The sequence below is a fragment of the Vipera berus genome (genome assembly GCF_964194415.1).
Source record: "Vipera berus genome assembly, chromosome: 1".
NCBI lineage: Eukaryota > Metazoa > Chordata > Lepidosauria > Squamata > Viperidae > Vipera > Vipera berus.
The window spans coordinates 112,061,732-112,133,820 of NC_138202.1; the positions used below are offsets into that span (position 1 = coordinate 112,061,732).

Below are 72,089 nucleotides of genomic sequence, written 5' to 3' on the forward strand. Positions count from 1 at the left end.
AATAAACAACCCAAGCTGACAAGTCTAACATTCCTTTCTCCTCCTATTTTCCCCACACAACAATCCTATAAGATGGGTTGGGCTGAGAGCAAATGGCCCAAAGTCACTGAGCCAACTTTTACACCTAAGGAAGGACTGGAACTCACAGTCTCCCAACTTTCTAGCTTGGTGCCTTAGCCACTAGAACATACTTGCTTATAGATGGAGTGTGGTGCGTTTGCATTTATCTTATTTACTTCCAAGGTTGGGGAAAGATGTGTGGCTGCATAAATGTACAGCATGTCTGCCTTTCACTGTCAACAATCTCTGTAGCAGCCAACAGTTTCTCAGCCTTATCAGATTTCAATTAAATCTCATGTGAAATCCTCATGAAGAAATATCTGGCATATTTTCAGATTGGGAAGCAGAGCCACCAGGAAGCCTTCTGAGTTATGCAGAGTGTCGAGACAGGAAACAAAAGCAATAGTATTCTGTGCCAACCGACATCACTAAAGAAAAATGCACAAAAGGAAACATGACAAGAATGTTAGAATTCTTTTTTAAAAATAATATTTTATTAATTTTCCAATTTTACATTTAAGTATTTAAAAAGGAATGTAGTGGCTAGTTCGATAACAAAATCTTTAGTAGAAATCTCAAGTTACAATATCAAATATTTCCTCTCTTTTTTCCCTTAACATTTACTGTCTCGTATTTAACTAATACAGTTCTCATTATATCAACTCAGTAAAAACATCATTATTACATTTATCAATAAATGTTAGCTTATACGTATCTTAATTATTTTTTACATTCAGTCTTCATAATCCGTATCCTGTTGTTAATTTTTTCCCAATTTTTAGTTTCCCATCAATAGTACAATTTAACCTTTAATATTTATAATTTTCAGGCTTTAGGTAACCAAGATTTCCCTTACCTCAATTCATAACAGAATCTAATATCCAAAATACACATTTTATCTATTTGAATATAATCTTGTTCTATTTCCTAAAAGTTATCTATTTCCCACTATATTAAATCATCTGCTTAATAATATAACATCCCCTTTAATAAATCAAAACCTATATATATATATATATATATAGTCTAATTTTTAAATATTAAACAGATAAAATCCTTATTTTCAACTAATTTCCAAATATTTTAAATCTAATGACCAAATTTCCCCTTATTTCAACTTCTCCCTTTAACCCTCTAATTAATAATATGAATTCCCCTCTAATAAATCAAAACCCCAATTTTCTTCAGCCTTATTCTGGCTTTCTTTCTTTGCCAACTAGGCTTCCATATCAATGCTTTTAGATCAAATAGATCTACCTCTATTATTATATATGTTATTTGAAATAACGGAGACCATTTAATTGACATTTTTTTTGGGAGGACTAGCCCATTTATATTCATTAAGTTGTCTCCCTATTATTCCAATTCCCCATGATTGCCCTGATATGTTTATCTTCCATTCAATCTGTTCTTTCTCAAATTTCTTCTGATTTATATAGAAAGTCTTTTCCATTTTCAGTGTTGTCACTCCCTTTTCTGGATTTTCCATTAACTGTATTTGTTGGTAAGTTGAGTCCTCTGTCTCAATATTTGATTGTTCTACTTCTTCTGTTTTCTTCTGCATTGTTAGTTCTTTGGTTGTAGTTAAAGTTTGGGTTTGTGCAACTAAGATAGCGTCTTGATCTTTTATGTTAGGTCTTATTTTATCACAAGCTGAAAGAATGGTTTCATGTATTGCTTTCAACACAGAAAGGATCTTTTCCTGGTCTTCATCCATCTCTTTCACATGTTTATAAATATCTTTATAGTAGAAATCATTTGTCAAGCAAGATTTTATAGTCTAAGGTATTTCATCATCTCATATAGTAACCAATATTCCTCAAATAAAGATATAGGAAGGCAATTCCCCACATATAACTCTGAAAGTCTGTAAAGGTTTACATTCATAGTTCAAGTAGGCCAATTATGCCGCCCAGCTGTTCTCTTACAGCTGAGTTTCTCACAGGTGGTGCCAAGGTCAGAAGAGTCTTATCTAAGGTCTGGGCTTTGAGCCAAGTCTCTGTTAGGAAATAACAAGTTGTAATACCAAATGTCACCACAAGATATCACCGATGCCATTTAAGGTTTTTTAAGTCCAAAATTTTTATAATCCTTTTCCCAATTTTATTTTTTTTTTGTACATAAAAGAAAAAGTTTCCAATAAAAATAGGAAAATTTTGACTTCCGGTGGCGACGCAACGCTGAAGACAGCCATCTCTGGGCTGTCCGCTCCGCGGCTTCGTAGAACCGCCGAAAACAGCGCCGATCAGCTGTTTTGGCGGTTCGGAAGCCCCCTCCTCGGGAGAAGAGGAGGGGGTGAGGCCCCAGGTAGGGGTTGAGCTCTCCGGGGCTGCCTGAGCTTTTAGTTCTGGCGGCTGAAGGATTGAGCCCCCCCGAAGCCTGGGTTTGCTCCGGGCTGCGCAGCGCTTCTGCTCCGTGCCTTTGGGAGCAGAACCAAGCGTTAGCAACCACCCCTGCCAGCAGAAAGGACTTTGGAGTGTGAAGATGCAGGCAGAGCGATACAGGAGATCAAGGTGAAAGTGGATTTTTGTTCTCTAGTTCAACGGATTTTATGGACTTTGAAAGTGAAAGTGCGTAGCAAGTGAAAGTGGGGGAAGATGGCGGCTAAATCTTCCAAAGTTCTCAGGAGTGCGGGGGCTTCTCCGGTGCAACAGTCCTCGCTGCAAGCCTTACTGCCTCCTGCACCTGCTCCGGCACTGACGGTTAAAGACCTACAGGATGCTTTGGAAAAGCATTCACAACAAATAGCAGATATTATAGATGAAAAGATGGAAAAGCTGGAGGAGAAGTTTACAGCAATGAGGGCAGACATCTTGCCTGCACTTCAAGGTATGGCTTTATGTATTGAATGCTTGGACGGAAAAATGGAAGATCTTAGCCAAAATAATTCCAGATTAGAAGCAAAAGTGTTAGAGACTGAAAAGGTGGTGGACAAAATGGATGGTGATTTGACTCTGGTCCAGTACCACCAGATGGAGTTTGCTATCAGAATCAGAGGCTTAAAAGAGAATCCTAAAGAAGATTTAAAGCAGATAGTCTCTGAGGCTTTGGAAGGGGTACTGGGAAAGTCAGCAGCTGAAATTGAGGGAAATATAGACAAAATCTTTCGTGTGAATTCATGGATTGCAAGGCAAAGGAAGCTACCTAGAGATGTGGTGGTTTACTTCACAAAGAGAGCAATCAGGAATGAAGTTATCCAAGTTTCTTATGATACTAAGCTTGTGGTCGCTGAGCAAGAAGTTTTGGTTTTAAAAGAGATTCCTCCAAGAATAGAGAAGGAAAGATTTTGCTTTTCTGGCACAGGAACTTAAGAAACGTGATATCAAGTTTAGATGGGAGATACCAGTGGGCATGGTGGTGATGCATGAAGGCACGAGACACCATTTGGTCACAGTGATGCAGGCACGTGATTTTTACAGCAATGTTTTAAAAGCAACCTCTTTACCACTTTTGGAATCTACAAAGAAGAATGGCGAGGGAAAGCCTCAAGATGTTGAAGGAATAATGCAGGCAGATGAGAAAGCTACTGGAGTGGATCAAATTACAGCTTCATCGGAAGATGCCAGAGATCAGAGGATGATGCGTGCTGCCTTGAGACGAGCGAGACAAGAGCAAGAGCAGGATCAACAGAATGTTATGGAATCTTCAAAGCGTACCTATAGCGAAGCTGTGGGAGGGGCGCGGCCTAAGGAAGTTAAGGGAGTCATGGCAGACGTGCTCCAGAAGCTTCGGATTGCTAAGGATGGCGACTAAGTTTCTAACCTGGAATGTCAATGGCTTAAACTCACCACAGAAGAGAAAGAAAGTTTTTCAATACTTAAAACAATTTAAGACTGATGTTATTTGCTTGCAAGAAACACATATTAGGGTTATGGATCAAAAGTACCTATTGAACTCTAGATTGGGTACACAATTTATTGCTTCTGCAATGAATAAGAAGAATGGAGTGGTTATTTATGTCAAAAATACTATGACAGCGGAGTTAATAGAAGCAGATAAACAAGGAAGATATGTTATAATAGATTTGTTGTTAGAAGGCAAAAAAACGCTTTTGGTTGGACTGTATGCTCCTAATCAACAACAAGCTGATTTTTATAGTTTATTACACAGTAAGATTACTCAGTTGGATTATAAATCTTTTATTTTTATGGGAGATTGGAACGGTGTCCTGGATGTACAGCTGGACAAGTGTGGTTCTTTTAGGCATACTCCAAGCCACGCTAGATTGCCTAAATCTTTTTTTGAGATGAAGGATGATTTGGGGTTACGAGACATTTGGAGAGAAAGACATTTACAAGAAAAGGATTATACTTTTTTTTCTGATAGACATCAATCTTTTTCCAGGATTGATTTTATATTAACGACTAATGATTTTTTTTCAGGACCAAGAAGATAAAGATTTGTCCAAGAACTATGTCTGATCATAGTCCAGTCTGGTTAGAGATTGACAAGGATAATAGAGATAGGCGCTCTTGGCGCTTAAATGAGAACTTGTTTAGAAATCAGGGAAACGTGGAAGAATGTAAAAACCAGATGAAGGACTTTTTTGAAACTAACATGAACAAGGGTACTTCTATGGACATGGTTTGGGATGCTAGCAAAGCTTATATGAGAGGGGTGTTAATATATATGAACAACAAATATAGACGTAACTTGGAATTTAGGAGGAAAGAATTAGAGAATGAAATTAGGGAAAAAGAAAAGGCCCTAATTTTGAATCCATCGGAGGTGAAGATCAAAGAGGTTATTAATTTGTTAAGAGGACAGTTTGACAAGTTGATGGCGGATCAGGTGGCAACTAACTTACGGTTTGCTAGGCATAATATTTTTTGCAATGCCAATAAACCAGGCAGATGGTTAGCTTACAGGTTAAGGAAGAAGCAAAGGGCTTCTAACATAGATAAAATAGAACATAAGGGTAAGGTTGTGTATCAACAGGATCTTATTAAGGAAGCTTTTGTGGACTTTTATTCTAAATTATATGCTAAAGATAAGATTAATGAAGCAGATATTGATGTATATTTGAGGAATGCCAACATCCCGGTTCTTACACAAGAACAAAAGGAAGAGATTAATCAATTGATAACAGAAGAAGAAATTCTTTTAGCAATTAAACAATTGAAGGTGGATAAAGCGCCAGGCACGGATGGACTGACTGCGGTGTATTACAAAAACCTACAATTGGAGATGATAAAGCCATTAAGGGAATTGTTTCAGACAATTCAAAGGGGAGGAAGGGTGCCTCCATCTTGGAGAACTGCTTTTATTTCTCTGATTCCGAAGGAAGATCAGGATGTTACTCAAGTAAGAAATTACAGACCAATATCACTTTTGAACACGGACTACAAGATATTTGCTAAGGTTTTAGCTAACAGATTGATGAGGGTTTTGCAACAGATAACTCATGGGGACCAAACTGGGTTCATTAGTGGTAGACAAATGAAAAATAATGTGAGGCATATTGTAGACTTGTTGGAATTTTTGGAAAGGAACAACCAGATCCCTGCGGTGCTGATTTTTCTAGACGCCGAAAAAGCCTTTGATCAATTGGATTGGCAATTTTTGATGAAAGTATTAGATAAAATGAATTTTGGGGATAAATTCTTACAACCAATTAAGGCACTATATCAGAAACAAACAGCCCGTATAATAGTAAATAATAGTTTGACTGAAGTATGTAATATTGAAAAGGGCACAAGACAAGGGTGTCCATTATCACCTTTATTATTTATTTTAACATTGGAGATATTATTGATTAAAATACGGAATTCGGAAAAAATTAAGGGAATTCAAATTAGAGATCAGGATTATAGACTGAGGGCGTTTGCAGACGATCTGGTTGTCACGGTGACCCAGCCAAAAAATTCTGTTGTGAACCTGATGGAGATAATAATGCAATATGGGAAGGTTTCTGGATTTAAGGTTAATGTACAAAAAACTAAAATATTGGCCAAAAATATGACAGTATCGCAAAAGGCCCTTCTAGAAGGGTTAACTGGATTTGAGATTGTTAAAAGGGTTAAATATTTGGGGGTGTACTTGTCACCCTCAAATGCAAAGTTATATAAAAATAATTATGAAAAATTATGGGGGAAAATTCAAAAAGAATTGGAAAGTTGGAAAAAATTACAATTGTCTTTATTGGGAAGAATTGCAGCAGTGAAAATGAATGTTTTGCCTAAATTTCTATTCTTATTTCAAATGATACCTATTCTTAAAAAAGATTCAAATTTGGAGGAATGGCAAAAGGGTATCAATAAATTTGTATGGGCAGGGAAAAGGCCACGAGTTAAATTTAAGATTATGCAGGACACGCGTGAAAGAGGTGGTCTTAAAATGCCCAACTTTAAATTATATTATGAAGCTGCTGCGTTGTCAGCGGTAAGTGACTGGATTAATTTAACACAAGGGAGATTATTAAATCTTGAAGGCCACGACTTGTTATTTGGCTGGCATGCATATTTATTGTATGATAAGAAGGTAGATAATGTGTTTAAGGTACACATTTTAAGACAGGCATTGCTGAGAGTTTGGAAAAAGTACAGACATAAGCTAAACTACAAGATACCTTTATGGGCAATACCGAAACACGCAATAGGAAACATAAATGTTGGGTTCAAACATGATGTGACTACATACAAGGAAATCTTAAGTTTGGAGAGGAACGTATGGTGTTTGAAGCCGTACAATTTTTTATGAGAAGAGAAGATTGTCCAAACTTGGTTCCAATATGGTCAATTACGGGCCAGGTGGAAAGAAGACCAGAAAATTGGCTTTTCAATAACTGATGAAAATTTGGTAAAGCAAATTAGAAATCAGGGTCCAGCACATATCAAACGGATATATCTTGCATTGATAGAAATTGACTCAGAAACAGAACTTGTTAAAGATTGTATGATAAAGTGGGCTCAGAATATTCAAGAAGTTATTACAATGGACACTTGGGAAAAGATCTGGGTGAGGAACGTAAAATTTACGCAAGCTCAAAATTTAAGAGAGAACTTTTATAAAATGTTTTATAGGTGGCATTTAGATCCTAAAAAGCTTGCAAGTATGTATCCGAACTATCAACCTAAATGTTGGAGATGTGGTGGCGAAGACGCAACGTATTTTCATATATGGTGGACTTGTAAAAAGGTTAAAGCTTTTTGGATTAAAATCTGGTGGAATATGCAGAAGATATTCAAGCAAAGGATAAAGTTTTGTCCGCAATTGTTTTTATTGGGCATAATTACGGATACTACTGTTGTGGACACTAAGTTGATGTTAAACTTAATTACGGCAGCAAGACTTTTAGTAGGGCAATATTGGAAGAAGGAGGAACTGCCGACTATAGAAGAATGGACTCTAAAAGTTTCTGACCTGGCAGAAATGGCAAAGATTTCGGCTTATTTGAAAGACCATTCGCAACAACGTTATATTATGGAGTGGAAAAAGTGGATTGATTACATCCAGAACAAATATGGGACTAAAAAGTTTCATTTAGCATTTGTATAAGTTGTTCTTTTAGTACTTTAATTCCCCTGGTTAGTCAGTCACCGGTATTCTTAGAGGGTGGGATAGAAATTCCCTTCCCTCTCTCCTCACAGGAGGAAAGATACTTCAGGCAAGTACTTAGGGTAAAGAGAAGATTGGATCTCACCCAGTTTCATCTGCGTTGCTTTCTAAGTGCTTGGTGGTGAGTTTGACTTCAGTTGTCTGCAGCCTAGTGACGGGCCATATTACTATGACCGGTCTTTCCTCCACTGGTTTGGAGAGCTGCCCTGGATCGAGCGGAAGGGCTGCTGCCCTCTCCTTGCTTGTTGCCCCTACAAGGTGACTTTTGACCCTTTCCAGGGTCCCCCAGCAGAGTGAAACTGAACATGGAATACGGAGCTCATCTTCCAGCATCCGTGGCATCCGCAATGGCAAACCAGAAGTCTAGAATGTTAGAATTTTAAAGCTTGCTGAGAACAAGGTAGAAAACCAGCAGCCCTGTGCATAGGAAAAAAAATTCAGGAACTGACAGACATGTTGTAAAACAAAACCATAGAAATTAATGTTAATATGACATTAATCCATTAATTAGTTAACAAGACCCAAGTTGAATCACCAGCATCAAGGGAATTACAACCAATTATATGTAATCCTTGACTTACAACAGTTCATTTAGTGACCATTCAAAGTTACAACAGCACTGATGACCATTTTTCCCCAGGGTCATGTGATCAGTTGGGCTCAGTTGTGGTCGTACGTCGAGGATAACCTGTACAACCAATCATTAAATACTTTCCCACTTGTCCAATGTATTTAAAGCAATGCATTTGTTATATCAACCCATCCTATGATAATAGGAAAGTGATTTTTTTTTAAAAAAATCCTTGTACTGATTTACTAGGACATTTCAGTTCATTATTCCAGAGATCACGTAAGTAAATAATAATGATTTAACTGACTTTGTAGACATAGTAGAAGGAGAATCATGTTCATCTATGATAGCTAAAGAAGTCTAGTAGCACTTTTCAGACTAACAAGTTCTATTAAAAATCATACATTCTTGTGAGCTACAGGTTACTTCATCAGATGCAGTGCAGCAGCTAGACAGATACAGGATTTAATCTGGGGTGATTTGAGGGAAAGTGGGAAGGAAAGGGAAGATATAGGCCAGGGGTCCTCAACCTTGGCAACTTTAAGACTTGTGGACTTCAACTCCTAGAATTCCTCAGCCACAAGTCTTAAAGTTGCCAAGGTTGAGGACCCCTGGTCTAGGCAGATACAGATTATGTATGAGACAGCTTACAAGTACCTTATCAGCCAAAAATGGATGCCCTGCACTAGGTATGCAAAGAAGTCAAACTAATACAGTCCAATGTGCAACATATAAGGACATACAAGTAGCTATAGTTCCATTACAATATCCCATTTACTATTAGCAGAATTGTTTTTTTCCCACCTCTTTTGGTAAATCATTATCTCCCATTAGTTCCTGTGTTTTTTTTACGGAAGAATGTTTCCGGATACTTTTTGAAAGGAATTTTTATAGCCTCTTCTATAATTCTTCAGATTTTGCTCACCAGCATCCTGGTGTCTGTAAGTTAAGTCATTGTGAGAAGACATCTGGATCTATCAAAGCAGTTAATACCATTTCTACATGGGGAGCATGGGGGGGGGAGGACAGGAGGTGGTATCTCCAATGGGGTGATGTGCAGAGAAACTATGGCCTCTTTGTTAAAGAATATTGTACTCTGTGTCCTGAATTGCTCCCACCATATTGTTTGAGATTTTATTCGGTGAGGTTGTTTTTGAGGCAAGTATAAAAGCAGGTTAAGGAGTTCTGTTACAGCGTAAGTCGACACAATGGATAGTAGGATATTTAGAATATTGACAAGATAATGACATCCTTGAGTCAAGCTTGGCTCCTGATGGTTTCTTAGAAAACAAATGACAGAAGTGATTAATCCTTGCTGCCTTATGCTTTCCTGTTCTTTAGCCTGCAGCCCTAGGATCTGCTGATAGTCTTCCATTTATCCAAGTACAAGCAGATCTGATGTTGCTGAGCTTTATTTTGAAATGGCCACTAAGGTTGCTTAAAAGCTGCCGCTTACAGGGTGTGTAAGCAGCCTGCATGGGAATAAGTGATCCTCAGAGTATATCAGTATAGTGTATTAGATTATTATTATTATTAATGTTTGCCTGAGATTGTGTGTTACTAGTCAATTACATTTGCCTGTTTGGGTTGTTATTCTTGCAGACCTCCAGTTCTGCTGGAAGTCCCATTAAAGACAGCAACAGAAAAAAATCTAACCCTGATTTGTATAACTTGGACAGAGATGTTCAAAGGGTGTGACCAAGAAAGTCAAGATGGCAGCCATAACAGTGTGATTGAAGCACCACCTTTATTCAACTGTATCCTATGGACATTCCAGGTCTTGAAGCAGTGGAAAAGACACTGCAGGTAACTTGTCGAACATAAGAAGATATAGAGAAGGTATAGTTTAGTTTCACGCCCTTAAATGAGGAAGAACATCCAGTGAGAGAAACATCTCTTCTGGCCCGTGTCATATCCAGAGGGGTATACGTAATGCACATTCTCTGAGTTCTTGGTTCTGTTGAAAGCATGAAAAGAAAAAACTATGAAGCAAGTTTTCACAGCAGACATCTTTTCTAGCTGATTCACACATACCTGAGATGCAGTTGTTCCCCAGACGCTTCATCTGGTATTTCGGTCAGCTGTCAATGACTCAGTGACTCAGTGACATGAGTGAAAATATAATCATATGATTGCAAACCCATGAGGTAGGAATGAGGTACTTTTGAATGACCTCTATAGCAGAGAATGGGTTGATCATCCTTTATCAGCTGGCCTTACTGAATAGTCCACCCCTGTTCATAGGGGTGGACTTTTCTATAGCTTCAGCACATGTCATGATTTCTGTCATGGTTCCGATAAATGAGACAGTTCAAACAAAATGCAAGCATTGTTTATATGAAAAGGCTTAATAATGAAACGAAACATCGGCACTCATGGAGGGATGCCAGAATCTGAAATCTCCTCCCCCCAAACCCATCATAACACACAGACAATCCCTGCCCTTATCTACACGTCATAAATCACATTATCCAATTAGTTTTACATATGAGGTTTCACTTCCCATTCTGTATGCGGGCTTTTCCAATCTTCTCACAACATTTGGGTAGATTTCCTCCCCCCCAAATGAAGCAATTAAAGCAACAGGCTGTCTCTTATATTGTCAGTGCAAAAACATGTCAATGTTTGCAGCATTGACAATTTCTTTTCTACCAGGGATGATGAGGAAGATATTCAATGTCACATATTATGTTAGATGATTAGTGCCAGCCATTGGCAGTTTCCCAAAAAGGGTCATCAGATGGAGGCAAAGAGGCTTCTTTGCTTCCACTGATGAGCCAAGGGTCTCGGACCCGACAGCCCCATTGGTGAGAGAGTTTTATGGTCAGGGAGGGACCAAGACCCCCCATAAATACCTCTGCACGAGGGGCTGCTCTTTGTTCTAGTTCTAGTTCTCCATTTCTCCTTCTAGTTCCAGTTCTCCTCTCCTAGCTCTTAGTCCTTCTGTTTTTAGTCATGTAATGCTAGCTTGTTTTATTTTATTTCTCTCTCACATGCAGGCATGAATGCTTTCATGCCAAGTATTTCTTTCTCTTTGATCTATCATTGAATAAAGCTAATATGATTGCATCTCTGCGTGATGCCTTTACTTGGAAGCTCCTTTAACGATTCATCGTGAGATCACCTCACAAGTTGGTAGCCTGAGGATGGTTTAAAGGAATGCTTCCAAGCCAGCCAGGATCTATCCAACAAGATGTCTGAAAGACCCGGCTCAAATCCATTTATAACAGATGGCAGGACTTCTACTATCGTGACCAGAAGTCATCGATCAAAGACGGCGTCCCTGCCTACATACAAGACTTCAGTCCCTGAAGCAACCTCAGCTGCAGATGAGAGCACAAATGACCTTCATTCCGTCAGAGGATCCGTACGCAGCAGAGCGTCTAGGACCCCTTCACATGTCTCTTTACAACTGAACGCCACAGAGGAGAGCATAGAAGACTTGCAGACTGCACAAGACTGCTCAGATGCTGCAGAGACGGACCTGGCTGAAGCCAAACGCCGCGTGAGTAAGCTGACTGCACAGGAACGTGAAGAGCTGCTTAAAGAGATCTTTGCAATGCAGGGGAGGGGGGAGGCAGCCCAGGAAACAGCTCAGAAAGCCTCAGAACCCCTGGTGAGCCTTTCCCTATCGACCACGAGGCTTCCAAATATGGCGCCCGCCACCCTTAGTGACCCCGGGACCCCAGGGCTTTTGGCGCGAACCCCCCCGCCCAGCTGTGAGCTACAGCTTCCTGGGGCAAGCGGAAACAAGATGGCTCCGCCCACATGGTCTGGAACAGGAAACAAGATGGTGGCCCCCATTAACCCCACACGGTCTAACAAAGACAAGACTTTTTTAAGCCTGGAAAGCCAGCAGTCCCTGGCATCCAGCCGAAATAGCCAGCAGTCCCTGGCATCCAGCAGAAATGACATGCAATTCCTGGCATCCGGCCAAAGCAGCATGCAAATTCCTGAGTTCTCCCCACCACAAAGCCTAAAGTCCAATGATGACAATGATGTCTGTCCAGCCAAAACTGTTACAACGGCTCTTCAAACAGTCATGCAAGCCCTGGCCACTGCCTTAGAGGCCAGCAAGACAGCGGCCCCAGCATCGGGGGTGCCCAGCCCCCCCCCAGGCCTCCTATTCTCTCCCCAGGGCCTAACTGCCGGGGGGGGTCCAGCCTGGAGCCTCTCAACGATCAACCCCCGCGGCCTCCTACCTTCTCTTCAGGTCTTCAGGGCCAGCGATGGCAAAGCAAATCAGGCAATCCATGTGCTTGCAATTCTCAGGACCAAATGCCGGCTGGCAAATCTGGGCTCCGCCCCCCCAATGCCTTACAGGAAAAAGGGAAAAATCCTGAACAACGCCCTCCCCTGGATCACATGGTTTCCGGGCACGCCCATCCGGAGTTACTAAATAATCAACAAGAAAAAATTCCCTCCTTGACCACTAGAGGGATACCTACACCATTTATGTCTATGGACACTTCTGAAATGTATCAAAGAGGAACTGAACGGGACTTCCCCACATCAGCTAATCTTCCAAACAACTTTAAAAAACTACAACTTGGGGGCGAGAATTACGACAGTTGGAATAGAGACATCCAGGTGTGTCTCTTAAAGAATGGGACTCTAGAGATGGTAATGAAAACTCCTTCTTTACCCTGGGAACCTCGAGAAGAATGGATGCATCGCCAGGCTTTCACCACGCTACTGGACTCTTTGGATGGCAACTTGTACGCCAGCATCCCAGATGGGCTCAAGGCTGGTGAGGTTTGGCAATTATTATGCAAATTATTCCACAGCGATACCCTTGGTTCACTCACCAGACTCACATCTGAGCTGTACAACACAAAACTGAGGTTTGGTGCTAGTATGCCTGAACATCTCACAAAATTAACGGCACTCAGAGCAGAACTGATACCCAGAAATTTTCCACTGTCTGATGCGAACATGGTTGCTATCATTCTAGCTTCCCTAGACAGGAGTTGGAGCAATTTCATTGTTTCACTGGAAGGGGCCAGGAGGGAAGACATAAATCTGTCCTACCTCACAGGAAGACTGATCGAGGAAGATAGAAGGAGACGAGATGCCGGAGAATACGCCAGAGTCACCACTCAGCAAGCCAGAAGGGGGCGCCACAACTCAGAGCAAATTAATGCTCTACTTAAGTGTTTCATCTGTGGCTCTGAGGAGCACCTCAAGAAAGACTGCCCCCATCAACATCAAGCCCCTAAACGTGGTCCCAATCAAGTAAGAGGCAAGGGGCAAGGAAGGGGGCGTGGCAGGGGCAAGGGAAATTCTCTGCATACTTGTTCCCTCACCCCCACAACAAAGGCTGATAGCTCCACTGACTTATGGTTACTGGACTCTGGAGCTTCTTCTCACATTACTAATATGAGTCAAGGTTTTAAAAGGTTAAAGAAAATTAACTCATCTGTCAAAGTGGCAAATGGAGATACTGCTTCAATTGTTGATGAGGGGGTTGTTTCTGTACCTGGTCTTGGGAAAGTTGAAGGTGTTTTACACGCCCCATCCATAGCCAACAACCTATTAAGCATTACCAAATTGTGTGACGATGACAAAGTGGAAGTTTTATTTCGCAAGGGGGGAGGTCATGTCACCCGGGACCAGAGGGTCATTGGAAATATTTCCATCATAAATGGCTTACCATATTTTTCTCCCAAGCCACCACAGCCTGCCCCAAGGCTTTCCAAGGGCAATGTGGGCAAGGAGCCTGAATCTCAGCAGGCACCTACAGCACCACTCAAAGCAACTAGAGCCAAGAGGGTGTCAGTGGGGAAGCGGCTTCATGATAAGTGCGCCCACTTATTGCACAGAAGGCTGGGTCATGCAAGCTTCCCTGTAGTTAAAAAGATGGGAGAGTTTGCTGAGGGAGTCCAGCTCAAGGACTGTAACGTGTTTCTGGACTGTGCCACTTGCAAGAAAACAAAGAGGAAGGCTGCCCCGACCTCAAATGTATCATTACGTAAGACTCAATACCCATACCAACTAGTACATGTTGACCTAGTTGGGCCTTTCACACCATCCCTAGGAAAGAAAAAGTATTTTCTCACTGCCGTTGATGATTTTTCACGATACGGCCACGTGTATACTCTCACAGAAAAATCTGAAGCCTTTGACGCCATAAAGTCACTGTACAACTTCGTAGAGACCCAGTACAAGACCAAGATCGCACAATTGCAGAGCGATCGCGGGGCTGAGTTCATGTCTCAGAAGTTCCAGGACTGGGTAAGGCATAAGGGCATCCGCCATTTTCTAACTGCACCATTCACCCCTTCGCAAAATGGTGTAGCTGAGAAAAGAAATGGAATCCTGCAAACCATGATGCGTAGTCTGATTGCGGACGCTAACGTCGCAGAATCATACTGGGGGGAGGCAATTCATTATGCCAATTACACCTTAAACCACACCTGGAGCAGTGTTGTGAACCAGACCCCATATTTCCTGGTTCACGGTAGGAAACCAAATCTGGCACATTTGCGTGTGTTTGGTTCCTATGCATGGGTGCACATCCCCAAGCAGCTGCGGAAGAAGGGGAGAGCTGTTTCCCAGAGACTAAGGTTCTTGGGCTATGCCCCTGGCTCCAAGGCTTATCGTTTCCTGGGAGAAGGGGGCAGGCCTGTGACTTCCCAATCTGCCTCTTTCGAAGAGGATTCCAATTGGACCCAGATCCACTCAAATGATCTGAGCCCATATGCCAACCGACCCAGCAAAGGCACACCGACCACGACATCGCCTGAGACGACCACATACCCTGCCACCGACGAAAGTGAGGAACAAGACGAAGATGCGTCCAGTCCCATGGAGGAAGACACGCCGTCTTCACCCCCAGCGACACCTCAGAGACCCGCGGAAGAAAAGAGCGGTGAGTGGCAGAAGGTAAGGAGGTCAAAGCGGTCCAACAAAGGAGTCCCGCCAAAGAGAATTGACATTGGCCACATCGTGTCTGTCAACAGCGTTGTGGTCACCCCAAAATCCTTCTCTGACATCCAGGAGCTGCCCATCGAAGAGCAGGAGAAATGGCAGCTCGCGATGGAGAAGGAGATGCAGAGCTTAAAACAACTCAAGGTCTTCACCCCCCCAGCAACCTCCAAAGGAGAGGAAAGTCATTGGCACAAGGTGGGTTTACAAAGCCAAACCACTTGCCAATGGCCTCTACCTATATAAGGCCCGTTTGGTAGCCCAGGGCTTCGCTCAGCGTTACATGGAGGACTACTCGGAGACTTACTCTCCAACCGTCCGGGCAGAGAGCGTCAAGGCCGCCCTCGTGACTGCAGCCGCTCTGGGAGAAGAAGTCTTCCAATTTGACATCCAGACGGCTTACCTCCATGCCAACTTGGACCGTCAGATCTATGTGAGGGCCCCTCCTGGCTACCAGCAAGAAGGGGGAAATACATGGTTGCTTCACAAAGGGTTATATGGTCTTAAGCAGTCAGGGAAATTATGGTATGACTGTCTTAGAAAGAGTTTAGAACGAGTTGGTTTCCATACATCTCATGCAGATCAATGTGTTTTCACACGCAATTCCAAAGGTACCACAGAACGGGTGTTAGTTTATGTGGACAACCTATTATATGTAGGGCCTGACAAGGAAAGGTGTGATGAATTTGCCAAGGCCCTGGAAGAAAAGTTTACTCTGAAGTCTTTGGGGCGGGTTGACAAGTACTTGGGTGTGCATATTTTGGCCACTAAGGGGGGGTTCGCTCTATCTCAAAAAGAAAAGATAGAGGAATTACTGGCCAAATGCAAAATGACAGAATCTAATCCTACGCATAGCCCAATGCAAACCGACTTTTACAACCACACCCATAAGGACGGTCCCGAGTTCACAGATAACACGCTTTACAGATCTGTGATTGGCTCCTTGCTATACATCAGCAATTGGAGCAGACCTGACATAGCTTTAGCTGTGAATCTATTGTCCAGGCACGTGGAACACCCAAAGGAATTCCACTGGACTGCTGTTAAAAGGGTGCTTAGATACCTAAAGGGCACAGCTGATGCTCTCCTTATGCTAGAACCAGAGAAGGGGAAGACGGCCCAGCTCTCCGCTTACTCAGACGCAGACTGGGCTGGCGACACCAAAACTAGACGGAGCACTTCTGGTTTCCTCATATTGCTAAATGGCTGCCCAATACATTGGCATGTTAGGCAACAAAAATTTATTTCTTGCTCCACGGCCGAGGCTGAATATGCCAGCCTGTCAGACACGGCCAATGATTTGACTTGGTTCAATGAGCTGATAACAAGCATCTGGGCATCTCCCCCTCTGCCTATCCAAATTCTAGAGGACAACACAGCCGCCATTGCAATCTCGGAGGCTTATGCAGTAGGATCTAGATCTCGCCATATAGACATACGCTATAAAAATGTCAGGCAGCTTACCAAAAAGGGTTTTATACATGTTGAGCACTGTAATACAGCTGACCAGATAGCTGATCTGTTTACCAAACCTGTTCCCATTGACCGGCACAACCTTCTGTGTAAGCGTTTGTGTTTGGCCTTCTGAATGTTTTCATGCATGTCTATGACACCTGCTCGCCCCTTACATACATTCACTGGTCCCTGTCATTGGCTGGCAAGAAGGGGAATTGTTAGATGATTAGTGCCAGCCATTGGCAGTTTCCCAAAAAGGGTCATCAGATGGAGGCAAAGAGGCTTCTTTGCTTCCACTGATGAGCCAAGGGTCTCGGACCCGACAGCCCCATTGGTGAGAGAGTTTTATGGTCAGGGAGGGACCAAGACCCCCCATAAATACCTCTGCACGAGGGGCTGCTCTTTGTTCTAGTTCTAGTTCTCCATTTCTCCTTCTAGTTCCAGTTCTCCTCTCCTAGCTCTTAGTCCTTCTGTTTTTAGTCATGTAATGCTAGCTTGTTTTATTTTATTTCTCTCTCACATGCAGGCATGAATGCTTTCATGCCAAGTATTTCTTTCTCTTTGATCTATCATTGAATAAAGCTAATATGATTGCATCTCTGCGTGATGCCTTTACTTGGAAGCTCCTTTAACGATTCATCGTGAGATCACCTCACATTGTTCTGAACCAGCCTGCTACCGGCCTTGCAATAAGGCAAACCCCTGTTCAAACAGTAGAGACTGGAGAGCGTCTAAGGCTGAAAAGCGTCTGCCAAGATTTATTACTCAAATAACAGAACAAGAAACAAAAACACTGGAACTTGAATCCTCAAACGGAAGGGTTGCTTTCAGCAACCAGCCCTTCCCCAAACACTCCTTTTATTTAGAGTTCAGGGCGTGGCCTCCCTGTGCCTCCTCCCGAGGAGTCCCACAGCCTTTCTCTGTTTGGTCCTGCTCGACTGCCTCCTGCGTCGGGCGTCCTTGAACAGGGCCAGCTGTGGGTCATCATCCTCCGCACTATCGGGCTCACGCAGCTGAGAAGAGGGCCCCGGCTGGGGGCTCTGCGAAGCCTCCAAGCCATCATCAGCCGGTTCGTCTTCCACACACTCCTCCTCCCCCTCATCTGAGTCATCCGAGTCATCTGAGCCGGCTGCCGGACCCACAGGTTGGCCCTGAGTCACAACACACATATTATACCAAGACTGACTCCAGCAGCAAATTGTTGTTACACTTTTTAAAATCGATTCTGATTTCTAGTGACTATATAGACAGGTATAGTTTGTACAGACTGGATTTTTGGAAGGAATTTGGCAATGTCCTTTTCCTAAGGCTGAGAGAGAGTGACAGTACTAAACTCAGGTGTCTCAATGCCTGCATCACTATAGTACACCACACCGGTCCTGTCAAATTAGCTAGTTACAGAACTTACATCCACACTGACTTTTCCATTATTGCTTCTGCTCAGTCAAGTCTCCTTTCAAGGTTAATTTCAAGGTGTTTTCACTTTTAGTTATTCCTAACAGAACTGGGATTTTGATATCAGAAACAGAGTTGTTTTGTAGCCTGTTTTGAATGATGGAGTAGAAGAACCTGACAACAATCTCTCCAAGGAGCCTGGCAAACTTTATGAAATTTACTCAGTGCAGTATTTATAGCTTGTGTTTGGCCACTCTTTTCAGCTTCTGTGGGAACGTAAGCTTTCCATAGCCTGCCGCTTCTGATCTCTTGCCTTGCTTTGCCATTCTGCCCCAAGTCATTGTGACTTACACATCCTTGTGACCAAAGTGAAGGTGCGGATGGGACCTAGACTTTAAACATGAGGAGGCATAGGTGTCTCACTGTCCTGCTTATCACTCTGTTGAAAGCCAGCATGAACTCAGTGCTCTTAAGTTTATAGATTCTGACTTGAGTTGAAAGTATTTTGATTGCACTTCTTTTCTATAGCAGCCATCCCTGGAGAATTGCCCTCCGTACGGTAAAATTCCTAGCATAACCTGATACCTGAAACTCAGATCACATTTTTGCTTCCTAGCTTTTCATAGACTTTTAATCAGAGCCAAAAAAACAATCTTTCATAGCCACAGTAGCCAACTTCTTGGCTGTCTCTTTCCTCCCCAAAACAGTTTCAAGAGAACAAAAGCTTCTTCCCTAAAGAGGGAGGAGTGGTGTGACCTCCTTTGGCTACATGTAAGTAGCTCTGTTCAGGAAGATCTTGCTTAAGAGAGACAGATGCAAATTGTCTGGGGAGCAGCTGTCAATCTGCAGTTCTAAATGCCAAGTAAGAGGTGCTTCTTCACTGTCTAAATTAGGCTTCATGTCAAGATCCCATGTCTTCATTTTGAGCTCCTTACTAGCTCAGTGAGGGCAAATTTCACAAAAATAGCTGACCCCGAATCTTGGTGCAAAGTGTGCAGGACATATGTGAGTTCCTATTGTTAACATCTCCTTTATTGCAATAGGTTTGCAGGAATTGCTGAGATTTGATTGACAGCATTAGGGAGAAGGGAAACAATCCGTGTGCAGAGAGGGTGCAGTCAAAATTGTCAGCCTGCTTTTATTACAGATTCTGGTTTCCTGCTCCTTTGGCCTGCATTGCGCCACAGCTTGCTGTGTCCAAAAATGGAATGGACTGAAAAAATACCAGAATAAGATTTGTCTGATTTGCTGGGCAAGCTCCAGCTCAGATCTCTGATCGGAAGTAGCAGGGAGAGACAAGAAATAGTTACATGCTGTGTATAAGTGTGTGAATGGACGCATATGTACCTACTGTACATATGTTTAATCACACCTCCTGCATTCTGATCCATTCCTCTTTCTACTAATTCCCACGGTCCTTGTGTCATTCCATCCTGAAACTTTGCTGTGACAGCAATACAAGTGGAATTGGATGGCATTTTAAAGAATACGGCTGGTAACGTGCTACAGCCCCCGAGCCAGGCTGCGCTGTCACTGAGCCTATTGACAAAATATGGGCATTGTGGCAGTGAAGAACTTTAGCTTAACTGCCAAGAGCTGCTCCCCATAGGCAAGATTTCCAAGCTGAAGAGTGGGAAGGGGGATATCTTGCCTCCAGCTTTAGAAGAGAAATGAAATGTACAGAAAGCCAGTTACATCAGGTTCATTAGAGCTGGTGGGAAAAATAGTTTGGCTGGCTACCAGCCATATTTTCTGGTTTAAAATGGGTGTTGCAGTCTGTAGAGGCTTTAAGTGTTAGTTATTCAGAGTGGAGTTCACTGGATATTTTTTTAAAATGCATTTTATATTTATAATGAAATGTAACCCACACGCTGATTCGGATGTGCCTTTCTTCCTTCTCCTCTTCCAGCCTAAAGTGAAGCAGAAATTGAAGTTGCCATCCCCGTGTGGTTCTATTCATACATGACAAATGCTATGGTGCATTTACCCTGATAGTTATCGCTACATTTATGCTATCATTCATTTAATAGGACAGTCTTGTTTTCTTTTCTTTTTCGCTATTCAATGTCTGGCTCCAGTCCAAATGATGATTGATTTGTCTGTTCATTCATTCATTCATACATATATACATACGTTCATTCATTCATTCATTTTTCATCTTTATTACTTTATAGGTAATTTCAGCATCTTCCAGGGCTATTTTTTTGCTCTGAAGCATGGCTACTGAGTTTAGATAACAGACCTCAGACATAAAAGAGAAGTGTGCGGTTTCTTTCCTATGATAGGTGAAATGCAAATCTATGTACATTATGGGGAAAGAAGCAAGAATGAAGGTTGGTAGGGATTTTAAAAATGCAAATTCTAATAACCAACAGCTTTAACTGGTAAAAGAAAGGGGCAGAAAAGGTGAAGGCCTGAAATATCCTTCAAAAGAGGAATTTGGGTAGCAGTCAGTGATAAAGGCCATTGTGCTTGCTACTCCAAAACCTAATTCAGCAGTTTAGAAAATGGACTCTGTAAATACAAAGATTGCTTGTTTGTCTAATTCAAGTTATTTTATGTTCCCTGCAAAGCCAGATTGAATACTGTACTGAGCGACTATCTTCCTACTGCAGTTAAAAGTTAACGTCAGTCAAATAATAGACACCTAAGAACACTAAGCTCAGCAAAGAATTTATTCTTGCTGAAATTAACAGGAGACCATCAATGTTTCTTCATGCATTAATCAACACATATTTCAGCTCTAAAAGTTGAATTCAATGCCTATAAAATGGGATTCTGGGAGCATTTAGCTACAAAATGGATTACCTGGTGAAGAATGGATTTGAACAAGGAACTTGTACCACACTGAGTATACTAAATAGGTTTATAAAGACAACATGTATAGATACCTTAAATGCTCAGAAGGGAGGAACCACAGACCCAGTCGTAATTAATCTGGTGTGAGGACACATTAATCTTATCTTTAAAATAGACATGAAATTGAAATTACAAAGCATTTAAATGGAGTTTTTCCCCCTTACATTTACACTTTCTGATAATCAGATTATCTCCCCCATGGCTATTTTAGGTTCCTCTTGGATAAAATATATAAGGCTATAGCGCCCAAATAATTGAATTTTTCCCCTGTAAAAAAATGGCAGTTTCAGTGTGGGAAACAGACTGAAATTATAGAGGTTATGATCTTTAGTTCCTCTTCACTTTCTGCCATTAGAGTGGTATCATCTTCATATCTTATCTTCATCAACTTGTAGCAGAAGACAATTTCTGTAAGTGCTGAACCTGAAAATGGTTTCTTTCTGATTCAGGAAGATTTAGGGCACATTCAGTCGGTTGAATGTGATTTCCTCTAGGCAATGAGGTAGCACTAAAAGATGCCAGCAAGACATGTTCGGTCCCAATAGTTAATTATTACTTGGTAATAAGGCTGGTCATAGCGCGCTACCCATTGGAAGACACGATAAAACACAATTGGTTTACTTCTGGTTGTCAGGAAAAAGATGAACATGGTTTGCTCTTAGTAGGTGTTCGGCAGTAGCTGCAAAATGACTTGGGAGTCAGCAGGCCATCCATCCTTTAAACCTGCCTTTATTAAAGCTAAAGCAGACAAATGGTTAAAATAGAATGGTGCTGGAGCTGAGACGAGTTTTGAAAGAGCTATGTCAGGGGCTTATCCTTGAGGTGGATGGTGTTTCCCCACACTGTGGGAGAACAAAAGCTCTCCAGTTCACTTGTGATCACGTCCTTCCCTTCTATTGCTTGCTCATTTCTTCTGCTTTCTTCCTCTTATTTTCCACTTGCTTCCCTGTCTCTCTCACACCTTCTTTCCAGCACTTTCTCTATGGCTCTCTCTCTTCCCTCACCCTCTCATTTGTCTTGCACTCTTAAGCTCTCGACTTGCTGACCTGCTGATTTTTCATTCCCGACTTCTATGTTTTGTTCTCTGTCTGAAACCAGCCTTAAAAGTCATCGAATCTGATTCTATGCAAGCTTCCCAGCCAGAAATATTTTTGTTGGTATCAGATGCTTTTCATCCATCAGATTTTTTCCACTGACAAAACTAAAGAAAGGGGTGATTACTTTGCTTCTCTTCTTTCCCTTTAAGGATTTAGAAAATCTGTTTGGAAAATGTTGACCTCTCTCCAGGAAGTACAGGGGTGGGGAGAGACTGGGGAACTGCAAAGGGAAGCGGGAAGAAAGATTCACCTCTTCTCTTCCACTGGAAATTTCGTGAGCAGACCTTTGCTAGGTTAGCCTCGTAAAGAGAAAAGGAATTGCACCCAACATGTTACATTATATGCATTAAGCTGAAGAAAATTGCGTGCAGCTGAATAATTTTGGACTCTGGGCTTGGAGGTCATAACAGGGTTTTCTCTTCCTCACCATAATTTCATTGATTTGCCTTTTTCCATATCAAAAGAAGTATCAAGAGCTTTACAGACATAATTTCTCCAAATAAGCCAATTTAACTCGTTCTAAAATCTCAAAGCATGGGTTTGTTCTGTATTTAAAACTGATGCATGCTACTGTTATTAACAGCCTGTTTGGCACCATCTCCGTCATTTCTTGGACATTGGTCTCGTTAGTCAAAGCTGAATTATTGAATAGGAAAATAAACTGAACTGGCAGTAATTCAGATTCTTCCACTTCAACTATTCTTTCTCTAATATGCCAATCAGATATCCAAAGTGCTTTCACTATAAGGAGTAAAATGGCAGTATTTGTAGTTTGAAGTGATTCAGTCCAAAATGTACAAAATGGCTACCAACGAAGGAATGGCAAAATTCAAGAATAAATAGAAAATAGCAGCTTTTGTGTGATTTTTCAGAGCCTCCTGAAATTGCATTGTCAGAATTCAGCTTCTGGCCCTTTTGAAGTACAAAGCAAACAATGGAGAGTAAGCCTAAAACAGTTTAAAGACAAATATCCCAGTCCTCAAATCCTTACTCTGTGCTGAAGAGTTTATTTCTTGAAACTCTTATTGATTCCCAAGCCCTCCATTAAACCCATAGCTTTCTGCAAAGGGGAGGTTATCCGCAGGGGAACCTGATGATCATTTTTAAGAGTGGAACCCCTAGGCCCTCCCTGCCTCCCTCCACCTGTGTGGCATTGCAATTTTGATGGTGGCTCTGGAAAAATTTATGGAGGGCACTTTTGACTTTCAGTACAAGAGTGTGTACAGGTGGTAGAGGAAATGGCTCAGGTAGATTCCACTGCAGCAATGTTCATGCTGTATAGTACTGTCAAGTCCAATTCTTTGAACATTTAATTCAGAAAAAGACCCTTTTTTGAAAACTGGCCATAATTATGCAAAACTGCAGAAGCTGGGAATCATGTCGAAGGTAACAAGGTAGCAACTGACCATCTTCCGTATATGCAGAATCCCAGCTTTTCAAAATGCAGCATATTTCTGGATTTAATTTCGAGTTAAACCCTTCATCCACAATTTATTTCACTGAATGATCCCTTTTGCTTTTTTTACTATTAAGAAATACCTGTATCTATGATCAATTATAGAGCCTTATTGCACTGAAAGGCAAACCTCCCCCCAAAAAAGTTATTACTCCTAGAGAAATGGATGAAGATAGCAATTATAGAAGTTTGCTTCAAGTTCTAAACAATAATTAATCCTGGTCACTAAGCTATATATTCTATTTTATAAACCACAATGTTGGATTTATATATCACTATCAAGCAGTGGTGGGATTCAAATATGTGAACAACCAGTTCTCTGTGTGGATGCCACTTCCCGAAGTCCATTCTGGGCCTGGGCAACAAAAAATCAGCCACCGGTTCTGCTGAACTGGTGCGAACCCACTGAATCCCACCACTGCTGTCAACCCACATTATGTCAATCCATACTAAACAAACTTGCTTAGCACAAGGTGACACTCAGACAAGCTGTGGTTATCTGTAAGGAACTGCAAATATGTTCATGGCATTTGTGTGTTAACATCACATACATACTGGCATTCTTTCTATCTCATTGAAGATGCTCATATAAATTAAGCACATTGTTACAGGACAGGGAAAGTAGAACTCAAGACTTGGAAGCTGACGAAGTAATAATCAAATATTACAACAAAAAGACTTTAAAAAGTTTATTTGTCCAATACAAGTTAAGCAGAAAGCACATCAAATAATAGTTAGGAGATACATTTTCTAGATGCCCTCACAAAACGTACACTTATTGGAGATTTCACATACATAGTTCAATGTACTCTTTGCACAAGAAACATCCACTTAACCGTTGGAAAGGTGGCAGGGTTTTAAAGAAGGACCCAGCGTGCCCCCAACAAGGCACCAGCCTGCCACCACTGCTCAAGTGTTCCTCAGCTCCTCCCTGTTTTTTTGTTTGCTCCTACTTTTCTCCTTTTAGCAAGAAGCAGCTGCTTGAGGAATTCAAGGCACTCATCCCATTTCTGTCAGCCTGGGGAACTTCTTAGAGAAGAACAATGCAATACAGCATGACTGTTACTGAACATCCTGGATTGAAACTGAAATAAGCTAACAGGAAATAGCAAGATTTGCATGCTCCAGTTTGTGACGTATCTATATTGCCTTGTTCTCCAATATACAGAAAATGAAAGCTACTGCATGAAAAGAGAAGGCGGGTTGCAGAAGCTCTTTTGAGTTCTTTTAGCCCAGTATGGATTAGTGTTTTTTTTTTTCTGAACTGCTTGACATACACCTGTCACACAACAATGATCTTTGCTCAAATAGGTTTCAGCAAAAATTCAGTGTAATCATTTAACAAAAAAAAAGAGATAGAGAATTGGAACTTCCCCCTTAACTGGTAGCTTATATAATGCATTGTCAATGTTAGTTAAAAAAATAAGATACCCACAGTTAACACTTCTTGCTTTTGAAAGAAGAGATGGTTCACATTAACACTCAAGGTTTCCCTCATAATACCTTCTAGATTTAAAACATTTGATATTGCACTGTTATATTATCCATCAGCTATCAATTTGCATTCCAGAGACTTATGAAACTGTAAAAAAGTAAACAGCCATTTTGTGCAGTCTTCAGCATTGCATCCGAGTAGTTGGAATTTGCAAAACCTTCATTACAACTACAGTAGCCTAAGCACAGTGGAATTTCTGCCCAGCTGCCTTCCTTATACAGTACAGTAACTGATTGTCCAGTCTTCAGCCTTCACACTTTGAGTTTCCTCTTCTGCTCAAAGTAGGCATCAAATCTAGAGAGTGCATATTCCTAAGTAGGAAAAAAAATACTACAGTTGAAAAGACTGAAGCTCTTGCAATGTGTTCCAATTGCAGGGAACAAACATTTTCCTAGAATTTCATGCAGAGCTATTTTTATGACGGCACTTGGTTCTTTTTTACAAATAAGTGTGAGCATTCCAAGTGATGCTAAGAAATCATTTAGAATCGCTTAGGATGGGAATGAAATACTTTTTTCAGATATTAATTCCTCTTTATTGACCCTTGCTGCGACCTGGATTTATAATTGAATTTATGTGCTCAGCGTAAGTATAAACTAGATTTTGAAAATAAGTCACGAGGACAACCTAAGAGCAATTCAGATCAGTCTGAAACAGGTAGGGAGCCTGGACTCTTCAGATGTTATAAAACTAATTCCTAGCATTCCTCATCATTGGTTATGCTGAAGAGGCTTAGACGTTCTGCAAAAATTCTTACACGGGCACAAGAACAGATGCTTAAAAATGTGAGTCTTTTTAAAAGGCATACCATGTATCCAAACTCAATAGATGATATTTTTGCCTGTATAATGGACCACAGACCCCAGAAGAAATGAGATGCAAGGGCAAACCTGCCAAAGGAAAACATAATTGAATACGGTCAGAGTATGTTTTGGGATCAAACACAGAACCACCCTTGCTTCTCTTGACTAGAATGAAAGGGATAACAATATGTGTCCTCCAGCTGAACTCATCAACTCTCCCGGCATGATACATGATGTGGGATGGTGGAAGGCCCCCCACCCCCCAAAATACCTGGAGGGCTACACGTTATTCTCTCTGACCTAAAATGCATAACAGAAACAGGCTGTTCATGTTCTGAAAAGCAAAAAAAAAAAAAGTTTTGTCTCCAACAGGCCTTACGGCATGGACAGCTTTAGAGAGAAGATAACTCTCAGATATCCTGGACTCTTTAATAATTTGAAAGGCTATTTTATGTGGTCTCTAAATTTATATAATGGAATTTAGAAAATTGGGTGTTATCAGCAACCAGCACCCATATAATTCATCTGAGACTGACTGACTGACTGTCTGTCTATCTATCTATAAATTTATTTAGAAATATATTTGCTGCCCCTCTTGTGTCAAACAACTCTGGGTGGCTTAAAGCATAAAAACATTGTAAAAAATTAAAATCATCAAGTATAAGATAACAAAGCAGATAAAAATTCTGTTTTCCTACTTTTATACCCTTCCAAATACCCGTGTTAATCAAATCCCAAAAGAAACATTAAGATTATTTCCATGTTTATTATTTTACAAATAAAGTGGCAAACTTATCAAACACAACTTCTTCCTCCTATTTTCCCCACAAAAACCACCCTGGGCTGAGAGAGGGTGACTGGCCCAAAGTAAGCAAGCAGAGTTTCAAAGAAAACATTAAACTGATGTTTCATGCTATATTTTTTTATTTTCCAAGAAAGCCTATCAAGCCTAGGTAGAGAACAAAGATACTCTTGCAAATAAAAATAATACTGGAGGATGGGATCTTGCTTTGAAGCTCATTAACTTTCCATTTAGTTTTCAATCAGAGTAATCCTTTAAAAAATAGAGGAGGCACCTTGATCAGCATCAAGGAGATATCCAAGGAACCAGATCACATATCCTCAGCTAGTAAGTATTAAGTGTGTCTTTACCTGTGGATGCCTTCTCTGTCATGTTTCTATGCTTCCTGATCAAACCAGATGTTCTCAGAGCAAATGAAATTAACCCGCTTAGAAAAATAATTACAACTAAATAGTCTGCATGCTGTCTTATATGTAAGTAAAAAAATGTACTAGTTTAAATTGACATTAAACACTGAGGAATATCTAGTTTAGGAATGCATGTACAGTAGACTCTACATATTAAACGGGAGCCAAGATTTATGAACACGATTACATATGATTTTGAATTAAGAGTTTACCTGTTCACTTCAACCAACATATCTTCTTCTATTTTGGATTTATCTTCATGGCTCAGATTTTCAAATCCACTTTGAGATGCAGTTAGATAACTGGTGATGAAATGGAGCTAAAGGCACAAAAGTGATGTCAGAATAGCCATGGACTCGCTTAATATCAGCATACCAAGTTAGCATAATTTATTAGAACTTCAGTGTAATTCAAAGCACTTTTAAAAAAACAGAACAACTGTATTCATTTTCAAATTCATACTAGAACTAATATTTGTATTTCAGTTCATTCAATATTTGTCTACACAATTATTAGAGATGGGAAAACTGTGCCCACCTCCAATATATTAATGAACTTTAACAACTAGTATTTCTCACTAATTAAATGAATTTTGAAAATGTATTCCAGGTATACTCCATTATTAGATAGACAGATAACCTTTATTGTCATTTTTTCCTGTGGGCACAATGGCACACATTAAAAATGAAATTTAGTTGCTTCTTCTCAGTGTACACATATGTAACACACTTAAAACATACTAATATACGACATATGTATAGACCTACAATCTTACATATAAGTAACATATAAATATTAATCACTGTCCATCTTGAATACATAATGGAAGGAGGAACTTGAGAGTTCACAAGGTTAATACTGTATGGAACAAAGCTGTGACTGAATCTGGATGTTCTGCTTTAGATACCAAAAAGCCTCCTCCCAGAGGGTAACAAGGAAAACAGGTTGTGAAGAGGATGTGTAGTGCCCCAGACAATCTTGCTCAATCAACGCTTATGTGCTATGTCCTGGATGGAAGGGAGGGAACTGCATTTCCATTAAGAAAACTTTACTACTAGGATCATAGGATGAAATACAGAGGTCACCCATTACAGACTGTTACCACAGAATTGGGGAATCTGTAGTCTTCCTAGATGATACTTGAGCTATCATTCTACAGCCAATATAACCAATAGTGAAGGATTCTGAGAATTTTAGTTCAGTAATTTGTGGAGGACAATAGTTCTCCATTGGTATGTGATTAAGAAATTCAAGTTGCAACGTACAATTTAGAAATGAGGTTCAATCTGAAAGTAAAGGACTTTATAACTCAAGGCAGTTTTTTTTATTGCTTACCTGCTGCTTCTTTGTGGGATAGTTCATGAAGCTCGCTTTGAAGAATGGATATTTTTCATGCACGTAGTCGTACATCCATTCACAGAAGTGATTAGCAATATCAAACCCTCTAGAGTGAAAACATTATGAATATGTAAGAAATACATTCGGCTCCAAAAGTTATATTCTTAGGCGTTTGGGGACTATAAAAAGAGCTGTGCTGGACGAAACTTAACTTCTGCCCTGTCAGTATTCTATTCTGTGGGGATACGATAGCATGCTTCGTGACATCACGAAACAATGTAAACTAGTGCGACCAGGTGAACTTTCTCTCTGAAATTATTAGATGGGGTGAGGGCATCCTCTTATATTGGTTGAGAAAGTTGGGAAGATGCTTTAGAAATAGGCGGGAATGGCAACTCTTACAAACATTGTCTATTCTTTCGAACACTAGTCTGGATCTTTTAAACCCTTTTGATAGCTGTTTAACAGGGCTTATCTTTTTTCCTTTCCTTCCTTGCCTAACCAGCATTGCTCCTTTCTTCGTCTACCACATACATTTTCTTCCTCTCTCTTTGTTCCCCCTTGCCAGCTACTCCTTCCTTTCTCTCTCCATCTCCATATGCGTGTTTTAATTTACTGCTGCCCCTGTGCTGGAAGGCGAGAGGGGAATTTGTGAGAGGGCACTTGAGTCTTTGGCTTCTGGCAGTGGTTCATGTAAGAGAAAATTATTAGTAAATGAAAAGAATAATCAGTTTATTTTTTTTTAAAAAAATGAGATACTGGTTAGAATGGTCTATAAAATAAGATGCTAATCCAATTAAAGTTAGTATTTTTGGTCTCCTTTTCTGAATGTGCTTCTCACAGGTATATTAGAACATATACAGAAATTTATTGGGGTGGGGATGAGAATCCTTCGGACTGGGTTGAGCTGAGAATAGACTGTACTTGATTTCCCCACCTATTTTTACAAATGTTTTTTCTATCCGCTCTTCTTTTAGGGAGATTGCCTTAAATTCCAAGTTATTCTTCCTTGGGGGTAAATTTAGCAGCTCTGAGGAATTTAAGCTCAACTGGCCGTATAGTCCACTATTATATTGACCTCACCAGCCAGCGGGGTTGAAATCTTGTCATTAAAGGCTAACAAAGTTCATAAATGATGTTAAAACTAATTCAGTCTATTAAATAAAATCCACTTTCTATTCTAATATATCTATTCAGACTGGCAGATGCTTATCATGTTCCCTTATTCAATTTTCAAAAGTATACATGTTTTAAGACTAGTCCTTGCCAAGACTTGCATTTTTAACCAGAAAAAAACACTTATATAAATCTTTCTGCCTGAAGATTAAATTATTCCTATCTTGATTTTAAATTTTTTCCCCAACAACTAAATGACATAAGGACCCAGCAATACTTAGATGCTATAATATCAAGTAACTGAAGACTCAGCAAAATGGAGCTGCCACCCTAGGAAGTCAGATTGTTCCACGATCAGAACTATCCTAGAACTCTAATTCCCAACTCAGATACATATTCATACACATATATGTCATTTAGTCATTGGGAAAAAAACTTAATTTGAGAGCAAAAATCCACATGATCAGACTATTCAGACAACAAAACTGACATAACAATCAATTAATTTAACGTCCTATAAATCTCAGAGAATATACCTTATTCTCTAAAACAGTGCAAATATATTTGCAAACTCTTACTTTGGGTATCAATTTGACCATGAAATACCATCACTAATAAGCAAGCTAAATAATTAGTGAGAAAGAACAACAAAAAGAGATGCTATTATTATCTTATAAAGCAGCTTTATCTTAAAAATTTGTTACTACCATTTTGAACAGATGGACTTTATATGTACATTTTATTAAGCTAGTTTTAGTATAAATTCATTACTCCATTTTTTTTTGCAAAACACCTTATTTTCAGATACTGTATTATTAGTAACTTTTTTTTAGGCAAACACTGGTAATCCTGATGAATTAACTGCAAATGGACTATGTATGCAAAAAGTATTTCACGCAACTAATCTGGCATTTGTTAAGCTTGTATTTTTATTTATTCAAGGAGAGCTCCAACATTTATTTACCTATAATTGTAACTGCTGTATTCAAAGTCAATAAGCATCAGCTTTTGTTTTTCAGAATCTTCTCTGCCATCCAGAAGCAAGATATTTCCTGGGGATATGAAGAAGAGAAGCAAGAGGTATAAAATGATTTGTGCAAGCTTTCTGAGGAAACTTCAGATCATTACATTGGAAACGGGTCCATAGCTTACATAACAGCTGAATTATCCTGATTCTTTTAACATTAGAAGTACGAACGTTCCATTAGCAAAATATACGTATATAGAATGTGTACATGGCTATGGTGGAAAACACATAAAGGCAGGGGAGGCAACTGCTTTTGGCCACTAGGACCCTCCCAGCCTACACTTTCAACTTTGGGCAGGGTTCCTTTACACTGGCTATAAAAATCTACACAGCACTAAATGGCAGAAAAGAGATACCACCAAAGCCATTCTTAATTCTTCACTGCCATTTTGTGCTCACCACAATTTCCCCATTTTCTCTACCCACCCTTAACTGCTACAGCTTGGGTGAGGATATAGTTTTGTATCTTTTCATGGAAGGTTGCATCTGAGAGATCTGTTCTGAAGCAAAGACGACTTGTGCAAATATTTTGGGCAGGGGCACTCAACTCTGGAGTCCATCTCAAGAGTAGGAGTGCCATTAGTAAATAGCATGTGTGTTATTTAAATGATGGCAGAAAGAAGGCATATATTAGGGCATTGCTGGAGTAAGGCAATCCTGCAATCTTAATGACTATAATCAAAATGAAGTCCAAGCTATTTTCACACACCAAATCCTGTTGCTATACTTCCTTAACTTTTAAACTTTTCATTCTAAGAATGTAATTCTGTCTTTGGAACTAGCTACAAATAGACCAGAGTTTAATCTTCTCCTAATCCTGTGGTGCAATACTGCAAGAACATTTATTTGCATTTACTTCCATGTTCACCAAATAGAACATGAGCTAAATTCCGTTCATTCCGCTGGGACCTGAAGACCTGGCTCTTTGAGCTTTCCGGCCAGGACTGAGAATTTTAATTGTAATTTTATTTTAATTGGGTTTTAATTCGAGTTTAATAGGGGTTTTATTTTATTCAAGGACTAAATTTAATTATTTTAATTGTTCTTAACTTTTGTAATTTGTATTGTTATTTTAAATTCCTTGTGAACCGCCCTGAGTCCTACGGGAGAAGGGCGGTATATAAGTCCAATAAACATAAACATAAATTTAATCAATTGTTTAGATATCAACATTTGCTTTGTTATAAACTGTTATTAAGTTATTAAGACAACTACAACTGTAAAAAAAATGCAAAGACAATGTTGTTGTACCTTCTTGGCAGTCATTATGACAAAACACAACTGGAGATGGAGTACTTTCAAGCAAGGATCTAAGGGAAAAAATACAAACCATTGTTTAAAATTAAGGACATAATTACAGGAAGACAAACAGTACTTTTTACATCTCATCTCTTGAATATATTTTTACCAAATATGTCTTCTCCTATACAAACCTATTCAAGAAAACTGTTTTTGAATGAAAGTATTTCCTTCCTACTTTGTGTTTCCTCAAAGTAGGAAACAACAGCTTGACCTACTGCATTCTTAAACACCTGCTGGCTTTATTCTCCCTCTTCCCATGATGACACAGTACATGTGAGGCAATGAGAGCCATTTGGAAGTCTTGGAGGGTCAATTATTTCCTCCCTTTCTTCAAACCAACATTTAAACAAATATTCTGAGAAAATCTTAGGACACTTGCCATAATTTAGCTGTGAACATGATCCTAGCTCTGCTCCCTGCAAGCCACCTCCCTCCCTCGTGCTTTATGGTCTAATAGCTACATTATGCACAACTAGCACAATGGTTTCTTCTAATTAGAACAAGTAAAAGAGGTATGTTGAAATATGATTTACAGATACACCATTTAGTGAACGAGGTTGATAAGAGTTTACATTCACAGCTGAACGACATTTGCTGACATTTCATGTCATGTCAATGTGCAATGAGGAGAGGAGAGAATTTACTTTCAATTTATTTTAATAGACTGCCATAGACACTTGCTTGGCCTCTCCATATTAAGGGGAAATATCACTCAAGAAGCACACTGGATATGCAGTGGAAGTCCTTTCTCTACAGCTCAGATAGGGCATTCTACAATATAAGGTATCTCCCTCTTCCTGTTTCAGAGGCAGGCTTAGAACAGGGGTGTCAAACTTGCAACGTCATGTGGTATGTCGCAATGTATCGTGACTTTTTTTCCATTGCCGGCAATGAGGTGGGCGCGGTTTCGGCATGATGCATCCAGCCCACGGGCCGGCAGTTTGACACCCCTGGCTTAGAAGATTCTGATTGTGCTTTCCATGGGAGAAGATAGCCCTATCTCCAGTTTTAGAGTGATGAGCCAAAGAGAGCTCAAAGGAAGCACTCTTGAAAAAGTTAGGATGCTGGCGATTGCTGTTCTTTGGAGCAGGTGTCCATGCTCCATTCATCAGTATCACCTTAAGCCAGCTGCCCCTTTTAACAGATAGCCACGTGACAAAAGGAAAATATACATCTGAATTAAGGAGATACCTATGCCTGCTCCAGCACCTTTTAATCAACTCCTGAATTCAACAGTCTATTTCCTCACAATCACATTTGCTTGAGGCACAGCAACATAAGCTTGTAAGCCGCCCTGAGTCTTCGGAGAAGGGCGGGATATAAATGGAATTAAAATAAATAAAAATAAATAAAAAGAAAAAAGAAAAATAGGAGTTTAGCTGAGCCTGAAGAAGCCCCTTAAGGAACCAACAAGCACACTTATACTTCAGAGCAAGGCAGGACCAGATTCTATGTTGGAATGATCTCTTCCCACAGGGAAGACTATTGTAATCTTCTAGCCCTGCCTCTAGAACAAATGAAAAAAAACATTCCATTGTGGGATGCAGTGTCTAGACCAGGGGCCGGCAACCTGAAAAAGCAAAAGAGCCACTGGGAACCAGTTCCATCAGACATAAAAAAAAGTGGGAGCTGCACGCGTGCATCCACGCACGCGCATGCGCATGAAACAAAATATTTTGCGCATGCACAAAATGTTTTTTGCGCATGCGCGTGCGTGGATACACGCGCGCGGTTCCACTTTTTTTATGTGGACGCACCTGCATGCCAGCGGCGACGGGTCTCCGTGGTGACGGGCGCTGGGTTGCAGCGCCGCCTTCAGCCCGGGCGTCGCCGGAGCCACCCCCAGGATCTCCAAACTGCCGCCCGAACACCCGTTTGGAGACCTGCTGGTGCCGGTTAAACCGGCACCAGCAGGTCTCCAAACCGCACCTGTGGAGAGGTGCGCGCGCAGCTCTGCCCGAACACCCGTGTCGAGACCTGCTGGTGTTTGAGCAGCGTTGCGGTTTGGAGACCTGCTGGTGCCGGTTTCAGCTTTCTAAACCAGCGCCAGCAGGTCTCCAAACCGCACCTCCGCCTGAACACCAGCAGGTCTCCAAACGGGTGTTCGGGCGGAAGTGCGAGAGAGGTGCGCGCGCAGCTCTCCAAACCTTTGGAGTGGTGCGCGCGCACCTCCTCCCGTTCGGAGTGGTGCGCGCGCACCTCCACCCGTTCAGAGAGGTGCATGCGCACCGGGCGACTGGGAGCCGCAGGAGACGGCTCAAAGAGCCGCATGCGGCTCCGGAGCCGCGGGTTGCCGACCCGTGGTCTAGACAATGAGGAAAACATTGGTACTAATACCTACTACGCAACTATATTCTTAGGCAACTAGATACAGATTTACCAAACATGGAGACAACATTAAAGTCATAAAAGCTTTACCATTTACATTACAGTAATTAAAAAATCAATTACACAACAAAATTAAGAAACTAATGTAAACTCTTAAGTATTAGAATAATACCTTAAGTTTTTCATTTCTTGAGGCAAGTTGTAGCTGAGAATCTTGTTCAGTTTTCTCACACGTGACTCTCTGGTAAACTTGATTCTCATGACTTGGTTCAAGTACCTGTATGAAGATTTTATTGTATAGTTAGTATTCTAGGCAAACATGTACAACCCTTTGCCCACAATCATATTCTGAAAGAAAAATATAACTAGAGAAACATTTTTAAGACATTTCATATTAGATAAAACTTTCTCATAAAATGGAAAATGCTATTCATTTCCAACCCACAGCAAACGCACTGTGTCCCACATGTTCTATCAAACTGCTCTGATCAACCAGTAGAAATAATTTTGTTATTCAGAGTTTTGACCTCTGGCCACTTTCCATCCCCATTTTTTTGACCAGTCTCAATGATATATCCCACTGGATTGCGTCCTCTCCCCAATCCTCTCAGCGCCTACCATTTCCCAGTGTGGCATATCCTCCTGGCCTTTCTTCTCCTTCACCACTAGGCTTGCTCCCATGCCTTATCTTGCAATCCTGCCTTCTCCCTCCCTCCCTCATCCACTGCCAATGACCTTGGCTTTTTTCTACCCATACAATCCCTACAAACCTTCCTTCACAGAACAACTGTTTTTTTTTTTATCCATACCTGAAACAAAACAGTGCTGTTTTGTCTGGATCTAGACATATTTTCAATTCTGGTACTGGACCACCTGAAACCAGCTGTTCCACGCCAAACCATTCTGCATATCCTTCCTGTATCTAGCTTAATTACTCTGTATGTTGAGTAGTTCTACTTTTAAGATGCTGAACTGTCATATTAAAATAAAAAGACAACATTTCTATTGCTTACTTCTCCATGGTTCCAAAGAGCCACTTAGGTTCTTTATTAAATGGCATTTTCATTCCATGAAATTTAGCCATTTTTTCAGCTATTTCTGCTGATATATCTGGCACACTTAGTTCCTCGGTATCCAACTTTCTGCTCTGAAATATATATATATAGCAAAAAGGACATAAATGATGAGAAATAAAGAATCCACCAGGTGAATTACAAATGTACAAATAAGGGAACTCAAATGAGGACCTAACGTATTTTTATTTTTCAGTGCCGTAATTTACTCTAACAGTGACGTTGTCTGTTCTGCTATTATGAGGTAGAATACCCCATCATGTATTTCACTAACTGAAATGTGGTCAAAAATGAATACAGAAAACCCGAGATCCAGTTTACATTGTCTCCATACTGCCCAATCTAATAATAAAGCAAACCTATCACTATGTCTTGGCAAATATATAACTTTCATCTTTATTTGTGCTAGACTGACAAATTCAGTTTCAGCTACCACCACACAGCTTATATCTGGTACATACAGGAATGAATTCCTCCAGACGGCCTTGTGGGAAGATTCCATAAAGTTTTGGTCCAAGAGCTCTTTCTGCAAGAATGGCAAACATAACACTCTCCAGAACAACAGCTTCTGCACCCTACGAAAGGAAAGAAAACTAAAGCTGTACAAATATAATCAATGTAATCAATGTAAATAATCAATGTAAATTAATGTAAATCAAAACCTCAAAATTTAAGGGTTACCTTATGTGAATTCTTAGGAATACATACATTCAACCTCTTGAATAATAAAAACCTTAAAACAATCGTACTTAATATTGCTCATTATACATATACAATAATACTATCTTTTTTGCTGGTATTTCCAGTAATGCTAAAAATCAAAGCCTTAAATATATCCTTTATGTTTCGCTAATTTGAGGAGGCATGCGAAAACGTTCACTTATATTTTAGCTCTCAAATCTAATTGTAATTAGTTAAATACTTCAGTAACATACACTCCTTTTTAGTTAATTGTTTTTATCTTAACAATGATTAATCACACATTTTAAAAACTAAGGCTAACTACTAATGATTTACTCACAGGCTTATTTGAAAGAGATTAAAGCACACCTTTAGCTGGATGAACTGTGTTAATATTTAACTTTAAAGTTATTGGCCTAATTCAAACAGAGATTTCAAGGTTATTCTTTCCATTTTAGTTCACGTTTATTAGAAATTATCACTACTGCTGGATTTATTCAACCAAACAAGTTTATCTGGAGCCTTAATATAGGCTATGCCAATTAGCTCCTCTCCAGAAAGACATAGTAACTTATATGGTCCAAACACAATGCATTCAAGGTATTTCTACATGAAACCTTTTGTGAAGGTTTGTTTACAATTCTGCTCAGACATATTCTTCAGATAATGCTTTAGGCTGATGCTTAGTTGTACTTCTCAGAATGGAGGTACCAGTGAACACAAGCAGGTATTCAAGCTAATCCATTCACATGCACATCGGACAATGCAGGAAAACAAGCTGATTATTTAGAAAAGAATCTCAGAAGCCAAAACCACTACCACTAATTTTGTGAAACTGAAGAAAGAAAACAGAACAGTATTTCAAATGAAACAAGATCAGATAAAGCAGACATGAAAACAGTACTGAAAATGTTCTGATTCTTTAAAACTATGCATCCTTTCGTTGAAATAAATGGATTTGCTAATATATGCTAAAACAATTGTTTTATACAGTTAACTGTTGATGTAGTGAATAGGTACAAAGTTTGTCTTAAATTTTCAATAGAATTGTCACAGGATTCACTTTTTGACATGTAAGCTTACCCGCCAACTAAAGATAAATGCAATGTATTTTAAGGAAAACTATCTAGGAAGTCCCGCTAGTCCTGATTAACCAGACAGGATCCGCAGAACTTTTGAGTTCAGACATCTGTATTTCATATCTATGGCCCTCCTTGCTGCTCCTCCTGGAAAGTGAGATATGGCAGGCTTCAGTGGTTAATGCTGGGGTATGTATGTCATCTGCTTTAAAAGAGCCAGTTATCCACACTGTCTTCAGAAAGCCATCACTGGACTCTGAGGAGATAGGCTGGTGGGGAAAGTTCGAGAAGGTAATCCCTTAACTTAACAAGACTTGGATTGGGAGAAACCAAGCTGGGTGGTTTCTCACGAAAGGACATGTGGGGTTTGGTTAACAACAGCAATACAGACCGCCAGGATTGCTGTCACTAAGTGAAGTGGTCATATGACATTGACTTTTATATGTATTAGACTGTCACTTGGCGACATTCGAGTTCCAATTAATGTTAACTGAGGATTAGCTTGCCCACCAAGAACTAACAGGTTCCCCTCTATCAAAAAACTTGGAAGTTGTGTTTTTGCTGTTGTAGCACTTGCCCTATGGAACAATGTCCCTCTGTTGATCAAAGTTACCTCCAGCCATCTTGGCTTTACATGAGACATTCAAAACCTGTATAATCCTTCAGACATTTGGGCCAGAGAGTTAAAACAATGCTGTAGGTGTATCTGTCCCATTGTCTTTATTGATTGAAAGTGGAACGTTTTAAATCCTCAGTCATGTGTTATGTTGTGAAGACTATTTTGGATCATTATTTGAATGTTTATTTTGTAAAGTATGCTTTTGTTTTTACAGTCATGTTGTGAGATAGGCAATTGTATATATTGTACAAATAAATTAAATATTTCCTTTTAGCACACGAGTTCTATACTTCTACATAATTAAGGCTTCTCGTGAATTTGGTGAAAACACTATCTTGAGGAGGTGGTGATGATCTCTTCTATTTTCATACTTGATAGGATGCAAACAAGGGCTTAGTACTAGATTGGAACTGTCACATCTCTTGTTTTTGCTACTAAATGCTTCATGAGTCAAAGTTTTCTTAATACTGCTGGATAAGGAAGCCCTGAGAGTGCCTGAAGGCATTTTGGCTCAATATACTTGCTTACATGAGCATCTGTAGTTTTCCCTATAACTGCTACAGCTGGTTTTTATTGACTACAGCCGGCTGGTGTTACTTTTGAAATACGCTTCAAGGTTACAGTTCTCTTCCCCCGCACTTTTCTCCAAATAAAAGTCATTTAACGTGTGCAGTTAAAATCCCAGTCTAATACATATGACTTTACATATTCTGTATACACTGCATTATATGCTTCATCTGATTGGAGGCAAACTGATATGAATATATTATCAATCTTAATTCTGGGACATCCTTATATATTACTCCTGTCATATGTCAGAATCTTTCCCAACAGTTTCTTCTTTTCTCCAAAACATCTTTTCTGCCCTAGCTCCTGTTGCTAGTAGTAAAGATAAGGAATTGGGATTTGGGAATTACCACTTCCCTGATGTCTCAAACTGACAAACATCTTTTGGTTTAAGGGAAAAAAATTTGGTTAAATTTTGAGTCAATTGAAAGCAGATTTTGTGACAAATAATTGAAGAGAAGCATACCACAAAAGAGCCTGCGCCAAAGGAAGTTATTTTAGAAAAGTACTTTTTTAAGATGTCCCCACGTCCAACAGAGAAGGCATATTCAAACAGTTGTGGAGACAGGGATAAAAGACAGGCATATAGCAATTACACTGCATGTACTGTACTAATCAGATATGGAAATTCAGCAGACAGTACAGTACTTACTTGTAAATCATTCTCCTTTTGAGCCTGTCCAGATCCTCCTTTATTACAGGACCTCTATGAATGAGAAAAGCCAACATTTCCAATGAGACACTGAAGACTAATATGAATCAAGTTAATCTGTAGCCACCACAATGAGGAGAGCCAGGAAAGCCTGCTATATTTAGAATGTATATTCAACAATTATCTTACAAAATATCAGAGATTTTGATGGAACTCCTCTCCTATTTACATGAGGTACCACTTCAAATTATTCAAAAAGGATGTGCCATTGAACTCCACTAACTCCACTGTGTAAGTCTGCCTAAGGTAACAGACAGACATGACCATTATATATGTGATGTAGTCATCTCCTTGTCTACCAAATATTCGGGTACGCAAGAATATCTTGATTTTGGAATATAAATGAGGGTTTAGCACCAACCAGGTTTACTACACATATATAAATAGAGCAACACAGTACAAACCAATTATTATAGGAGCTACTACTAGATACAAAATTTAGCGGAAGCATTATCTATTTGTATAGGTAGAGAAGGCACTCACAGTAACCATTTGTTGACAGATGTCTTTTACACTGTAAAGTAACAATATTTTAATACATTTTAAAGACGATCACCAGTTATGTTTCAAAGCAATTTAAGCAAATCAAAGTAAAGATCAAGGAATTTCAGACTTGGTGGGCAGCAGGGTGTTTCTCAACATCTAGATCTAAACACATTCCAAGGTTTCAGCTTTTGTATTAACGTCTGGCTCAATGGCACATGCTTTCATTGTAGCTAGTTTTAAATTCCAGCAGAAAAGAAAGCTTTGTAATCCATTAAGGCTTTCAAAGCTATGAAACACATAGGCCTGTTCCATTTCCCAGTTCCATTGAATATATCATATATGGCATTTTAATGTAATTTCCAATGTTGTACTTCTAATAACACATATGTTTAAAAGCAAACTACATTTAAAGGCTGCTACAGAAAGCCTTTCACTAAAATTATTTAAAGGTGATAATGGAACTGAGCATAGTTTTTATCATACCAAGTAACAAATGAATAACTAATTCAAGAGTTGTGCTACAAAATTGTTCAATTGCTTCAATATGAAAACTTTTGTCTACAATGAAGTATTTCCATTAAAACACTATATTAGCAGATACTCATACATTTATCTGTAAAATTATATTTAATCAAAGCAGAGATTTTTGTGATTATTCACAAGGGCAATCTTAAGAGCTGCATATTAAATAGAAATGTTATGCAAATATTATGTCACTGCCACTAACTGACAATCACTGACTGTCTAACCTGTTGAATAACAATCAAAGTTATATATTAACCAGAAGTATTTCTGGCTTATTGCTCCTTTTTGATAGTACAATCCATCAGAAGCAAACTGGATTAGAGAGGCTTTTCCCAGAATTTTAACAGGTGTTTATTTTAACTTACAGGTAGTCTTCGACAATTGTGACCAGAATTTATTATTATTATTTATTATTATTAGGCAAGGTGATTGCTAAGTGAATTGTGTTTGATTTTACAACCTCTTTTGCCATGATTGTTAAGCAAATCAACGTAATTATTATATGAATCATGCGAATCTGGTCCCCTATTGACTTTGGTTGTCAGAAATCAGCTGGGAAGGTAGCAAATGAAGATCACATAACCCTGGTATGCTGCAACTGTTGTAAATATACTCCAGTTGCTAAGTACATGAATTTTAATCATGGGACCATGGGGAAGCTGCGACAGTCATAAATATGAGGACTGGTCATAAGACACTTTTTCGGTGTCATTGTAACATTTGTCTCTAAACAAATGGTTGTAAATCAAAGATTACCTATACCTGTATGATGCAAATATGGAAACTGGCTGGTACTTTCAAATAATTTAATTTTTTGATTTAAAGAAAAATGGGGAAGGAATATAATACCCAAAAGTTTTCACTGAAAGAGAATTGTACAGTAGTCTTGTAATCTGTGAGCTACAAATAATGCTTAATACAGGAATTCTAAAATCAATGGGATTTGTTTCTAAAAATTTAATCTAGAATTAAGGTGTTTCAAATTGCTTCTTAGTATATTTGAAAACAGTGAAAAATCATTAAGCTGAATAGTCCTATATCACTTTACGTTACAGCACTCATATGCCTATATTACACTGATAGCTTGCGTTAATATAAAATTGATTTTTTGAAAATTTGCTTCAGGAATTCCTGAAACAAAAATATTCAGACCAACATTGCAGTTTACATGTTGTGTGCATAAAACAAGCCTATTTTCTCAACTTCCAAGAATTTTTTTAAAAATTACTGTACAGTTCATGAAAAAACAAACAAACTGAAAGGGACTGTAGAGAGATGCTTCCAATGGTCTGATGTACTAGTGCAAAGGCCAGAAATTTGTAATTACTTATTTAGTGTAACCATATATTTAAGAATTCATGCTTTCTGCTTGGGAATCTGAGCTGCTTAAAGATTTTCATGAAGTCAACCAATTTGCAGGTGAACTTGCAAAAATGAATATTTCTCATACTTTTTTATCACTTTTGAAAATTGCTTGCTAACTACCATATAGCTACAGGTAGTCCTTGACTTACAACCACAATAGGAAACAAAATTTTGGTTGGTAAACAAAACAGTTAAGTGAATCGTGCCCAATTTTATGACTTTTTTGCCACCACAGTTAAGCAAGTCACTGCAGTTAAGTGAATCACATGTCATTAAGCAAATCCAGCTTCCTCCATTGACTTTGCTTGTTAGAGGCCATCTGGGAAAGGATGCAAATGGTGACCGCATTGAATATGAATGTGGCAACCTTCGTAAATATGCCAATTGCCAAGCAACTGAATGTTGGTCATGTGATTGTGGGGATGCTGGGATGATTTTAAGTGTGAGTACCAGTTATATGTCACTTCTTTCAATTCCATCGTGACTCTGAATTCCATTGTCACTAAATGAATGATTGTAAACTGATGATTGCTTGTATTAGGAACCTTTGGTTTGACAACTTTTATAGCATCAGGTGACTTTCCTTCAATCATTAGCAAAATAAACTTTAAATACAAATTTAAGGACTTAAAAAAACTTTTGGAATCAACAGCAAAAGGGTGATTAGAACTCTGATTTTGGAAAGTTACAAACCAAGGGTCAAGATTTTGAAATTAATTATAAGAATCCTTTCCATGGGAAAATGCTATTCTTTTGAATTCTTAAAAAAAGACAGGATTGGATTTTGACAGGTGGAAACTAAAGGAAACCAGAAGGTACTAAAGTTTACAATTAAAGAAGAACATTTAAATTTGATTTACTAATACAGAATGGAGCAAAATACGTTAACACTGGATATACTGAAGAATGTTTGGGAACAATGGACACAGAGGTTAATTTTAAGAGTGTTTGCCATTATAGACGAAAGATGTTATGGAATAGGAACAAGTTCACTAAGACTGATCTGAAAGTGCATTTAAAAATGATAATATTGGACATACAAATGAAAGCCACTGATATCTTAATATTTAAAGGGAGATACACAAACACCAAACCAAAAAAGTAATCTGGATTTGGGAGCTTTCCTATATTGGATTTACAAAAGAGATACATTAAACTTTAAAGAACTTTATGAAAAGAAAGAAAAAAAATGAAACAAATCAAGTTTTAGGATATTGTTTAAAGGTATTAAAGATCGAGATTGTTAAAAATAAAAGGAAAGAATATAATTTATTTGATCAAATTGGTATACTGTCACCTCTGGTAATCCTTAAATAGATTCTTGCTGACCAGAACTGAATGATGAGGCTTTAAGGAATTGTTTATAGATAAGAGAGGAGATACTGGAAGAAGAGATCATTTGTTATATTTTAAGAGAAGGATAAAGTCATTTCTTTATACATTTTTCTTTTTTAAAGTATATTCTTATTCTTTATTTTTTATTTTCTGCACTCTATTTTTTCTTTTTCTAGTTTGTATTAGTTTTTATCTTTTTAATTGTAATGTTTAATTACTATAAAAATCAAACTCTTCTTAGAAAATGAATATAAAGATCATCTGTAATCTTGTGACTTCCTCAGAAATTCAACCATTTGTCTCTGTAAAAAACTGGGATAGAAAACTTTGTAGAGAGATGTCTGGGAGCTATCACTTACTGGTAAATAAGTATTATATGGCATCATATCCTTCATGGCAGCCATTTTGTTGAGAGAACCCACACCAATCTCTCAAATCACAAGCATATGTAGAGAGAAACTGCTCACTCCTATATCAAAAATAACATTTTGTGTTCATTAAGAAATCAGATGGGAGGTATTAAAATACCCATTTATTTATTGATCAGCATATTTATTTTGTAGAGCAGGGGTCTCCAACCTTGGCAACTTTAAGACTTGTGGATTTCAACTACCCAGAATTCCCTAGCGAGCATGGCTGGCTGAGAAACTCTGGGTGTTGAAGTTCGCAAGACTTCAAGTTACCAAGGTTGGAGACTTGTTGTAGAGCACCCAGAGAAACTTCACAGGATATGGATAGACTTGCATTGAATATCTAAAGTGAATTTTTATACCTCACAGTTAACACCCTATTCTGTGGTCTTGATGTAAACCGCATATGGGGAACTTGTAATGTTGGGACTTATGAATAATATGGGTCCTTTTAAATCCAACAACATCCCTAATCCTTTTTACTTCTGATAAAGTTACCATTCTTTTAAGGGAGCAGAAAGATGGAATGGTGGAATCCATTTACAATTTCCATTTAACTGTAAAGTTATTACAAAAATATCTATAGAAAGTAATTTTTTTCATCATAGCCTCATACTCTGAGCCCAAAGGAAATGAAACCAGCAGAGAATGCTCCAACTTCAGAGATCTCATACTATACCGTAAATCGTGTCTGTCACCTGGAAACCAGAGTGCTCTAGGCACGATCGCATGGACAAGCCTGCAGCAGAGAACACATGCACATACAACTAAAATGGTACATTACCCTCAGACGACCCTTATTGCCACCCAACATGTGTCCCCATATCAGGAATTCTATATGCCAATAAATGGGCATTTGTAGTTATTCCTTGGCACCAGGTTTTCAAAGCAAAAATCTCAACAGTAAAGGAGCATTACACTTACAGAATTCCACATATTTACTGAGTTACAGACAAATAAAAAATAAGAAGTAGATAGGCAATACCAAGCAATTGCAGTCAATCTATATATGCTTAGTGAACATTAAGTAGTCTTAAATGCTTTCTATTTTATTCAAAAGTGAAACAGGGTAGTAATAACAACAGAATTCTAATATCTATCTGGCTGCTAGAAATGAGGCATAAGCCATTTTCCCTCCCAGTCTTCCCTTTATTTGGCTAAAATGGGATTTTTGCCACAAGTAAATAATACACAATACTGCAATTTGTACATTTTTGCAGTAGTAAACCGTTATTGTATTTATTTCAATTGCTTTAATAACTGCCTTTCAGATGTATACACTAACAAATAATATTGTTCTGTTACTCTCAGACAAGCTCACAATTTTTACAACTTACTGCCTAGCCTGATATTATATAGCACAGTGGCACAAAATAAAAGTTGGCTGAGGAATACCCCAAGTCTTTTCTACATTTTCTTGTAGCCAAATTAAAGCAATATAATTGAACAGTTTGTATGCACTGACATTTGTGTCTTCCAGTATTTATGATAAGCAAACTGGACTATTATGTTGGGAAGTAAACAGCAGGGCAAATTTTTAAACAAATGTTATTTCAGTTGGAATATGAAGGACTGGTAAGGTATCCTCCAATTAGCACTTTTGAAATTTGGAATAAAAGAGCTGAAGAGTTAAAAGTTTGGTCCTGAGAAAAGATATGAATCTGAAAATGGGAATTGTTTTTTTGAATGCTGCTGCAATATAAACTTTACTTCTAACTAAAAAAAATATCCATTTAAATTAAATACAACATGCCGTTCTTAACTCTGCAGTCTTTATCCATAAAAATTACAATTAAGTGTCTAAATGAAAAAGTTGTGAATATTCACTGTAAGACTACCATCAGCTTCAGTTTTATTTTTCCTTAATACTTTATTGATTTTTGAGATCAAAGTGTGATACTGGAAAGAAAATCAGTTTGCTTATGCATTAAAAATAGTTTAGAAAGAGACAAATGTTTATACTGAGACCCTCAATATAATCTGAAAGTTTTACCTTAGGACTGTCTCTGCTTACTTAAACCTTAGTGAACTGCACCAACAAAAACAGTCATTTCACTGCCACTATGGAAATAAAGGAAGTTAGATATCTTCAAAAATCTTAAATACCAAGTGAAAAAAAATAGGATGTTAATACTCAAATGAGCAGCCAAACTAGGACTGAAGAAAAGTCCAAAGGTTCTGAATTATTTTCTTCATAAAAAGGCAGAAAATATATTATAAAAATAGTTTTTTCAGGGGAAGCGTAACCACAATCCAATCCAATTTATGATTCTGTAACACTAAATATTCAGAGCACTAGAATTGCAGTATTTGTCAAAATGCATGCTAGTACATATTAAAATTCTGAAAACTCCACTATATTTTCAAATGAAAATGAGCATATCACAACCACGCACTAATTTCTATTTACTCTGCAGACAACTTTTTTAAAAATGTAATCTTATACACTGAATAATAATACCACTATAAATTAATTTGTAAGTTAATGTAAAATACTTAACAGTTATTTTGAATTGTAGTTCTAGCACCAGTATTTTAGGTCACAGCAATAAATCAGCAACAGCAAAGATCTAATTCTTTTCTTTGGTTATTGCCTTGCAAAATTTCAACGCTTGTTACATTTTAGCTTGCAGTACATAATCCAAGCTTCAAAACAAAGTTATAATAAATTATTCTCAGGATTACTCTCACATACACTCAAGTGGCATTTAGTATTGAATTTCAATATATTTGGAATTCAGGAGTATTCTAGTTATAAAAAAATTAATACTATCATGAGTACTCTTTTAAGAACCAGATCAAAATAATTTATCAAGTTTTAAACATAATTTCTATATCTTCTGTCACTACAGAACAGTGTTGTGATGGAATACATATTTAGAGTCTTGGGATGATACATTATAAGAACCTTTATTTCAATCAATATCAGATTATCTAATCTGTAAACCTATCCAAAAGGCTTAGGTATTTTAGGCATTATTATTGTCTTGCTGACCATTCTAGACTATGAATAAGCATATGTTTAGAGAGTTAAAACAGCAATCACACTCAATTATGAATAATGTTAATCATAGATTTTCCTGTTAGCTAAACAAAGGAAATTTAGGATTGCAACAATGTCTACAAATAAATAACAATTGTTTCAGGCCAATTTTAAACCTAATTTCATGATATCAGAAATATTAAAACTAGTAATAAATACTTCAATGACAGGAGATAGTTATTTGTGACATTTCTGCATCTCTTTTTCCCACTGGATCAATTCCAGGCATCTCATTTAAAAGCACAACTTGGGAACAAATTCCCTGGCTTTATTGGGATTTACGTTAAATAAATAATCAGACATCTTTCTTGTGTAAATTCTGTGATATAGCATAACCTTTACACAAAAATGTAGCAGGACTCATTGGTGCAGAGTCTACATAAGATGGAATTTCATGGGTTCAAAATGGAGCCTTAAGAATGTGTCAACTCTACATTCTGATTTTGTTGGTCTTAGCATCAGAATCATGACATTAAGCAGAGCTTAGCAATCTCAGGGTACTCCAGTTCCACTTGGCTCTATGGAGGAGCCTTAATGAACTGAATTCTTATTTGGGCTGTAAAGAACTGGAATCTAAACTCCATATAGATAAATTAAGTCACTGCTATTCATATTTCTATAATTGCTGGGATCAATTATAGGTAGCCTTTGACTTAACAACTATTTGTATAACGACCGTCAAAGTTAAAACAGCATTGAAAAACTGACTTATGACAGTTTTTCACACTTACGACCAATGCCGTATCCCCAGTTATGTGATCCAAATTTGGTCGTTTGGCAGCTGGCATATATTTATGACAGTTGCACTCTCCCAGGGTCATATGATAAACTTTTGTAACTTTCCCAGCCAGCTTTTGACAAGCAAAGTCAATGGGGCAAGCCAAATTTGCTTAATGACTGCATGATTCACTTAACAACTGCAATCATTTGCTTAATAACTATGGCAAAAAAGGTTGTAAAATGAGGCAAAACTCACTTAACTGTCTCATTTAACAACAGGAATTTTGGGCTCAATTGTGGTCATAATTCGAGGACTACCTGTACTGCATGTACTATATATAATTTGTTAAACTTATATCCTATATTTTCTCTAGAAGGTCAAAGTGATGTAAATAGATCTCCCTTCTTCAATTCTTCTCCAAAAGCAAGACTGTGAGATATATGGGAGTTACAGAGAACAACTATCCCAAAATCTCCCCGTGAACTTTCATAAGTGGGGGTGGATTTGAATCAGGTCACCCAAATCCTGACCCAAAACCAATTACACTAGAGAGGATCATCTATGAAAACTACCTGGAAACTGCAGCCAATTCAACTTCTAGCTGTTTGGTTACTAAATGTGTTGTTCATAAATAATTGCACTAGCTTCTGTCCATTCCTACCTCCAGTTAAAAGTGCCTAGTCCAAGTGCCTAGTATAACACCTGCTGCTGTATTTAATCTTCAGAATCTTTTCCTGATGCCATAATCACCTGAGGTAATGCAGAAATGACTAACAGCATTTCCAGGGAGAGTGGAGGGGGAGACTAGCAATAACCCTATTACCTTTTCAGTGCCAGGCATTTTTTTAAAATTATCCGATATTAAGTGTTTAAATCTAAATTTAATCTCTTTAATATGTTCATTAACATATTTATATATTGAACCTATTTGCATGTTTGATTGTATGTTAGACTTTTACATTTTAATTACTTTTAGCTGACACTAAATTCTTAGCATGAGAAATATAGTTGTATTTTTATTTTATTATCTTTTGGCCAATGCCTGAAAGCATACTGAGTGGCTGACAAGCAAATATCCATGAACAGAATGGGGAGGCCATCTCCTGTGCATTATACAGAGTCTGCTTCCTTTTATTATTTCTAGACTAATCCATATCACTATAATATGGACATAATATTAAAAGGAATTATTAATATTAACACCTGAAAGTAGAAACATGGGAAAAGAGAAACTTATATCAAATTTAATGTTGCTTAAGCAACAATAAAGGCTTGGTACGGGTTTCCTGGGAGAGCCGTTTTTGAAAAAGATGTGTAAGTCACTATTACTCAAGGCTAATGATTCAGTTCAGAGCCAGGGAATGAACAAAGTTATAACCAAAGCTGTTTCTCAATTCAAATATGCATAACGATGATCCAATAGTAAGAAGTCTTTAAGACAAGAGCTCTATGTGCATTGTTGACAAAACCTAATAGATATTTTGTATTTCAAACACACTTGAGATTTACATTAAAAACCATATATTTTTTATGCATTAAATAAACCAACATAGGTGGAACAGCTGAAATGTATATTATTCACATATACAATATGAGATCATTCCCCCCATTGTTCTATCAATACTTACCATTTGCAGAATTGCCCCATATAAACGAAGAAGAACAGTGCGTGGTTCATCTGCAACAGTCTCTATAGCGTCAGGCAATGAGCACTGGAACAGCATGTTGCTGAGGCCTCCTCTACAAAAAGAAATTAATTTTTTATTTATCACAGGAGAGTGTCAGTGTGCAAGAAAGATTTGGACTGTATGAATTTGAACACAAGTGTGAAGAACAGATTCATACTTAGCATTCAAATCCAAATTTGCTGTGTTTAGATCAGGGGTGTCGAACTGCTGGCCCGTGGGCCGGACGTATCATCCGGAAGCCGTGCCCACCCCATTGCTGGCAATGGCAAAAAGGCTCCGATACGTTGCGCGACGTCACATGACGTTGGGAGTTTGACATGTCTGGTCTAGATTCATGAACATGTTGCTTTACCCTTAATATCATTTATTTAGCTTTCTGCATGAAGGCCTTTTGGAGCAGAAATAATTAGTGGCCTCTATTTGGAACTCCAAGTCATATTTCTTGCTTGTATTCAATTTGTCTCTTCCTGTTTTTTTTGTTTTGTATATACATGGATCAGTGCAGACACACACACACACACACACATACACCTAGACACACACAAAACAGAGAATTCCCATTTTGTTACTAAGTTTATCTCCATGACAGATATTTATACTTAGTCATACCCCAAACAACCATTTTGTGATTATGCTTGTGGCATCTTTTCAGAATATTAAATAAAATAATTGGCCTCATTTAGTAAGTAAATTTAAACAGTTTTATATGAACATATACATTTACTTATATAGTTACTGTGGTGCTGTTATTTAAACTTACATGTTAGAAAGACATTAATAACAGCATAATAGCATTAGCATAATAATGCATTCTGTTGTATAGACTATTAAAAATAGATTTTACAATTAAAGAACTGAACAAGTTCACAATTTATCTTCCCATTTCTTAGTACAGGTAGTTCTCAAGTTACGACCATAATGGAGCCTGCCTGTTGTAGTTATAAGTTGTGATGATTCAAATTTAGCATATGACACACAGGAAAAATTCCACTATTCATTTTTTCATTTCACCTTGATAGATTTTATGATCATTTGGAGGAAACACAGCCTGGTATCTGGCTTTGTCCACTCGATTCTGGCCCTGCTTGGTTCCTGAGAACAAACTTTGCCACATTAAAAAAAGCCATCAAATAGATTTCTCCTCCCCCCAATTATCCCACACCCAACTTAATAGCACTATTATCAATAACATCTGTTTGCTCCAAAGTAGCACTTTTTGTTCTTTTAAGACTTTCATGACAGAAGACAGCTTTTGCAGGTAGCATTCCAAAGATTGTTCTCTTTTCCTGAAAAGCAGAAGTTAGCAGCCTTTCTTTGAGTTTCTTTGTACAATAGAATGCTTTTCTTTTGCAACTTCAGATACTGCAGAAGCTAGGACGTACAGCTCTGTTTTTGGTTTTCTAAGGAAGAAAGGGAAAGCAGCTAGCTGGAATATCAAAACCCGTTGGCTTTCTCCAATAAGAGTGAAATAGGAAAAGCCCTGACTGTAATGCACATATGTAAAGAAAATTTGTTGTGATTCCTTGCCAGTCAGTGGATCCAGCAGCTGAGTCTGAGGAATCAGATGAGAAGGAGGGGCCTGGAGTGACATTAGTCAGAGGAAGGCTCTGAGGAGCTCCAAGACTTACAGTCAGATCGGGAGCCTGGCCCCTCTACTCATTTGCAGGCTGAGACATAGCTGTGCTGGGAGCCTGAGTTGGACAGTGATGAAGAACAGTTGGGACAAATCATGGATGCATGAATGAGCAGGAAAGAGAAGCGAGTAGGACAGAGGAATGCAATGGGGCGGCTCCAAAGGCAAAGGAAAAGGCATTAGGAAGCCACGCCTTCGCTGAATTATAAAATGGAAGGTGTGGGAGGTGCTGGTTGCCGAAGGTAACTGTTTGTGTTGAGGACTGAGTTTCTATAGACTCTGTTTCTTTCCCTTGGACATTGACTCAGGTCTGTGAGAATAAAAGGGGTTGTTTTTTTCTTGCAGTTCTTGCCTCTTTCTTGGACTCAAGTAGGCTGGGATATAACATTAAACAATTGGTTTCACATTGAATTGGATACTCTATTGTTGCTCTTAGTTGCAGTTTTCTATGGCTTAGAACAGGGCTTTTCAACCAGTAGTACGGGTACCACCTGTGGTACATAGGCACCTGGCAGGTGGTACGCGACCATCCTAGAAAAGTGGTAGCGGGAGAGGGGAATGGCAGCACTGCACAAGCCTGAGCGAGAGATGGCTAGAGCTGCAGGGCTGTCAGGGCTCAGCGAAAGCACAGGATCAGTGCTTCTTCGGGGCTGTCAGGGCTCAGTGGAAGCGCCAGGATCAGCGCCAGGCTCCAGCTGGAGCTCGGCGCTGATCCCGGCGCTTCTGCTGAGCCCAGAAGAAGCACAGATCAGCTGGAATGTTGCAGCATCTCCAGGGTCTTGTGATTTACATTCAGATGCTTGGCAACTGATTCATATTTATGACGGTCACAGTGTCCCAGGGTCATGTGAAGTGACCAAAACCTTCTGCAACCACCCAGCAGACGGGGGGGGGGGGGGGGAAATAAAAAACAAACACCCCCCACCCCACCCCTGCTGCCAATCCTCAACAGAAATGCTCACAACAATGAAAACCTTGGACAGGAAGAAGAGCACCGCCTGGCAGGCAGGCAGGTGTCTTGCTCAGCTGTGGCTTGGAGAACACTTTTTTCACTGCCATTGTAACTTCAAACACTCACTAAGCGAACTGTTGTAAGTCAAGGATTACCTGTACTTCATCACTTTCCCCCCCTTTTTTTTGGTCATCACGTTTTTGACACCTTCCTAGGTGACTGGTGGTACTTGGATATTGCCATATCCTAAAAGTGGTACAATGGGTGAAAAGGTTGAAAAGCCCTGGCTTAGACAGTTTTGTTCTAGCCACTTCTCCACCTGCCAAATGAAACAATTACAGTATCTTTGACAGCATACAGATTGTACCACTGATGACTTTATGCAATCCTATTATTTAAATATTAAAATTAGTCACTGAGTGCTATCACTAGTCTCAAGTATGTAAAGGTATAAAATGATCACTTCACACCCACTCATTTGATATTTCTATATTTTGCTTCACTCTTTAAAAGATAGTACTTTTTCAAAGATCAAGTATTATAAAGGCTGCTAACAGCAGAACTCCATTGCATAACTCTAAACTGTGGTTTAACTTCCCTATCCTAGACAACATCCACAACTGCAAGAACAAATATACTAATTACATAAAAATATTCTATCATCGAACATTTCAAAAATGCAGTGTTATGTATTCTCCGTGCATTAAAGAAGCAGGCCTCTTAAATTCCAGTAGGAACTATATAAATTTAAGTGCAACAAAGCAGTTGTCAAGAGTACCTGGTGGGGCAACTATCTGTCATATATGCGTTAGTTTGCTTTTCTATAATGAGGGGCTGGATTTGAGAGCCTAAAAACAAACTCTTCTAGCTATGCTAGAAAAAAAACTTATCTGCTTTTATTAGAAAAAAAGATGTGTTATCAGAATAAACACTTTTTTCATCAAATTTCTACTCAACTCTTTTCTGTTGGGGAAGGCTGCTCTAACAAAGTTGCCACTCAAACAAAAAAGAAATTAGACCAAAGTTCAATACTTCTCTCTTGTACACAAACCTAACTTATTCTAAAAAGCTACACTTTTCACATAATTCTGAAAACACACATAATTTTAATAAGCAATACATCAAATTAAGCAGCTTCCTAATCTTTACTTTCCTAGCGCTACATGCAAAGCAGTTACTGCTGGGATTATGAGTCAGAGAAAGGCACCTAACATTTTATAGGAACTTGCAATGAAGAAATGACTCATAATGTTAAGCAGTTTTATTTTAAAAAGGACAGAAGCAATTTAAGTCTTCACTGTCCAGAAATTACCCCATACGACCCAAACTTTAAAAGATAAACTATGAATTTATCTCTAAAACATTTTATGCTACACATACTTGAGACAGTTGCTAATAGTGATTGTTAAAAGTAAGCACTGAACAAAACCAAACCTCTTGAAGGCTAATTAATAAAGATTGTTAAGCATCTGGTCAAAGTTTTTCTCATACCAGCCTATGCAGGGTTTCAGAATAAAAATCATTTTTTCATAGCATGCAATATACCGATGATCAAAAAGAGTCACACATTTTAAATATTTGAGGTAATCGTACATTTACTAGACAGAAAAAAGCATTGCAATGTGTCAAAGTTATTGCAAATGTATATGCTCAAAAAAAGCTTATTATCTTCCATGTATCACAAATTCTCTCCAGTATTAGTTAATCATGTGATGTGTTGTGATGTATCGCAACTTTTTTGCCATTGCCAGCAATGTGGTGGGCACGGTTTCGCTATGCTATGATGCATCCGGCCCATGGGCCAGCAGTTTTGACACCTGATCTAGAGATCAGACATAGGCTAAATCTAATAACTACTCTTAAGAAAACTTTATGAATTAATGTGATATCTTAATCTAAATTATCTTGCAACTCAGAATAAAAAATACTGCTTGAAGATGGTTTGTCCATAATTATCCATTCTACCAGTATGGTCTGGCATTTTTACAAGCAAAAAAATTAACTTGGCTTCAGCATTAAACCAAGATTGTTTTAGGTGTAACAGAATCCACAAGTGACTCATAATTGCTTTGAGACAATGTGAAAATCATGTAACAAAGCTTGTCAAAGAAGCTATAGTTTACAAACGTACGATTAAATTTTTGTGCAAATTGTGCATCCCGCAGAAGGTATCTCCAAAAGCGGTCATTCCCAGACTTCCCTGTCGTCGTCCCCCTCCCCCCAAACTGGCTCTTTTCCATTAAACCATTTCCAGGATGATGTTTTGTGGCTCAATAACCGCCAAAAACTCACCCCAAATTCTTCCTATTTGGGGAAGAGTATGAAAGTACGGGGGCTTGATGGCCTTCGGAGATTCTTGGAATGCCTTTCGTGGAAGAAGCAAGAACACTTTGACGCCCTCTGCTTATTTCCGCCATTTGCACAAAAGATACAAGGTAGACCAAACTAAACAGCTCCACCCCGCATTTCCCTCAGTTTTGCTGAATGAAAAAAAATCCATCACCACCACCGTTGTTTTTAACGTTTAAACCAGGGGTCTTCAAACTTGGCCCTTTTATGACTTGTGGACTTCAACTCCCAGAATTCCTCAGCCAGCTTTGCTGGCTGAGGAATTCTGGGAGTTGAAGTCCACAAGTCATAAAAGGGCCAAGTTTGAAGACCCCTGGTTTAAAAGATCTCTCTCTCTCTCTTTCTTTCTCTGGGCTAGCCGACCCCACAAGCCGTGTCTAAGGTAACGCACTCCAGACGTGCGAGGAATGTCATAGATAGATGCCATGCCCAGCGACTACCGCCCCGGTGAAAGAGCCGAGCTTCTCACCAACGGCGGTTAGCGGCCCGGATACTAGCGAGATGCTAACCTGATGGGCGTGATGCGCAGCTGGTCCTCCCGCAGCCCCCGCCACGCCCCCCGCAAGAACTCCCGGCACCACAGATACGCCTTGCGCCGGGTGCGGGCATCGGGCTGCTCCTCCGCCGGCGGGGATGGAAGAAGGGTGGGCGGCAGAACGAGAGGCGGCGGCTGCTGCTGCTGCTGCTGCTGCTGGTGGCCCTGGCCCCGGAGCCCCAGTTCCTTGACTTCGGCATCGGTGTTAGAAGGCGGCGGCGAGGGGGACGACTGAGTGAGGGCGGGTAAGCCCGGGCCCGGGGCGCATCCCAGCAGGAAACCCAGAGGGGAAGGATCGGCCTCGCCGCCGTTACAGAACTTGGTCTTCATGACGACCGCACGGACGAAGAGCAAAAAAAAAAACCGGAACTCGCGCACGCTCCGACCGTCCAGCCGGAATTCCCCCGCAGAAAGACTAAAGCGCGCGAGAGAGACGGCCTCCACCTACTTATAGGCGCTCCCCGCACGAGGACTCCGGCGCACGAGATCGCCTCATCTAAAAGCTAGCCCCCCCCCACCCCACCCCACCCCACCCTCCCTGCCTCTTTGTCTGTGCTTGATTGGCTGCAGGCCCGATCCGACCGCAAGGTTGCGGTCGCCGCGCTCCCTGATTGGTCCAGAGGGAAGAAGCGGCGCGGAAAGGCCATTGGCTGCCTGCCTGGTTGCTCTGGTTATCCGAGGGGGCTAAAGCTTACGCGTATCCCAAAGACACAAACGTAGAGAATGTAGAGAGGGGAGGGCGGGGGAGGTGATGGAGGTACTTTTTCTATTCCGCCTGCGCCACAGCGAGCGAGCGGGCGGGCGGGGGGGCTTCGTACTTCGCCCGTCTGCTTTCCCTCCCCCCCCTCATTTCTCCCCGTAGTAACTCTGGCTTCGCCCGCTCCTCCGTGTTTCATCGGTGTCTCCCAAGCCCCATCGCTCCTCGCACCCGCTCCACCGCTTGTGAATCCCTTCCCCCAGCCCCCACCACGTTTGGAAGGTTGCCTCCATTTTCTTCTCGGCTCCATTCTTTTAACCTCTTTTCTTCCTGGCGGGCACGCGGAGTGCTTCTTCAGATAGCGGGGAAGGGGGACGCAAAATGGGGGGCCGAAAGCTACCCGGAGATGGTGCGAGGGGAGGGGGAGGGGGAAGAAGTCGCCCTGCTGGAAACTGGCGCTGTGCGGTGGAAACCCAACGAGGCTGGCAAGGTCGCCCTTGTTCCCTTCCTCCCCTGGCGACGGGAAAGAAAGGGGAATTTGCCGCACTGGACTCTGCGCCATGCGGCAGGGCTTGTCGGGGGCCCGGGGCGGCCCTCGTCGCCTTCCTTTCGAGGCGATGGGCGGGAAGTCCCTCTGCTCGGGAGCCAAGCGCAGTCCGCATCACCCGGCCAAGGACCCCGGGTTGAAGTACTACGGTACGCGGCGTGCTCTGCTCCAGAGAAGGAAGGGGGTGGAGAGGCGAGGCGGTTGCCACCCTCTTGCGATTTAAAAAGCGGAAAGTTACAACTCATCGAGTGGAAAGGAACTGAGCCCATTGTAGTGCGGGAAAAGCGCAGGAAAAAAACAAACAAAACAAAAAAAACACCGGAGCGTAAGGCTGAAGTACATCTCTGCAGTTGTGTATATGTTCTTTACTGTAGGTTTACTTTGCGCTCCGTTTTTTGGGGCTTGTTTCTGTAGAGCAAAGGTGAGGCATTCACAACGGTCGGATTTAAGTGCTGCTAGCCCATCTTGAAATTGATCGTCTCCTATCCAACTTGCATTGCCGGTGTACCTAATCATTAGCAATAGCTTGACTTTCCTCCAGGTTGATGGATGACGAAAGCTGACAGGTTTTATGCTTCTTGAGGTTGCCCTTGTCAGATTAAGGAGGAAAAGATTGATACAACAAAGTCGACTTAAGCCTGTTTAGCTCATGGATAGGGGTGAGATGAACAACATCAAATGGGAATATGGGAGAAGACGTTTTTAGGGCATGTTTAGGCATCAGTTAAGTTGGGAAAGACTCAGTATTGGAAACCTATCCCACAAATGCCACTTTATTTTTTTTCCCCTTCAATATTGGGCAATTTGTAGATGTGGATGATTGACCTCATAATCACATGATAACTGTGTCTCATTTCTCCAAGACAGTAAGAAAGGAGCATTGCCCAATACTAGTTCCCTTTACATAAGGAACAATCTTCAAAGACATAATTTCCAAAATAATCTTTGTATCTTGAATGGTGTTACTTCTGCACTCCAGTTCAAGCTAAATTGTGATGTCATCTGAAGTCCCTCCCTTGATTTCATCTAGGAATGGCCTAAAATTAATTGGAATAGTTAGAAAAGCAACACAAGGCCGCTTCTATTTCTTGTTTCTTATGCCTTGTTTGTTCTTTTACATCTTGTTATTCCATGCTTTTAAGTGGCATTTTTTCACAGCAGGTTATACAACATGGGTGTCAAACTCGATCACATCACGTGACATATCACAATTTTTTTTGGAGCCGGGGTGGGCATGGCTTGCGTGTGACACATCCAGCCCATGGGCCGCCAGTTTGACATCCCTGTTATACAATATTCTATAATGGGATGAATGACAATGCACCAATGCATAGTCTAGCAGTTGTGAGAAAAAAATCATGTGTAAATTATTTATTATGGGGAAAGAAACCACAAAATATAGTATTGTAATTATGGAAAAGTTTGAAGTGCTTTTAATTCTCTTTAAAAAGTCTAGTAAATGTATGCATATGTCCACAATTACTTAGTTACATACGCAAGCATTACAAATTAGTTATAAAAAAACATTAACCAGCAGCACACATTTCCTATTTACAGTTCCTTTCCTACACTTATCCAAATAAAAAAAGTCACAAAACTGGTTCCCCAGTTTTAAAGATACCCATTGCAAAACAGTTGAATAATACTAAAATGGAAAAGACATGGATTGATTATGTGATTAAAAAAATACTTAAAGATAACAGAAATTGCAATAAAAGTCCAGTAGATTAGATTGAAGACAGCGGGTGAATAAATGTGTGAGTCTGAACCTGTGAAACTGAGAAATACAGTGACTCAAAGACAGATTGGTCATGCATCCTGGCATATTCAAGTAGATTTTTTGTGACAGTATGGAAGTAATTTGTCACTGCCTCCTTCCAGTATGTTTTCTGGACTTCATAGTCCAGCCTTTAGCTTCATAATCTCTGGCGGTCTTCCATCTAATCAGGCGGTCCTTTGCCTACTGAGGCATCTTTGGAGGGTTCTGAAGAGGGTTATTAATAAATATGCTTCCAGTTCTCACTTTTTTTCCTGAGCAAAAGGAAGATGTGTTGGAAATCAGGAAGAGTTTGCAAATAATAGTTTCAAAGCAATACCTTGCCCATCTGTGCCTTTATGCACAGAAGTAAGGACTATTGTTAGCACTGGAAGTGAGATTACCACTGTGCTCAGGAAATCTCTGTGAGAAAATGTGCACATTTTCCTTTCACTGGAAACAGCTAACTTTCAACTCTTAGCATATTAATTTTCCTTTATTTGGAAAAACTTGTTTCCAATGCACTTTGTACAAAGAAGCTGAAGTTTGTAGTTTGGGGTGTACATTTCCAGTTCCTGTATATGTTTAGAAATACAGTTGTTACATTGACTGCATATTTAAGAGTGATTTATACTCAAACATCCTGAAGAAACATGTTAATTATTTATCAATTTTGTTTTTTAATTTTATAGACTACTCCAAATGTGAACATGTAATATGGAATACACAACAAATCGTGTTCAGATAGAACAAATATAATACTGGGAATAGCCATTCTATTATTTGGCAAATCCTTATCATCATCCACTGTGTGATGGAACTAAAACACAATAAGACCTGCTACAATAATCCCATATTAATTATCTGACCAGAAAATACTGGTATATCTTGAAAGAGACAGTGTCTCAATCATAAAGATTGTTTTGAGGGGTGCATAAATCCCACTGTTGTTTGTGTCATACTGTCCCAGTTAAAAATGCTCCGAATAAATCCATATTCAGAATAGACCCCTTGCAGATCTATGAAACAAATTAGAAGATAGCTATTCTTTTTTATTACTGGTGAGCAAAATATTTCCAAGATATGCGTTACCATACCATATGCTTGTTAAAAGTAATGAAGAATATGGAGATTTCAGCTGAAGTAATATTAAATATGCTTTCAGCAGAATAAGAGTTCCCACTCCATCTCTCTTCCCTTCAACTCACTTTTCTTTTAATTTGCTTTGCCTAATGTACTTATGGACCCCACTCAGGAATGGAAGAGTCTGAGCTGGCTGGCACTGATGAGATGAAAAAAGCTAAGTCTCCATCTCACTTACTTGTAAGGTTACAGGAGAGGATGCAGGCAGCCTTTTTAGAGAAGAAAGTGGAAGGTGGAAGCTGAGAAAAAAAATAGTCATTTCTCTGACTGGGTAAGCCCAAGTAACTAAACATTTAACTTCCTGTAACCTGTCAAATGACCACTTGTGTCTTTCTGCTTAACTTTTACTTTCTTTTATCCTTTCTAACATCCAAGAAAGAGAAGAAAAAAAACATTCGGCAATTGAAATGTCCCAAAAATCTCAAAAGAAAGAGTCATCTGCAGATGCTGTTTCTTGAATGTGTCTTGGCTCTCATTGCTCCTGATTGCTCCTATGCAGTGCTTTTTTTGTAAAAGAAAAAGGTGCCGGAACTCACACATGTCAGACAACCCATGAGGAGACTGAGTTCCGCCGGTCAAGGATTGCCGACAGGCGATCCACAGGGGGAGGGCGTTCTCTGTGGGTGCGCCTGCCCTATGGAATCAACTGCCAACGGAACTCCGGACTGCCCCCGACCTTCGTTCATTTCGCCAGGACCTAAAAACCTGGCTCTTTGAGCTATCTGGTCTGGACTGAGGGGTTTAATGTTTTTAAATTGTGATTTAATTTTTGCGGCTAGACTTAATTTAATTTAATTTTAATTTTATATTGGATTGTTTTTAAATTTTGCCTTGTAAACCGCCCTGAGTCCTTTGTGAATAGGGCGGTATATAAACCGAATAAATAAATAAATAATAAATAAACCCACCTTGCCTACCCTACAAGGTTCCATCCAAAAAAGGTGCCGGAACTCCGTTCTGAGCGTTCTATGAGAAAAAAAGCCCTGCTCCTATGACATATAAACACATTAAGGCTGTACACACTTTGGAAAATGATTTTAACAAACTGCTTTGGTCTTTGCAGACAACACATCTCTGCAGACTGACTTTTTTTTTTCCAGGCTTCCACATGGGCCTGGAAAACAGTTGCTGCTACTTTAGGAATACTGGATTTCTTAAATCAGCAGCATCTTCCCCCCCCCCCCCCCCAAGTTCTTAAAAAAAAATCTGGTTGCTTTAATTAAAAAGCAGAGCAGTGCTACATTCCAGTAACATCTAAGGTAATTCTCTGAAATAATTTCAAAACTAAGCCATAGCCTTTGTAGATATACCCTGTTGCCTATCTAGAATTATATTTTGTAGACTGTAGGAGGTAACATAGCATACCTTTTTGTACTGTTTTTAATTAATTTTTAAAATCTTGGCTTTTAACCCATCTAGTTGGGATCATATGTATCGGAAATAACAGATCTGTAGGATGTTGCTATTTTTTAAAAAGAACAGATGGTCCACTTGTTTACAGATAATGGTACAAGGAGCAAAGGGCTACACCTGTCCCAGGTACAGAGAGACATGAGATAAAAGGCATTGATGTCATCAGTCCCAGAAAACTTATGTTCCCTGGATATGCTGTCTCTGCCTCTAGTTACGTAAGAAGTAACTCAACCTGCATGGAATGAGATCTCTGTCACTCTGTGGGTTTTCTGGCTGATGGAGATGCTACCTTGGCAGGCCAAGATGTTCTTTTTAATTTTGGAAGAATATGAGAAACTTGACGTCCAATTATTTCTGCCCTTGCTTGGGAATAAAAGTTTTGCATCTCTTTTTGGTATATACCACCAAATATTATTACCACTGAAAAGTTCTGCATTTTGTCAAATTATTCTATGCTTCAGGATAACAAACAGCATAAAATTATTTGGCTAAAATACAGGACTTTTCAGTGATAATAGGGCAAGGAAAGAATTGTTCTTCCATTAGCAAATTGCACATGGAGGATTCCTACAGATGCATACACATTTTCTGTATGGGTGCCTTGACATGGGGAAAAAATAAAATCCCAGTGCAAATTGGGCTCTTCACTAGCAGTTATTGTCAACATGCATAAAAATCATAGGAAATCCTGCTCACAAATCAACTCTGTCTTCAGTATTAGCAATCACCTGTCATTGCACATATTTAAAACTATAAAAATATGACCACTTTAAGGCTTAGAATGCAAACTTTGCCTGCTAATCTAATATTCTAGAGACCCTCTTTCAATAAGGATAAACAATACTGCCCTAAATGATCAAATGAGGTAACAGACAAATTGTTGTCCAGTCTTTTCTTAAAAACTGCCAGTGTTGGGATCACACTTTATGCAAAGTCATGATTTGTTTATGGTTAACTATCTTCCTGGTTGTTGACAGTGACAATAGTTTGGAGTCAGACAAGACCTAAATCTGATTAAATAAATAATTATACAGGCAGGGTCGTGGTCTGGTATGCAGACATATACACTCACCATTTCATGGCAGTTCAGAGTCTAAACCCAAGATAGGAAATGTAGCTGTTACGCTTTATCTCTCTCCTAATGCATAGGAGGTCTTAGCAAAAGACCTTAGCATATTCTTGCAAATTGAAAGTCTGTTTTTTCCCCCAGTCAACTGAGTGTTGACCCATTGCTTGCAAAAGAAATTGACTGACTACCTTGTCGCCTGGGTTGACTTCATAGCTGAGAGAGAATGACTGATATGTAGTCGGCTTTCATGCCCAAGGTAGGACTAGAATTCAGCCTCCTAGCTTCTAACAGCCTGTTGCCATAACCACTAGACCAAACTGGTTCTCAAGAGATGAAACCACAACTATGTACAATAAATATTAAAACCAAAAATATTGAATATATTGAGTTGACGTCCACACTTCATAAAGTTGCCAAATTTGAGAAACACTGGTATAGATGCAAGTGATTGCATCTTCTTTTGTTCCGGATTTTGTTTGAAGTTGGGCAGGACCTTAAATAAATAAATACATTTATTTAGTTTAGTTTAGTTTAGTTTAGTTTTATTATATTTGTATACCGCCCTTCTCCCGAAGGACTCAGGGCGGTGAACAGGGCATATATAAAAATACAGAATACAAAAATAGTATTAGAGGAGCTAATTTCTTGCTGTAGTCAGATAACCTGATTTAAGTGAATTTGTAAAGCCAAAACATCCCCTTGGAATTCTTCTTAATTAGGCTTGGCAAATGGAATGGCTGTGTGTGGGTGAGAATGAAGAAATGTGTGTGGTTTGTCTGCTTTACAACTGAAGGGCCACAGCAGGGCTGTTTAACCTTGCAGTGCTCTACCTCCTAGCTGAAATTAGCATTTTGCAAATAAGATGTTGGGCTGAATTCAGTGTTGTTGTTGTTTTAAAAAAATGCCCATGTGAACCAAATACAAGACAGCATCCAGCTTTTCATCCCAACAACTGCAAGCTGCAGACCATTGTTTCTTCTTATCAACAAGGAAGCACAGTGGAAAAAAGTTTGAATGTGTCTAATGATGTTGGCACTTGTGGCTTTGGACCAGTGTTCTCATTCATGTACAAGGAATGTTCCCAATGTTAGTAGTAGAGATTGGACATACTGCTATGCAGTTAACACACCACTCCCTTGTTTGATCCTGACACATAAAAAACAGTAAAGATAAAGTCTCCTTCAAGTCAACTATAAATTACTTCAACATATGCAATGTTATTTTGTTGGCATTTGGAAATAGAAGTGTCTTTTTTCCAATGTGTTTTTCTTATTGGAAAACATGCCTGTGGCTTCCCAGTCCCTTGCATTCAATTCCTAAGCAGCTGTGACTCAGATAAGCTTTTAAGATCTGCCATGTTGCTTAGTGCTGTCATTGGCTGGACAATCTTGCTACAACTTATCTCAGTTATACCTATCTAACTTTACTGTTCAGAATTCTTGCATCATTGAAACATTGCTTATATATGGATATGCCAGCATAATATACTAACCCCGCAGCAACTCTATTGGATACCCCCTAATTTCTGTCTTGCTTAATGGCCTGTAATATTTGGCTATAGGGATTAAGATATTTTACACTGGGAAACGACTAGCACGCATGTGTGGGGGAACCTTTACCTTTACCTTTTACTATCTTTCAAAAGCCCCCATATCAAAGAGCAAGACAGCTTGCAATAAATATCAGAAGGGTGTTGTAAAACCAGTACCTAAAAGAACAGCATAAAAGAAATCCAAATCCAGGGGACACAAACATAAATAAAAATAAATTTTAAAAACCCATCGATTAAGAGCTGGTTAAAACAACTGCTGGACATGAGAACAAAAGTAAGTTTATTAGATGTCACTGTAATGTGAATAATTAAGACAGACATTCACTTGCTCTACTTCTCACTGACATTTTTTTATCTTAGTCCTTGGCTTGCCAAGAGGATCAAAGCTGGTGCCGGGGACAATATATGGAAATGTACTCAACCAAAACCTAGAGATGACCTTTATCTTTTCCTCAGTTAGAACAGAATCAAAGCTTTCAAAATAGAATAGATTTTTTTCAAAATGATTTAGTAGCTCTTCTAAAACATATATCTGAATGAATAATATAAATGACATAAATGAATAGTACTTTTTTATAGTTTATAGTACTTTTTCCCAATCCTTATTATATAGCAGATTTGAAGCCCTTTGTCATTAAAATAAACTACCGGTACATTTCTGATGTAACTAAATTTCAGCTTATTTATTCTTCTATGCCTCCCTGCTTCTGAATGTAGAATACATGCTGCCACTCTCCCTATCCAGTAAAATGACCGAAAGGTGCTTTTAAAATCAATGGCTACCATTTAATTCACTGAAGACAGATCTTATAGCTTTCTGCAATGTGCTGTCCTTTGTGCCCTCTGTGCTTGCCCTCTGTTGTTTGCTTGCAGATGTTTCCTTACCTAACTAGGTAATATCACCTGTGCTAGTGAATAAGGGTTTTGCTCCCTATTTATATACAGGAATTTGCCCTGCCAGTATTGGTGAGTGTGTACCGTAGTTTTCTTCTTGGTAATTTCTTGATTACTGTTTTCTGTTTGTTTGTCTGGTGTTACTCCCTGTTTATCTGGTGTAGGCTACTGGAGAGGCCCCTGGAGTATTTTAGTCTTTTTGTTTCCTTTACTGTTTTTTATTGTATGGCTTGTAAATATGGTTTATCTGTATGTATCTATTGATGGCTGATTTGTCTGAATGCCAGGCTTTCAGAAATTCACTAGCATATTTGGATTTTGTTTGGTCTAGGATGCTTACAGTTTCCCAGTTGGAACTATGGTTGAGTCTATCCCGATGTTGTGAAATTACAGAGTTTCATCATGTCTTCTGACTGCCACTTGGTTTTCATGGATCTTCTAGTTTTCTGCCTGTCTGTCCTACATAGTGGCTATAAGATTTCTTATACCTGTATGCCATAGATGACTCCTGCTTTTTCTTCTTGGGCTACTGGTCTTTTGGTTTATGTATGATATTTTGCAGGGCTTTAGTGAGTTGATGTGCTATGGTGATGCCATGTGGTTGTAATAGTCTGTTGGCTTTTTCTGAGATATTTTTGATGTATGGCAATGATTACCCTTTTCATAACTTGTGTTGGCTACGATGTAGTGGGTTGAGTGGTCAGGAAATTTTTGATAAAGTTGTATGGGTATCCATTTCATTGCAAGATCTTTTATAGATATACAACATGCTATATGCTATACAACATATTATGCAACATCTTGGAGAGAACCAAGGACTCCATCTTGAAGTACTTATATTCTTTTCTGAGATGCTTCCAATAATAGTTCCCTACTAATACCCTAGCATTTTTATAATGTAATTCAGACATTACTGAAATGACATAACATCTATCATCGGTACAAAACTGCTTTTTCAGCACAATGATTGGATTACTGCAGAAGTCACTACTAGGGCTTCTGTCCAAGTAGCCTTGCCTAAGAGCAACTGCTATAAAAATGAGACCAAGCCAAGGAATTAGCAAAATTATTATTTCACTTCAATATATGCTCAATATATTAAAGAGAAATTGATAGAATATGAAAGTTCCACAAAAAAGAAAAGCACCAAGCTAATCTTATGTAGATAATACTTCTATATTCCTCTCAACTACTTAATGCATAGCTTCTTAAAGGGACTTGTAACTGATGGGAGGAACAGAGAGTCATAGTACTCATTCAGTCAATATCATACTTCAGATAGAAAATGGCTGATGGGGGAAAAAGGAATCTGTAAGGTACAATGTATACATATAAATGATGTTGTTTAGTATATACCTTGATCCTTGGCAATAGTATGCCAAAGTGGAAATATAAGAATGTATGGTAGGTTTTCATTTTTATTTGAACCTTGAAATCCATTATTCATACTCTTGCAATTTAAAAAAGGCCTCTACACCAGAGAATTTATGTCAAGACAATTTGTACTCATAGCTTTGGTATATAATATTCCATTCTTTTTACCTATCCTAATTACAGCAGTATAGTTTAGAGTGGAACTAAAATAAAACTTTTGCAATTGTTGTTAAAGAACTGAGAATTAGAAATCCTTGCACTGCTGCTTCAAATTAGCCTTTGGTATATTAGGGGAATCCTGTTGATCTGATTTTCATTTGTATTTTAAAATAGTCTGCGTCTAATGACCCTCCCATTAGTCATGGGTGTCAAACTTGCCACATCACCTGATATGTAGCAATGGATTGAGATTTTTTTCCGCATTGCCAGAACTGGGGTGGGCACGGCCTCCACATAATGCAACCGGCCTGTGGGCTGGCATTTGACACCCCTGCATTAGATAATGCTGTCAGAATCTCAGAAGGGTTAAACAAGGAATGGAATAATGAGGAAGTAAAACATGGACATCCTTGGGAGGGATCAAGGCAGGTAGGAAGGAACAAAACATGCATCATAATGTCAGAAACTCAAACTCCACCCGTTACATCTTTGCATTTGTTATCATTAGCCATGTGTGAAAGGGTGGGACTTACTGGTATGTTATGTTATGCCAATGCATGTTTTGTTATTTTGGAATTATCATGGTTAAGAGTAGTTGCCTATAAATTAAAACTGCTGTTCTGTGCATCCCTCAAGGGATTGGGATAGCCTTAATTCTCTTAGTCTTATTTTCCATTCTCAATTTTCTTTTTATTAGTTTATAATATAAAATACAAAAGCAAAAATACAAAAGGAGAGGAAAAAGGGAGGGGAAATATCTAGAAAAGAAGGGAAAAATGTCCCTTCTTTATATTTACATTTCCAACATTCATTTGAAATACCGGTACCTTTATACATTCTTGACAGCTTGTCTGATATTAAATACCAGCAATTTTTTATAATCATGTACAATTTTTCTTTTAAATTGTAATTTAGTATAAATCTTAAACCTTTCATTCACATATTCTCCCATAGTTCAAGCATTACATTATATCCAATGTTCCTTGCCCAACAGAATACGCTTTACAAATTCATTTTACAAATTCAAATTCAATAGTTTTATAGACCTTAGCAATAATATGCTCATCACTACCACACAGTTCCAATTCACTTTTAACAAAGTCAAAGTCAAATCCATAATTCTTTTTGTCTAGTTTAAATCTTTCTTTTATTTGTAAATAAGTAAAGCAATGACAGACATATCCATCTGATTCTACCTCTTCCTTAGACTTGAGGATAGAATCACCAAAATTAAAAGATATTATTTGATCATAAGTCCACCAATCTGGCTTCGCCACCATTTCTGGAAAAAGCTTCCTGGGGGGGGGGTGACACCCAAAGAGACATCTTCATAGAAAAGCTCGTTTTATATTTATTCCAAACTCTTAGAATGGCACGTCTAACAAAGTGGTTGTTAAAATCAACATTTACTTTAATCCTGTCATACCATAAATAACAATGCCATCCATTCATGACCTAAATCAAGTAGCCTCTTACATCCACTCTTTTAGCCAGACCAAACAACAAGCATTGAAATATAATTTCAAATCTGGTGAACCCAAAGCCCCTCTTTTCTTTAGCATCTTGCAGTAGTTTATGTCTAATTCTTGTTTTTCCCCCCTTGCCATATAAACTTAGAAATATCCCTCTGCCATTGTTTAAACGGAGTATCAGTTGCAAGTATTGGTAACGTCTTAAAAAAGAAAGCATCTTTGGTAAGACATTCATCTTAATTACAGAAATTCTACCCAATAGTGATAAAAGCAGTTTATCCCATCTTAATAAGTCCTTTTTAATATTATTCCAGAGAGGCACAAAGTTATTTTGTAACAGTTTTGTGTTTGTATTTGTCAGTATGACCCCCAAATATTTCACTCTTTTCTCAACCCTAAAATCAGACTTTTTAGTCACTATATCACAGTCCTGAGAGGTCATATTCTTAATAAGCATTGTTTTGTTCCGTTTGTTTGTTTTTTTATCAAGCATTAAAGACCTGGCTGTTCCCTCAAGCATTATGGCCATATGTTTAGGTGGACTCTGATGGTTAACACTGTTAATGTTATTCTTTATGAATTGGATTCCATTTACACCCCTGGGCATTTGGATTTTGTTAAACTGTTGTTTTTAACCCTTATGTGCCACCCAGAATTATTTCTGGGAGATGGGCAGCCTAGTAAATTGTTTTAATAAATAGGTTTTAAAAAATAAAATTCTGTATTACAAATTTCAACCAGGTTTTTTCTGGCTGATATTACAGGTCACTGATTGAAAGACACAGATCTTTGATATAGAGGCTTATTGCAAAAATTAAGGAATTCATTAAAAAGAAATTAAGCAACTGCCAAGTTAAAATGCAAGGCCTTTTATAATAAAATGAAGGTTCAAATCTTGCTCCTTTTTCTCCTGCTGCATGGCACAATAGGCTTGGACATTTGGGCAGGAGAAGCAGTAAATTCTTGTGTTTTATTGTAATTGGTCAGCCTTGTCAGAATTAGCCTTCATATTTATACTGACTTTATACTAGCTTAATTGTCATGGATTTGTACTTTGTGGGGAAAAAATAGAATTTTTTTCCTCATAGTCCTGGACAGAGAAAGCTGGATGGTGTAAGCTTAAAGTATTTCTTAGTACAGCACACAGTAGTTGGGGTTTGCATTTGTCTATTATACTGGCACCTGCTAAGACAACGTTTCTCAAACTTGGCAAGTTTTAAGAAGTGTGAACTTCAACTTGCAGAATTACCCTTGATACTTAGTTATTATTGGCATCTCAGTATTTAATGCCATTCTTGTATCAGACAACGAAACACTCAGAAAATTAACATCATTTATATTTTAAATGTTATTTTGCTCAAAGTATGACACAGGCTGCAGCAAGATCCAGAAAACTTGTTGCATGCTTATGTGGCTCATCTTTGAACTAGGCTTAATGTTGTGATCAAAGCCTTCTTTTTTTCAGAATTCCATTCTTGAGCTGTTGTACTTCCTGTAGAAATTGCACATTTAACTTTTTTTATGTTGTGATATGTCCTCTTATGTAATTAAGCAGAATAGGACAGCTTACAGTTTGTCAGTTCTGCTCCCCAATAATTCAATGTTAGCTGCCACATGACCAGTTTTAAGATTTCCATTAACTTTATTAAGTTTGTTAATTTACACAGTATGGTGAAATCCATGAATGGAGGATAAAGCTGTTTCTGGCTGCTAGTTATGCAGGATCAGAGCTGTAGTATTTATTTATTTGTCAAGCACGGGAAAATCAGAAGTCCAGGCAATTAAAATGAAGTGTATGCTCTCTACAAGAATCTGAACCACCACATAGATAAGAGTCAATGGAATTCAAGGTAAGCTGGACTTAAATCTCTTGTGAGCATGGAGGGACTCCAGACAAATGATGCATTTGACCCCTCCCTCAGGCTCAGTTTTTGTGGAGTGAGTTGGTAAGAAAACTTTCAGATATTCTATGCACATCAGCAAAGACATTTCCTTGAATTTATTGTGCAGTATGAAGAAAATTGATATGTTGACTGTAGGAATATTTTTAATAACTTGCAACATAACTGGAGCAACATACAGTATTTGCACTGTTAGGCTATAGATAAAAGCTGCCACAGCTTGATGTGTCATGAGGGCAGCTACTACCGCATAATTGAGAATCAGAAAAAAGCCCTATGTATATTTATTTAGTTTGTTGAAAACCAAGCTTATCTTGCAGCCAGGGTTATCAGTCCTAGGAACATATTTGAACCAGCTTCTGCAGCAGCCAATGTTTCATTCTTACAAATCTTGAGGCAAAGTCCAGTTTAAGGTTCACATTGGGAAACTTCTCAACAGAAATGAGTTCATCCCAAGAATAATTTGGGAAATGTGGAAATCACTAAGTTGCAATATATCCAGGTGAGGCACAGCAGTTTTGCCCTGTAGGTCCTGCACATTGTGAGAACAAACAACAAATATATTTATAGACATTAGCTGCTAATTTTTTTAAATAAAAACTATTATACATGTTACTTTTGTGGCACAATCTTCTGAGACATCAGTGAGAAAAGGGAGCTCTACATTATTACACAGAACATTATGTTAATGTAAAAATTATGTTTTTTGGACTAGTCCCATAAAAATTGTTCAGAAGTCTTATACATCTTAAATATACAGTATATTTAAAACCTGGATTCAGGTTTTTCCTTTGATTGGGGGCATATAGCCTGACCCTCGCCGAAATGCAAATCCCTCTCTAAGCAGGTATTGAGAGCTGAAGGCCTCTATCTTTGTGGCCATGCAGTTCTAAAATCAATGGGCTGTTGCTGGAGAGGAGAATCAAAATGGGGCAAAACAAGCATTGTCCACCATGGTTTATGGGTTGCAAAGTTTTCCTCAGGTTTTCCTATCCCTTCCTGGGCTATTAAAATCACATTGGCAAGGTCTGCACTGAACACCTGGCTGCAAACTACTCAACTGGGTTTCAGCCTAGCCCCTTGTGCAATCCCAGGCCACATTCTGGAGGTAAGAGGATGTAGTAACAGGAGAGAGCTGCAAAATTGATTCGTTATTTATTCTTGTCTTTAGCAGCAATAACTACGTTCTTTGACAACTTTGCTAGCAACCTGCAGGCTGTGAACTTTCCCCCTTGGGGAAAGAATTCAGAAGTGCTAGATTTATTTTTCCTGTTAATTACAGTATACCTTGTTGGTTTTTTAAGGAGCTTATGAGAAAAAGATTTGTCTGAAAATTAAAGGATGTATCAATTGAGCTGTGAGACAGGAAGGGGAAGTACATGGACTTATGCACTTCCAGTTGCTGACACTAATATTCTGACTTGACACTTGCATGCTCTCAGGGCCCAAAGGTTATCTTCATTCTTCATAGGGTGGTATTGTGGATTAACTAAATTTTTCTGGGTTCTGATTTTAAGGTCAGTATCCTGAGCTACGGAGGCCTTTGATCTTCTTCTTAAACACATAATAATAAAATAATGGGAACTAAAGCCTCAAAGGGAAGGCAGATTGGAAAGAACGAGACCTTTTGGGGTCTTCAATCCCCTTCCTGTTAAGAGTTCCTTAATAAGGTTTGCTCTTCCTTCCTAACATCAATAAAGGTAGTTTTTCCAGAAAATATGTGAAGAGCTGTAATTAGTGATTTAACTATGTTTTCTTTTTGGCTGTGTTTTAAGTTATATATAATGTATGTTTAATTGAGGAGGGCCTGGAAAGGTAGAACTGCATTGGATTCAAGACTTTCTTAGGGACCGGTTACAAACAGTGAGGGTCGGGTCTGCTTTGTCCACCCCCCTGAAGCTTTGCACCGGCACGCCACAGGGCTGTGTGCTTAGCCCCTACCTGTACTCTTTATACACTTATGATTGTGTATCATCTGACCCATCCACTGCGATAATCAAGTTCGCAGATGATACAACTGTGGTGGGTCTTATTACAGGTGGGGATGAGACAGCATAGAAGGCGGAGGTACAAAAACTATCCATATGGTGTAGTAACAACAACTTGCACCTAAACATTGGCAAGACGAAAGAGATGGTGTTAGACTTCCGGAGAAAAAAGGAGGAACCTGCCCCACTTTACATCGGGGAGGACTGTGTGGAGAGAGTTTCTTCCTTTAAATTTCTGGGAGTCTACCTCTGTGAAGATCTGACCTGGAAAGTTAACACAACCCAGGTGGCTAGAAAGGCCCAACAGAGGCTTCACTTTCTTAGGGTCTTGTGGAAGAACAGGGTAGAACAATGGCTAATGACCCTCTTTTACCGGTCTACTATAGAGAGCGTCCTCTCGTATGGTATTGTGGTTTGGTATGCTGGTCTGACAGCCGCGGACAGGAAAGTATTACAGAGGGTAGTGAGCACAGCACAAGACATTGTGGGCTGTCCCCTGACACCACTGGATGACATCGCCAGGGCTCGTTGCCTTGGAAGAGTGAGGAAAATTCTCAGGGATGAGTCACACCCTGGACAGTATCTCTTTACTCTCCTACCATCGGGTAGGAGATATAGGAGTATAGCCAGCCGTATCAACAGGCTGAAAAACAGCCGTTATCCGTGGGCTGTTAGGCTTTTGAATGGGATATAATCTCTGTGAACTTATGCAGAATTGACTTGGGAGGCCGGTGTGTGGTGTAGTTGGTTCACATGGTGTGGTTGGATGGAGGGTTTATTGTCACTGTGTGTTGGGGGGAGGGAGCACGGGGAGAGGCTCAGCTAATCTCAATGTACACATGTTGTACTTTGACAATAAAGGTTTATTATTATTAAGTGGCCAATATGGAGGCTGCACCTTGCCCTCCAGATCTCTGTCTCCCCTGCAGATCTCTGGAGAGGAGGAGAGGGTGGCAGGGGAATTGTGTGAGGGAAGGCTGCCCCAAGAAGCCAACATCTTTACTACACACAATTGGAAATGGGAATTCCCTTTCTAGAAGGCCCAGCCTCCATTGTGCAGGACCTGGGAGTACTGCTTCCCTGCCGCCTCCTCTTGCTCTCCAGAGATCTGTCAAGATAAAGTTGGACTTGGAGGAAATGCTTCCTGCAAATGTCCTCCACCGCCTGCTTTGCCGGGAGCGGGGACCAGACAGGGAAACACCAATGATGTCTGGGATTGGAAAAAGAACATCTCTTTAGCATGCTACACACACACACACACTCACGAACACACACAAAAAACATTCCAAGCTTGGAGACTTGTATCCACATCTGAGCTAGCAAATTGCCCACCATGACTGGGCTTGGGTAGAAGGCCCTCCTTCCTCTGTGGATAAAAGTCCCCAAACCTGGATTGTGTGTGTGTATGCGCATGTGCTTGGCTCATAGCAGTTTGGGGAGGCGAGGAGTTTGTGGGGCACAAGTTGTCCCCACATCAAGTTAGCCGGTGCGACTTGTTCTGTTCCGACCCAGCTGTCTCAAGTCAGCTGTGTCCAGTGAGTGGTGTCGAGCAGGCCACGCCCACCGGTTAGGCGACTGGTGGTATTCGAATATTGCCATATCCTAAAAGTGGTACAATCGCTGAAAAGATTGCTCTAATCCATTTCAGGTTGGGATGGCAGTTTAATGCTGAGACACTATGATTTGGATGCTTCAAGACCTGTTTCATAAATGATACTGCAATTTTTGGAGCTTGTTTATTAGATTTTGCAAGTTAATAACTCAATTCTAATTTGCTTGCATTTTGGCAGTGTGAAACTTGGAGTCGAGACCGAGAAATATGTCATGCAAGCAAGACTGTTTTCCCCCCAATAACAAAATCTAATTCTCCTAATTAAAATGAACCCCTGAGTGATTCATTCTTGACAAAAAAGTGCCTGTTTTTATAGAGCAGTTAGCATCATAAAGAGTAAAGCAAGTGTCTGTCTTTCTTACGTAAATAGGGGCACCTCTGGTTCAACCTCTTTATAAAATCTACTTTTGCCATGCATATATACCTATACATGCTTCCTAAAGCCTGAATTAAACCTAAAGAGGCATGATGCCAACTATTGAGATTATAAAATCCAGTAATACTACAAAATTAAAATGTAAACAGAGACATTTCCACTGTTGTACTCTGAAAATATTTTGAACATGGTGAACTTACAGTTCCAGCCTGTTTTTCATTAACCTGTTATTTGGGAATCCAAATGAGTAACATAGGAGATGTTGCAAAATCATGACCCCTGTATAAATCACCATTAGGCCTTAGGTAAATATTGGCTTAAGCTAGAGGGAGAACTGCTGTTTAAAAGGTTACAGGGTTGAAATGCAC

General features: G+C 39.3%; 1 protein-coding gene across 1 annotated transcript; it reads right to left on the reverse strand.

Moving 5' to 3' along the window:
* Nucleotides 1–24,052: 24,052 nt before the first annotated feature.
* On the reverse strand, nucleotides 24,053–54,246 carry CHKA (choline kinase alpha). Its single transcript, XM_081331958.1, has 12 exons — nucleotides 53,743–54,246; nucleotides 48,240–48,351; nucleotides 38,667–38,720; nucleotides 35,530–35,643; nucleotides 35,009–35,142; nucleotides 34,168–34,272; nucleotides 31,617–31,675; nucleotides 30,303–30,390; nucleotides 28,220–28,328; nucleotides 27,097–27,203; nucleotides 25,681–25,762; nucleotides 24,053–25,183 (listed from the first exon to the last, which is right to left on the reverse strand). The coding sequence occupies exons 1-12, from the start codon at nucleotides 54,096–54,098 to the stop codon at nucleotides 25,124–25,126; spliced, it is 1,380 nt and encodes a 459-aa protein (XP_081188084.1). The 5' UTR covers nucleotides 54,099–54,246; the 3' UTR covers nucleotides 24,053–25,123.
* Between the last annotated feature and the right edge of the window lie 17,843 nt (nucleotides 54,247–72,089).

What these genes read in the sequence shown, in the direction of transcription:
- CHKA (XM_081331958.1), bottom strand. Translation starts at nt 54,098, where the DNA reads ATGAAGACCAAGTTCTGTAACGGCGGCGAGGCCGATCCTTCCCCTCTG. An exon ending in CTGCGCATCACGCCCATCAG is followed by an intron (nt 48,352 to 53,742) that starts GTTAGCATCTCG and finishes TTCTTTTTGTAG; the next exon opens with AGGAGGCCTCAGCAACATGC. An exon ending in CTATTGAGTTTGGATACATG is followed by an intron (nt 25,184 to 25,680) that starts GTATGCCTTTTA and finishes TTTCCTACTTAG; the next exon opens with GAATATGCACTCTCTAGATT.